Below are 61,348 nucleotides of genomic sequence, written 5' to 3' on the forward strand. Positions count from 1 at the left end.
TAGAAGAACTTATAAAATTTCAAAAGACTAGGAATTTTTTTTTTCTTTGTAAATAATCATTCAATAAAAATTGCGGCGCTGCGCTCATAGTGCGACGGGCGAAGGGTTCAGCGTCATCAGTTCACCAACTGGTTAATTTTTTTTTATTTACTTACTTACCATAAATAAGTATATATATTATGTATGGGGCATTCCACGCCAAATCAACCACTTTTGAACTCGACCCCTTTAATTTGGCTGAAAATTTTTTCTCTTTTTCTACCCTATCAAAAACGTTTCTCATAATTTTTTCCAATTTTTTCAGCCAACCGAAAAAAAGTTATAAATTTTTTTAAAAAATGGCTTTTTTTATTTTAAATAGCTATAACTTTTTCAAAATTCGACTGATTGAAACGTTTTTTTTTTTTTTAAAATTTTTGTTTTTAAATGTACTTTTTGAAAAAAAATACAAAAAAATTATTGCAACCTATCTTCATTGTTTTTTTGCAGATTTTCAGAAAAAATCAAAAATTTTTCGATGTTTACCATTTTTGATTTTTGATTTTTTTTTTTATATGAAACTTTGACATTTTCTGCAGATCCTCAAATTTTTTCAGAGTGATGTTTTTTCGATTTATATTTTTTTTTTCCAATTGAAAAAAAAAATTTTCTACAACTAGCGTTATTTCTCATAACACCATGCTTAAAATTTTTGAGAGTGCTCAGAAAATTTTCAAATTTGGAAAAAAAAAATAAAAACAATAAATTTAAATGGTAATGTTCGAAATAATTTGAATTTTGTTAAAAAAATCAAGTTTAAAAATAGAAGGAACTTCTGAAAAATTTTTTTGTATTTTTTTCTGAAAACTACATTTAAAAACGAAGAAAATGAAAAAAAAAAGTTTTCGTTTGGTCCATTTTTGGACAGATGCTGGCCACTCAACAAAATTCCTTCTACACTCATTGTTTTATGGTTAAAAGAATTTTTTTTTTTGAATTGCCAGCATCTGTCCAAAAATGGACCAAACGAAAACTTTTTTTTTTCATTTTCTTCGTTTTTAAATGTAGTTTTCAGAAAAAAATACAAAAAAATTTTTCAGAAGTTCCTTCTATTTTTAAACTTGATTTTTTTAACAAAATTCAAATTATTTCGAACATTACCATTTAAATTTATTGTTTTTATTTTTTTTTTCCAAATTTGAAAATTTTCTGAGCACTCTCAAAAATTTTAAGCATGGTGTTATGAGAAATAACGCTAGTTGTAGAAAATTTTTTTTTTCAATTGGAAAAAAAAAATATAAATCGAAAAAACATCACTCTGAAAAAATTTGAGGATCTGCAGAAAATGTCAAAGTTTCATATAAAAAAAAAAATCAAAAATCAAAAATGGTAAACATCGAAAAATTTTTGATTTTTTCTGAAAATCTGCAAAAAAACAATGAAGATAGGTTGCAATAATTTTTTTGTATTTTTTTTCAAAAAGTACATTTAAAAACAAAAATTTTAAAAAAAAAAAAAACGTTTCAATCAGTCGAATTTTGAAAAAGTTATAGCTATTTAAAATAAAAAAAGCCATTTTTTAAAAAAATTTATAACTTTTTTTCGGTTGGCTGAAAAAATTGGAAAAAATTATGAGAAACGTTTTTGATAGGGTAGAAAAAGAGAAAAAATTTTCAGCCAAATTAAAGGGGTCGAGTTCAAAAGTGGTTGATTTGGCGTGGAATGCCCCATATATAAATTACGTTATAAATAAAATAACTCAACTGACTTGAAATTAACAACTGATGATTTATTATTTTTCAGAAAGTGATCAACGAATAGATACAATTGTCTATCGACGAACGATTTACTAAAAAATAACGTCTTGACATCTCATAATTGAAGTCAGAATCTGAAAAATCATTGAACGAGAATAATTTATCAGTTTGCGCGTATGATAGTAAAGTTGACTCTGGCAGCAAACCTTCATCACCAAACGCTGATTTATATTTTGATGATATGGATGCCCAATTAGTGCCAGGTTCAAGTGAAGATAACGTCGAAAATGCAGTGGTTGACGAAATTTTAGATGAAATCCTTTCAGGTGACCGACATGATCAAGCTGTAGAAGATACATTGATCGAGCTGGTTAAGAAGATCGTATACTCTCGCCAGCCTACTGGCGAGAGGCCCGAAACACTCCGGAAAAAACTGTCCAAGTATTTATCCTCGCGTGAGCACAATTTTTTTAATCAGACTTATCTATTCGAAGCAATTCAAAAGAATGATATAAAAAGGGTTAACGATTTGTTGGAGAAGAATTCCGATATCAATGGCACTGTGGTTTATAATCATAAGAACTGCGGTGGGTTAACTGCCTTAGGCGTTGCCGTGGAGTTGACCCGAGAAGACATCGTCCAGCTTCTATTGGATCGCGAAAGCTGTGACGTTAATGCCGCAGCAGAGTCGGGCTTGACGCCTCTCCACATTGCAGCACTGAAAAATAATCGGAGTCTCGCAAAAATATTAATTAACAAAGGCGCAACAATAGATGTCTACTCCAAGTATCAGTCGATTTTTAACTCATTGCAGTTTCGTTGGGATGTTCTTAAAAATTATGTATTTAACGAGTCCGGTGAGTTTTATAAAGTGCTGAGAATGAATATGAATATGGAACATCTGGATGGTGTGACTGCACTCCACGTTGCCGCAAAAGCTAATAATTTTGAGATGGTAGAATTATTACTGGATCATGGTGCTGACGTCAATGCTCATTGTCTAGACCGAGGCGATGGATACACAGCATTGCATTATGCTGTAATGAATTACAATACTGGAATGGTTAAGTTTTTACTGGACAGGGGTGCTAACGTTGATGTCAAGTCATGTGATGGAAAGGCAATCTTACATCTTGCCGTTGAAACCGGAACCGAAGCCATTGTTCGATGTTTATTAGATTCTGGCGCTGATATCAACATCAGAAGTAATACGGATTGTTACCAAGATATAACGCCGATCCATGAAGCTTGTAGCCGGGAACTCACATCTATTTCGTGTTTATTAATTGAAAAGGGTGCGGACTTGAGTGCCATGGCTGTATGTAATTCATCTTCAGCACTCGTAAATATAATTGACTTCATTCTGCAGTCGAGATGTTTCGATTTCCTCTGGATGACTCACTCTCTTGCTATGTATTATTATTTTGGATTCTACCCTGCGGGTAGAACAGAGAATTCCGAAGAAATTATACAGCATGTAATTAAATCCGAGGCTGTTGGATATATTCTTGATTCAGAGCCTCTTGTGGAGTTTAGATTTCATGATAAAAAATTTAAGACTTTCAAGGGTGAATGCCAAGTTCAAGTGGAGAAAATGAAAAAAGAAAAAATTGAGGGTACTCATGTTTATTATTACGATTTGTTTTTTAAAAATGTTTATCAGATGGCGATGTACGCGAAGAATAAGAATATTGAGAAAGCTATGACTCTTTCTTATTTAAATTCAAAGTTTCCGCTGTACGCGCATATGTTGATGGATTCTTTTGATAAAGGTCGCAAGCGTAATCAACTGCTTCAAAAAGTTGCAGAGAATCTGGAGGATGTTTTCATTAATTTGCATTACGATTGCGTGAGTCAAATCCTAATTCATCTAAAGAACCAGGATTTATTGATGTGTTTAAGAAAAACAAGAGTAGTAGTTTAAAATATTTATTGTTTAAGCATTGATACACTTATCCAAAAAATTAAAGGAACAAAAAAATTTTATAAATTTTTTAGTGATTTTTGGAAGGCTGTATTTTCGTGAAAAATAATCGTATCGAAAAAACGAAAAAGCAAATTGAAGCTTGAAATCTCTAGTTTGAAAATCTTCCAGCAAAATATTTTTTCGAGCCACGGTTTTTGCGGAATCATAAGAAAAATGTCGAGACAAAATTTTTCTAAATTTATTGGTTTTGTTTTTAAGGTCTACGGGGCCAGGAAAAATTTTTTCAAAAAAACGAATTCATGGCTCGCTTAGGAAATTTATTCAGCTACAATTTGCGTTTTTTTTGTTTCTCTATACGTTAATTTGCTGCTGAGATATCAGCCTTCAAATGAAAGATCCTTTTGTCTTTGAATATTGATATCTCAGCACATAATGGCCGCACAGCAATTTAATGGGCAGTTTAAGAAACTTGAATAAATTCCCTTCAAGCTCCATTTTCGCTTTTTTCAAAAAAAAATTTTGAGCAATCGGACCAGACAAACGGTTTAATGGATCAATCTGAAAATTTCCAGGGTTTTTAAGGGTACATTAAGCTGTAAATTTACCTGGCAACATTATTTTTTTTATCAATATGTGCAGAGTAGCGATGAGTTGACTAAAAAACCAGAAAATGGCCATTTTTTAAGAGTTTTTCAAATGGATATCACGGATAAAAAAAAATTTTTTTTTGAAAAAATCGAAAATGGAGCTTGAAGAGAATTTATTCAAGTTTCTTAAACTGCCCTTTAAATTGCTGTGCGGCCATTATGTGCTGAGATATCAATAATCAAAGACAAAAGGATCCTTTTTCATTTGAAGGCTGATATCTCAGCAGCAAATTAACGTATAGAGAAACAAAAAAAAGCAAATTGTAGCTGAATATATTTTCTAAGCGAGCCATGAATTCGTTTTTTTTGAAAAAATTTTTCCCGGCCCCGTAGACCTTAAAAACAAAACCAATAAATTTAGAAAAATTTTGTCTCGACATTTTTCTTATGATTCCGCAAAAACCGTGGCTCGAAAAAATATTTTGCTGGAAGATCTTCAAACTAGAGATTTCAAGCTTCAATTTGCTTTCTTGTTTTTTCGATACGATTATTTTTCACGAAAATACAGCCTTCCAAAAATCACTAAAAAATTTATAAAATTTTTTTGTTCCTTTGATTTTTTGGATAAGTGTATTTATCTTTTATTTTTTTTCTCTATAATATTTATTAATTGCTATTACAAAAATGTTTATATTCTTTTAATGGAAATAAAAAATGTATATATTGTGTGTATATTAAATGTATATTAATTAATTGTCATATTATTTTCTACTTTTATAAAATAGATCTCAGAAAAATAAGGTTTTATTTTTTATACCTAAACAAAATGTTTATGATTTATTTCAAAAAAGTATTCGGTCGCGCTGAATATTTAATTTATAAAATTATTATACGACATGATTATTAATTTTTTTTTTTTTTTTGATGTATAAATTTATTCCCGGTAAGAAAATCTAACTGAAATACAAGACAATTTTGTTCAATTTTTTATTAAAGCCTTATTCATATTTAATTTAAAATATAATTATTATCATATCTGTAGAAAAAATTAAATTATCTTAGAGGGTATGAGTGTGGATGTAGCAGACATCAGACAAATTTAAAATTATGAATAAATAGAGTAAATAATCAGAAAAATTAAATTTATAAAAAATGCACTTATTAATTTTTAAATTTTTTAAATAGGCATTTTTTTTAAATTTTATTTTATTAATTATTTACTCTATTTATTAACAATTCAAAATTTGTCTGATATCTGGCTACATCCACACTCATTAGAGGGCCAAGTTCATTATTTTTATTTAAATAATTTCAAATGCCATCCTCATGAAATGGAAAAAAAAATTTCATAAAATAAACCCTTGAGTTGTACAGCCTGATCGTGCAATATTTTTACCCCTTCCCGGGGTGAAATAGCATGGAGAAATGGCAGGGGAAAGATATCGCATGGTCGGGCTGCACCGCCTGTAACCTTGAAACTCAACACGTTTTCCGTGTCTGTGTATTACTAGTTGATCGCAAGTCTCAAACCAAGTCAGTGTTGCACGCGACCCACGTGTTCAAGTTCAGTTTAAATAAACGGAGTAATACGTGGTAAAATAATATTTTTAATTGCATATTGGCTTGCTAACGTTAATAAATTTTAGTGAATTTATTTTTAAAAATAAATTCTGATAATAAATAGTTGGTTTTTATATTTATAACCCCAGGTTGGTATCTTAATTTTTCTATCTTTTCTATAATTACTATGAGTGAATTTTGAAATACGCTGCGGCTCAGCACCAGACCGCGCTTAGTACAGCGTAGTGTCAGCACCATCCTCGCATGAAATTTGAAATTTAAAATTTATTTAAGTGTCTTCAGTTAATCATCTGAGGCGTGTTCAGAAATACACTCTGGAGATGAAAAATTACCTATCGAGGTGTGATTAGTAGCTTTGTAATATTAAATTGCACCTCTGATTCGACCAGAGGATATTTCTATACGCAGGAGTTAGATATTTCTCTTCCAGAGTGTGTTTTTGAACACGCCCCTGTTTAATTTATTTTTATATATATACTTATCATACATAAGTATATATAATTTTTAATTTGATTTTTACTTGTATCACTATTGTGTTTTACAAAACTCTACATTCAAACTCTCCCTTGTTACATACTTTTCTCATCTTTTTGTATCATCACGGTGATGCCCTACAGCAATCTTAGTACAATGGAGGTGGCTAAGCGGTCACCCAGCTAAGTAGAAATCTTACCGATGCTACTTAACTTTGGTGATTGCCCGAGCCACGCGCGTGCCGAACGGCTGCTTCGAATATATATATAATTATAATTATAATTAATATATAATATAAATGATGATTTATTATTTTCAGGAAGTGATCAACAAGTAGATAAAAATGTTTATCGACGAAAGATCAACTGAAAAACCACAACTTGACATCGCATCATCGAAGTCAGAATCTGATGAATCATTGAACGAGAATAAATTATCAGTTAGCGGCATAGATGCAAAAGCAAAAGTGTCGCAAATGGGCACTGAATCACATTCTGATGACACGAACGTCCTATCAGTCCAAGGTTCAAGTGAAGATACTGACGAAAACGTGGAGTTTGAAAAAATTTTAGATACATTACTTCCAGATAACCAACTTAATAGAGCTGTAGAAGATAAATTGATCGAGCTGGTTACCCATATCGTACACTCTCGCCTGCCCACTGGCAAGATGCCCCAAACACTCCGGAGTAAACTGTTCAAGTATTTACGTTCGCCTGTGCACAATTTTTATGATCGGACTCTTCTATACGAAGCAATTCAAGAGAATGATATAGAAAGGGTTAACGATTTGTTAGAGGAGAATTCCGATATAAATGGCCCTGTGGTTTATAATCGTAAGAACTGCGGTATGTTAACTGCCTTAGGCGCTGCCGTGAAGTTGAACCGAGAAGACATTGTCCAGCTTCTATTGGATCGCGAAAGCTGTGACGTTAATGCCGCAGCAGAGTCCGGCTTGACGCCTCTCCACATTTCAGCACTGAAAAATAATCAGAGACTCGCAGAAATACTAATTAGCAAAGGCGCAACTATAGATGTCTACTCCAAGTATCAGTCGATTTTTAGCTCATCACTTTTTCGTTGGACTGTTATTGAAAATTTAGTCTTTAACGAGTCCAATGAGTTGTATAAAGTGCTGAGAATGAACAGAATTATGGAACATCTGGATGGTGTGACTGCACTGCACGTTGCCACAAAAGCTAATAATTTGGAGATGGTAGAATTATTACTGGATCATGGTGCTGACATCAATGCTCGTTGTCTAGACCGGGGCAATGGATACGCGGCATTGCATTATGCTGTAATGAATAATAATATTGAAATGGTTAATCTTTTACTGGACAGGGGTGCTAACGTTGATGTCAAGTCAAGTGATGGAAAGGCAATCTTACATCTTGCCGTTGAAACCGGACACGAAATCATTGTTCTCCGTTTGTTAGATGTTGGTGCTAATATAAACATCAGAAGTAATACGGATTGTTTCCAAGATATAACGCCGGTCCTTGAAGCTTGTAGCCGGAAGCATACAACTATCATGTCTTTATTAATTGAAAAGGGCGCGGACTTAAGTGCCATGTGTGTATGTAATTCAACTTCAGCACTCGTAAATATAACTGACTTCATTCTGGAGTTGAGATTTTTTGATCCCCTCGGGAGATTTTCATATTTTGCTATATATAATCTTTTGAGACATGATCGTACAGATAGAACAGTGAATCCCAATGAGATTATAAGGCATATATTTAAATCCCGGGCTGTTGGATATACTCTTGATTCAGAGCTTCTTATGGAGCTTAGATGTCATGAAGAAAATTTTGAGACTTTCAAGAGTGAATGCCAAGTTCAAGTGGAGAAAATGAAAGAAGAAAAAATTGAGGGTACTAATGTTTATTACTACGATTTGTTTTTTAAAAATGTTTATCAGATGGCGACGTACGCGAAGAATAAGAGTATTGAGAAAGCTATGACTCTTTCTAATCTAAATGCAAAGTTTCCTCTGTACGCGCATACGTTGATGGATTCTTTTGATAAAGGACGCAAGCGTAATCAACTGCTTAAAAAAGTTGCAGAGGATCTGGAGGATGTTTTTATTAATTTGCCTTACGATTGCGTGAGTCAAATCCTTATTCATCTAAGTAACGAGAATTTATTGATATATTTAAGAAAAACAAGAGCAGTAGTTTAAAATATTTATTATTTAATGTTTAAAAATTAATATTTTTTTCTTAATGTTTATTAATTACTATTTTAAAGATGTTTTTATTTTTTTTAATGGTAATTAAAAATGTATAGTTATTGATTGTCATATTATTTTTTTTTCTTTTATAAAATAGATCTCAAAATATAAAGTGTTCATTCTTGTATTTAAGCAAAATGTTTTTAATTTATTTTAAATAAAATATCCAGTCCCGCCAAATATTTAATTTATAAAATTATTATAAGATAGTTAATTTTTTTTTAATGTAAATAAATTTAGTCCTGGTGAGAAAATTCCTTAATATTGAAAGTAACCGATAAATTGAAATAAAAAAAAATTTTCAAAAAAATACACCTGTAGTTTTTTTAATTTTTCACATGTGCATATTTTTAATTTTTCTTTTTTTCAAGTAAATCATTGAAAAAACAATTTGAAAATTGTTAATTTACTGGTAACTTAGGGATCATAATTTTCTCTGAAATGTAAGAGAATTTTCTAAAAATCAATATTCATATTTATTTCAAATATGATTATAACAAATCTGTAGAAAAAATCAAACTGTTTCAAAGGGTCACATTTTTTTCTTTTTTATTTGAATAATTCTAAATGTCTCTGACGTTAGCCGACGTTTAATAATTTTTGAATTTTTCTTAAAACGCTAAATTGTAAAAAAAAAATATTTAAAAAAATTGCACTCATAGTTTTTCAATTTTCTACATGTGAATATTTTTAATTTTTCTTTTTTTCAAGTAAATCATTGAAAAAAAATTTGAAAATTGTTAATTTTCTGGTAACTTAGGGATCATAATTTTCTCTGAAATGTAAGAGAATTTTTTAAAAGTCCATATTTATAATTATTTCAAATATAATTACAACAAATCTGTAGAAAAAATCAAACTGTGTCAAAGGGTCAAATTTTTTTATTTTATTTTTCTTTTATATTTGAATAATTCTAAATGTCACTGACGTTAGCCGACGTTTAATAATTTTTGAATTTTTCTTAAAACGTTAAATTATAAAAAAAAAGTTTTCAAAAAAATGCACTAATATTTTTTTAATTTTCTACATGTGCATATTTTTATTTTTTTTTTTTTTAAGTGAATCATTAAAAAAATTTTGAAAATTTTTAATTGTTTGCTAACGTCAGGGTCATGAATTCGAATGCACAAGTGGTGCCCCCATGTTCTAGAAACTTAAAGAAAAAAAAAAAAAAGATTTCATAACAGATTTCTAACCTTTCTTTAAGAACAACACATGTCTAACAACAAAAACACAAATATAACGTATTTCTAACGATATTTATATATTTAATTAAAAAGTGTACGTGTGCATTTAAAAAAAACTTCTATTGTGTTAATAATTATCTCGTTTCATATTAAAAAGTATTTCACTTAAAAATCTCAGGTTAGTATTTAAAATTTAATTATTCAAAACGTCATGTAAAAATCTATAATTAATTAAAAATATATTCCAGGGAATTATTGATAAATAAATAAAAATGTCCGGCGAAAGACCTGCGAAAAGACAACGTCTGGATGTATCATCATCGGAATCAGAATCCGATGAGTCATTGAACGAGGACAATCTGTCAGATGGCGGCAACGACCAGATAAATGACGATAATGCATCTGACAGTGACAGCGATCAGTCATCAGCTGGTTCCGATAACAACGATGACGATTCCGATGATGAAACCCCAGAAAATTTGGCTTTAAATCTCGTAAGACTTTTAGCCCACGCTTTTGCCGAGTCCTACGATGAAGGCGAGGAGGAAAATGATGACGGTAATTATTCAGTCTCACCAAAATGGATGCTGTGCGACTCAGACGATGAACCCGACGAAGATCCAGACGAAGATTCAGAGTCTGACAAGAAAGATTCCCAGGACACTCCGCTGATTGATGCAGTTAAAGCTGAGGACATTAAGTTGATAAAACAACTTTTGCGAACTGGACTGGACATTGATGAGCGTGGTGATGACAACAAAACAGCACTTCATGTAGCTGTTGATAAAGGATATTTGACTGGTATTGAAATTTTACTAGAGTACGGGGCTGATATTTCTGCCAAGAATTCATCAGATTCCGGGTACGATTTCTGGGAAACTCCTTTGCATTCTGCTGTTAAAAAAGATCGTCTGGACATCGTCCAGTTACTCCTGACAAAGCAGATAGACATCCGAGCGCTGACCAAAAACCGCGAGACTGTTTTAAACCACGCGATCAAACGTAAAAACTGGAGGGTAATAAAATGTCTGTCCCACAGCAGCTCCAGTAGTATCAATAATGACAACGCATTTCGAGAAACGTTTAAAAATTTTTCAGCTGAACAACTTAAAGAACTTGGATACGGGGAAAGTGAAATTGGAATATTGTTTGGTAGATACGCAGACATTAATCTGAGAAATGAAGCCCGTAAGACAGTTTTGTTTGAAGCTGTTGAGAACAGAAATTTAAAAATGATTAAATATTTACTGGAGATGGGCGCTGACATCAATGCGGGCAACAGATATCAGTACTTTGATGGCTGGACTGTATTGCACATCGCCGTTTATTTGAACTACGAAGACGTTCTCCAGATTTTGTTGAACCACGAGCACTGCAACGTCAATGCGAAAACAGACATCGGAGAGACGGCGCTTCACGTCGCAGCGTCAAAAGACAATCTGCCGGTGGTAAAAAAATTATTGAAGAAAAATGCGAAGCCCGATTTGCACGGCAGACATAAATTTATTCGCGGTATGACGCCATATCATGTTGCAGTCCATGAAGATTGCGAGGAAGTCGTTAAATATTTCTTGGACTGTCTCAAGATTGATGTCAACACCAAGACAAGTCAAGGAGAAAACGCATTGCAAATTGCAGTGAAGGTAAAAAATATTGAAATGATAAATTTGCTTCTGGATCATGGGATAGACATTAATTATCGTAATAAAGATCAGGATGCAGGATGCACTGCGTTGCATTTAGCCGTCAAGATAAATGACAACGAGATCGTCGATTTACTTTTGAACAGAGGCGCTGATGTAAATGTCGTTTCAGTTGAAGGAAAGACGATTCTCCATGAAGCTATTGGTAAAAAAAATGATTACATTGTCAGGCGTTTGGTAGATTTCGGTGCTGATGTAAATAAAAGGAGTAATTCAAATCGCTACCAATATATGGCACCAATTCACGAGGCTACAATACATAATTTATACGATATTATTAAGTTATTAATTGATAAGGGCGCGGATATAAATGCTCTTGCTAGAAGTAATTATAGTTTTAGGAGAGAGTCTATTATTGATATGGCGATTGGTCGCGGTTGCGAGGATCAAATATTGCAGATACTGCTGGATTATGGTGCGGATATCAACTGCGCTGCAGTACACCGGGACGTGATGAGTTCAACCTCGACAATACTTGAGCAGCATATACTGAAACTTAAAGTTGCCAAGTTGTTCGTTCATAAAAAACACTTGGACTGGATAAGCCGCGGGATCAAGAAAAGAGAATTTCAGAGCAAGTGCAGCAAAGAAATAAAGAAAATGAAAAATGAAAAAATACATAAAACTAGTGTTAGTTACTATGATTTGCTGATAAAAAACGTCGACCAGGTGATGATGTATGCGGAGAACAAAAATATTGAGAGAGCGGTCAGAATTGATCAGCTGAAGACCAAGTTTCCGTTGTACGCGCAGATGATACTTTGTCATTTTAAACAGGGACAGAAACGTAATTGTCTCTTGAAAAATGCTGAGAAAATGCTGGAGGATATTTTCAATGATTTGCCTTACAACTGTGTAAGGAAGATTCTGATTGAACTTAGCAACGATGATTTGTTGGTCTATTCTGGAAAAAATTAATGGGGTTATATTTATTTTCTTCGAGTTTATAAATTATAGATAATTGTTTTACATTTAACGTATGTAATTTATTGGTCTCTTATTAATTAAAGTTTATATTAATTTTTCTAATAAAAAAAGTTTAAAAAATTTTTTGCTTTTATTATTTATCAGTTAAAAATCTAAAAGTTTCCGTCAGGGTTCTAATTAAAAAAAAAAATTGCTATTAATTTTTTAATAATATATGAAGTTGAGTCCGTGAAAAAATGACCTTTTCTCCCACCACTTTTCTACAATTAAGTCATTACTCATTACTACGCGCGTTAGTGCAAATTCATGGACTTGATCATAGTCAGGTAGTGGGAGAAAAGATCATTCTTTTACGGACTTCTATAATAAAATTTTGATCACTGATGAAAAAAAATTCTTTGACAACATCGTCGTGGCCCGAAGTCTAAACTCATGACGAGATGCGACGTCAAACGATTTACAATTTTGTAATTTTTTATACTGAATCTGAGGATGCAGTCAGTCGACGAACTTCTAAGGCTCCGGAGCTCTGTCCAGACTGACTGATTTTTATGTTCTATTTGAGAATATAGTTTCTGACGACTGTCAATTTTAAAAATTATGGAATAAATGAATTAAATGTAAATCGAGTAAAATTAAATAAATGCGCATTTGTAGAATTTGAAAATGAATATGTGCATTTTTTTAAATTATTTAATTCATTTATTTGTATTTTAAAATTTATCTTATATCTGCTACACTCACTCTCATTTGATATGCAGATGATGATACTGAAACTAGCCGACGTCTCATAGTTTTTGAATTTTTTTTAAGCCGATAAATTACGAAAAAAAAATATTTAAAAAAAATTGCACTTGTAGTCTTTTAAATTTTCTACATGTGCATATTTTCAGTTTTTTTTTCTTCAAATTTAATTGTTCAAAAAAAAATCAAAAAATTTTCAATTGTCTGCTAACTTCAGGATCATTGCAGATGAGACAAATTTTAAATTTTAAATAAATAAATAAATTAATTGAAAAAATGAAATTTAAAAAAATGCACATATTGATTTTCAAATTTTACAAATGCGCATTTTTTAAATTTTCATTCTGCTTCCATTTTATTTATTTAAAAATTAAAAAAATTGCCAACAGTCAGCCAAATTCGCGCTCATAATTTGAAGCCTTTAAAATAAAATTAATCAATTAATTAATTAAATTAATTTTCATTAAATCAAAATATTACAAAGTAATAGAAATCCTTTTAATTAATAAAATAATTTTTATTTAAATTTTATTTGTGGCGGGAAAAACAAAAGTCGATAAAAAAGAAATTAGAAAATAATTTCATGCGCTGATAAAAAAAATAAATAATAAAATATGTGGTGGGAAATGTCTTGTATATAAACATAAACACGATTTATAACCTTATTTAAAATTAACATTGTGTTGCTCTACTGTAACGTAAACAATTAAACATTTTGTAACAATTAAACAAACAATTACTATCATTAATTTAAAATTACCTGTCATTTTTTAAATTTTATTTAAAAATTTAATGTTGAATTTTTTTTCAAGGTAAGCATACTGCGGTAAATTATAATAAAATACATAAATTATGGATTATATATTTTTTTAGGTATAAAAAATAAATAAAGTAAATATGGATGATGACGAGATTCCAAATAAACGTCAGCGTTTAGAAAAATCAAAATCAATTAGCGACAGTTCCTTCGAAAACGAAGACAGTTCTTCAGAAGAGTCTTCATCCCACGTTGATCATGAAGATGACGATGACGATGAGTGGAGCGATTCGTCTTTTGACAAGAGCGACGATTTTGAGGAAGAACTTGAGGATGAAGACAGCGACATAGTTTCGAAGTCTGATTCAAATAAAAGTTCAAGTTTAAATGATGACAGACTTCATACTGCAGCCAAAGGGAACGATCCTAAATTACTTGAAGAAATTCTTAAAGAAGGCGTCGACATTGACGCTCCAGATCAAAACGGCGACACTGCTCTCCACACCGCAGTTAGAAGACAAAATATACTTTTTGTTAAATACCTTTTAAGATACGGAGCAGATATTACCACGAGGACGAGCTATGCCTACCAAAAAGGTTACACGCCCTTGCATATCGCCGCGGAATTACAGCAGCCTGACATCGCAAACGTTTTGCTGACAGTAAAACCAGATTTTACGACAACCAGAAAAATCCGCAATAAATTATTCCAGTTCGCGCTCTGGCGAAAAAATTTCAAATTAATGAACTACTTGAACGGGAACTTCGGATTTAATTCAAAGTGCGCTAGGAAAATAAGAAAAACCCAGTCGTTAATTTCCTTAGGAATAATGGGATACAGTCACGATATGATAAAACTGATAATGGGCACTCACTCGGACATAAATTTAATAACAGAAAAAGGAGAGTCTGCTCTGCGGATTGCCGTTCGCAAAGGCGACGTGGACATGCTCAAATTATTGCTAAAGAACGGCGCGTCTCCTCATGCCCCGGATTTTGAGAATCGCAAATGGTACTCCGGGTTCCACACAGCCGCCGAAATGAATCGCGTCGACATGATGAAAGTTTTTTTGGACCATCACTTCGACAAAGACGACGCCACCGACGAGGGAATCACTGCTCTGCACATTGCGGTCATCAACAAAAACGTTGACTTGGTCAAGACTCTGCTGAGTTGGAATGTCAACGTCAATGTCAAAGCCATGTACTACAACTTAAGGGGTTACACGCCCTTGCACATGGCTGTCGTTGAAAACAGCCTGGAAATAATAAAACTCCTGCTGGATACCAAAGGGATCGACATCCGTGCCACCAACGGCAACAGGGAGACAGCTCTCCATATTGCCACCAGAAAACAATTCCGTGACATCATCGAGTACTTGCTGAAATTTCATGTCGATATCAATGCCAAGAGTGGGTTACCTTCGCAAAACGGTTACACGCCTCTGCACATCGCCGCGGAAAAAAAAAATAATAAAATTATAAATATTCTTCTGAGACATGGCGCAGACATAAATGCTGTCACGGATAAAGGGGAGTACGGGATCCACATCGCGGTTCATGCAAGAGATGTGGATGTAATTCAAAATTTTTTGTCTCACGGTGTCGACATCGATTTGAAATCGAAAGACGGTACGTCGCCACTGCACATTGCAGTCTCTAATGAAGATTATCGAGTTGTTGTATTTTTACTTACTAAGGGTGCAAATATTGATTTAAAAACAACTAGGGGCTCTAAGGCCCTTGATATAGCGATTGAATGTGACAATTTAGATTTAACAAGAATATTATTGAATGCTGGGGCTGATATTAATTGTTTGCCGAGATATCCCTTTGAATATACTGTGATTTTTGATACGTTCAAGCGACATGTAATTAAATTGACAACAGCGAATGTAACGTTGAAAAATTTGTCTCATGTTTTAAGCTGGTTCTCGTCTGGGAAGAAAATGGAAAAGTACAGATCCAGGTGCGCGAAAGAAGTTGAGCTGCTGAAAAAAAGTAAAATTGGCTCGAGCAATATTTCTTATTATGAGATTTTGGTAAAACATGTGGATCAGCTGGCGAGATGCGCGAAGAATATTGATATTATTGAGACACTGGTCCCGGAAAATGTAATTGAAAAGTTCCCGCTGTATGGATTCTTGGTGGTGAGTCGGTTTATTAAGGGAATAAGTCGCAGGGAGATGGTTAAGAAAGTGGAGCCGCTGCTCCTTGATGTTTTATATGAACTGCCGCCAATAGTCGTGGGAATTATAATCGACTACTTGAGCGATGAAGATTTGAAAACGATATCGAAGAGTTTGTAGTTTATATAATTTTTACTAGTTACATTAGTGTATATTTTGTAATTAAATTGTTGTACTTTTTAATTATTTATCATATATTATTGTATTAAACATTCGGCTATGTAGTTTAATACTCCGTTTTTGATAATTAAAGTTAATTATTATTTTTTAACAAATTTTAAATTTATTTACCTCTCATAACTTTTATTAATTAAGAAGTCAAACTTTGAAATTTACAAAAATTTATCTGTCTATATAAATCGATATCTCGAAAACTATCACACGAAACTCAATCAAACATAAATGAAAATTGTTCCTAGAAGTCTTACCTTTAATTTAAGCCCAATCCCGTTCCTTAATTCCAATTATTTTTGAAATTATGAATTTTTTTAATTTTTATTCTAAAAATGTCAAACTATAAAATTTTCAAAAATTTATCTCCGTCTATAGAGATCGATATCTCGAAAACTACTGCACGAAACTCAAACAAACAAAAACGAAAATTGTTCCTAAAAGTCTTATCTTTAATTTAAGCCCAATCCCGTTCCTTAATTTCAGTTATTTCCAAAGTTATGAATTTTTCAAATTTTTATTTTAAAAATGTCGAACTAAAATTTCCAAAAATTTATCTCTGTCTATTTAGATCGATATCTCGAAAACTACTGCACGAAACTCACTCAAACAAAAACAAAAATTGTTCCTAAAAGTCTTACCTTTAATTTAAGCCCAATCCCATTCCTTAGTTTCAATTATTTTCAAAGTTATGAATTTTTTTAATTTTTATTTTAAAAATGTCAAACTTGAATATTTTCAAAAATTTATTTCTGTCTATATCGATCGATATCTCGAAAACTACTGCACGAAACTCAATCAAACAAAAAGAAGGCTTACCTTTAATTTAAGCCCAATCTCGTTCCTAAATTTCAATTATTTCCAAAGTTATAAATTTTTAAAAACACAATTCTAAAAATAACTTCAAAGTATAAAATAAAATGAATTTCAAATAATTAATTATCTTCATAAATTACTGTCTTCTTAACGACTTTATACTGGTACCAGTTCTAACTTCAGAATTCAGGACCCAAATCATTTAAAAAATAATTTTTCAGTAAAAAAAAAAATAATAAATAACAATAATCAAATATTAAATTAATTATAAACTGATTTTTTATTTTAAATATGTACAAATTTTTACTAATCTATTTATATTTAAATTATAATCATTCGTTTGAATATATTGCACCGTCTTTGATTTATTACTTAAATCAAATATATATATCTAAATAACATACATAAATTTATAAATTTCAACAATAAACTCTAATAGACAATTAATTTTAATTTAAGATTTTTTTAAGCGTAATTTGTTGCATTCAAAATAAGCGCGAGTTTAAATTGATAAAATTACACTAATTATTTTTATTTAAATTGTGCAAATTTTTAAAATTCAATTGGCACAGACATTATTTTAGCAAAAAAAATCGGGTTTTAATACAATAATTCAATGCAATCTACCATTCGCTCGGTATGAAAAATAATAAAAATAAAAATCGACAATGAGATGAAGTTTCCAACCGTGAAACACAATCGGTGATATATTTAATATTATAAATCTATAAAGTCGCGATGTAAGGAAGAGTAAAAAATGATTTTATTTTATTTAAATTCACTCCATAGTCAGCAGGAGATCGTCGCCCTCAATTTTGCTGTTTTGACTGACGTCTAGAGTTTTTATTTTTCCAGCTTTCGGCGCCTGGACCACCATCTCCATTTTCATGGCTGAGATTACGATAAGCGGAACACCTTTTTCGACAGAATCTCCAACTTTTACCCTGATATCGATTACTGTTCCCGGCATGGGGGCACCGACCTGGTTTTTGTTGCTCTTGTCAGCTTTCGGATGAATGTGAAGCTCCTGGAATAATAATTGTCATTAATAAGAGACGATAATTAACATAAAAAACCCGTAAATAAGAAGTGAATAATTTGAATACCTTGACAGCTTCTTTGTCTTTGATAAAAACAGATCTAAGTTGCCCATTCATCTCAAAGAATACTTCCCTTTCACCATTGGGCGTCAGATCTTCGCACATAGCCAGCGTTTTAATACCCAGAGTCTTTCCTTTTTCAATTGTCACGTCAAATTCCTCGCCGACTTTCGGACCGGTCAAGAATATCCTCGTGTCTAGTTTGTCAACAGGCCCAAAGGTTTCTTTGAACTTCAAGTAGTCGTTGGTAACTTGAGGGTATAGAGCCGCAGACATGACATCTTTTTCTGTGATGGTAGGATGGGCTTCGCGTAAATCTTTTTCGATTTTTGCAAAGTCCAAAGGCGGTAATGTAGCACCAGGTCTTCCCTGAACTCGAGGCATATCCTTGAGCACCTTTGACCTCAGCGGCTCAGGGAATCCTCCATAAGGTTCCCCGATAGCACCCTGCAGAAACTCGACAACTGACTTAGGAAAAGACAATTCTTCAGCTTTTGCCAGAACATCTTCAGCAGTCAGTTTATTCTGCACCATAAATTGAGCAAAGTCACCGACAACTTTTGAACTCGGTGTCACTTTTATAATGTCACCCAGCAGCAAGTTGGCTTCTCTGTAAGCCTTCTTGACGTCTTCGAAAAATTCTCCAAGACCCAGTGAGTAAGCCTGGAACTGTAGATTCGTGTACTGTCCTCCGGGAATTTCATTGAGATAGACATCAGCGTTGCCAGATTTCATGGTCGTCGTGCATTCAAAGGGCGCATAGAGAGTTCTAGTTTGTTCCCAATAAGCCGAGTACTCGGAGACGTCTCTGAGATCCATGTTTGTATCATGCGGAGTGTCCTGCAGAGAAGCCACGACAGCGCCCATCGATGGCTGACTTGTCATTCCTGACATGCTGTCAACAGCGACGTCAACTACATCAGCACCAGCTTTGGCGCAGGCCAGCATTGAGGCGACTCCAGCACCAGCTGTGTCATGGGTATGAATGTGAATAGGAACATCAGGTTGTCTTTGACGGATCGCGTCAATAAGCAGACTCGCTGCTTTGGGTTTCAGCAGACCTGCCATGTCTTTGATAGACAGGACGTGCGTACCCGCTCTTACCAATTCGTCAGCGAGATTTGTGTAGTACTTGAGATCATACTTTGTACGATTCGGGTCGCTTACATCTCCAGTGTAAGAAATAGCTGCCTCCACAACCCCTCCAGCTTTGCCAGCAGCCTCCATTCCCAGTATAAGATTCGGCAAGTAGTTCAAGGAGTCGAAGACCCGGAAAATGTCCATCCCGCACTGGACTGACAGGTCGCAGAACTTGAAAACGACATTGTCCGGGTAGTTGGTGTATCCCACGGCGTTCGCGCCTCGCAGTAGCATTTGAAAGGGAATATTTGGTATCGCTTTACGCATATTTATCAGACGTTCCCATGGACACTCGTGCAAAAATCTCAGAGCGACGTCAAAGGTCGCGCCGCCCCAGTTCTCCAAAGCGTAGAGATTGTTAAATTTGTGCGCGACATACGGAGATATATTTAGCAGATCATGACTGCGGACTCGCGTCGCCAAAAGTGACTGATGCGCGTCACGGAAGGTCGTGTCCATCAGCAGCAATCCCTTGTGCTCGCGAACCGCTTTCGCGAAACCTTCGGGTCCCTTCTCCAGCAGGATGTGTCTCAGACCTTTTGGCGGCTCCAGTATATCTAAATAAATTTTTTTTTGTTAATTAACTGGCAATGAGTAATTTACTATGGATTGAGGTTTAGCTTTCAAATGTCCCAGGTTAGATGCGTGCATTTTTAAGCGGATAATGTCTTAGCGAAACATAAAATAATAATAATAAATAATAATAATTTATGTGTAGATTTAAAAATTCTAGGCATACCTGCGATGTCTGCGTCTTCTTCTTCGAGTGCTCGAAGCTTAGAATAGTCTAAAAAAATAATTGCCAAACGAATGATAAAAGCATGCCGAGTAAACATTTAAATGATATTTATATTTTTGTAATAATAGTAATAATTTACTGGTGATCGGGACTCTTATCATCGTTTTCATTTAACAAAAATAAATAAAATAGTGCAATAAAATAATTTTTTTTGTTAACACATTTTTAAATAATAAAAATTTAAGCAGCCTGAGGAAGCAAAAATTATTCACACATAAAGAAGCAAAAAATAATTATTTATAATAAAATAAAAAAGCTTTCTAGCTCTAATTGGTCCGATAATTTTTGAATTTCAAGTATAAAAATATAAATTGTGATAACAGTAATAAAGGGACTAGATAACAATAAATAAACAATTAATTTATTAATGATAATGATAACTCACCAACAGGAATTTCAGGTATATGCGGTTTTATTTCAGCAGGTTTTAGTTGAGTCGCCAGCGGCGTACTTGGCCCGTTTACTAAAACGGTACCGAGATAATTGAGCAGTTTTTGTGCGCGGTTCTGACTGGGTGTGAATTTGAATAGCTGCGGGTTCTCGTCGATGAAATAAGTGTCGACGTTGCCGTTCAGGAATTTTTGATTCTCCAGTACATTCAGCAGAAAGGGAATATTTGTTTTGACTCCGCGAACTCGGAACTCGCGGAGCGCGCGGTTCATTTTAGCGCAAGATGATTGCAAATCAGCTGCATGGGCAATTACTTTTACCAAAAGGGAGTCGTAGTAAGGAGAGATTATCGCTCCCGCGAATGCTGACGCACCGTCGAGACGAATTCCCATTCCCTCGCCGGATCTAAAGACTTCAATACGTCCTGTGTCGGGTTGGAAATTTTTAGCAGGGTCTTCAGTCGTCACACGACACTGGATCGCGTATCCCTGTGGTGATATTTTCTCTTGTGTCATTCCTAATTCAGGAAGAGTCATACCCTCGGCAATTCGTATCTGCGACTGTACTAAATCAATCCCTGTTATTTCTTCTGTCACTGTGTGTTCTACCTGAAGCCGCGCATTGACTTCGATGAAGTAAAAGTTTCCTTTGTTGTCAACCAAAAATTCAACGGTACCGGCATTGGAGTAGCCAACATGTTTCGCTAGTTTGACTGCGTATTCTGTCATGCGGTCGCGTACTTTAGGATCTAGACGAGGTGCTGGTGCTATTTCTACTACCTTCTGATGACGTCGCTGGACAGAACAGTCTCGCTCGTATAAATGAACGACATTGCCGGCTTTGTCACCCAGCAACTGGACTTCAATATGACGAGGGCGCTCGATAAACTTCTCAATAAACATCGCGCCGTTACCAAAAGCGGCTTTGGCTTCTGATGAAGCGCGTTCGAAATTCTCGACAACTTCGTCCATGTTGCGCACGACTCTCATACCACGTCCGCCACCGCCGTAGGCCGCTTTGAAGATCACCGGTAGCCCGTGTTTTTGACAAAACGCCATTGCTTCGTCGGAGCTATGAACTGGACCGTCTGTTCCAGGTACGATAGGAACTCCCGCCTCGATGGCTGCTTGCCGAGCAGCGACTTTGTCACCCATCTGCTGGACCACTCGTGGAGAAGGTCCTATGAAACGTATTCCCGCGTCTACTACTGATTGAGCAAAATCAGAACGTTCTGATAAAAATCCATAGCCAGGATGAATCGCGTCGACACCGTTTTCTTTAGCGATCTTTATTATCTCAGGAATGTTTAAGTACGCTTGGACTGGGGGCAATCCTCGTCCTACTATGTATCCTTCGTCGGCTTTCTGCCTGTGCATTTGCATTTTATCCTGCTCGGAGTATATTGCTACCGAACGAATTCCTAATTCCGTACATGCTCGGAATACTCGAATCGCTATTTCACCTGAAAATTTTATTTTTATATTTTTATCAGATTATATATTTCAGTTGGATGTTTTTGGTCATAAAAAAAAATTATTTGAAATTTTATTTACTTTTACACGGAAAGAAAATTATGGGAATTTTTGATTTCGAGTTGGGTTCGAACCCAAGCTCTCAAAGACCGATACCATTACGGAAGGGAAAAAATTTGATAGAATAATGGGAACCGTTTCCATAATTTTCTTTCCGTGTACAAAGTGATAAAAAAAATTTTATCATTCGGCATCAAAGTAAATTTTCAAAATTTTTATGACCAAAAATAAATGGAACTCGACGCAGAAAAATTATTTGCCAATTCAAATAAATAATTTATTTTACTAAAAATTCTTTAAATCAATAAATTTTTTTATCGAATGCATATTTATTGAATGTAAATAAATTTATCTGACAATAAGCAGAAATAATTTATTTGAACAAAATCATACCTCGATTAGCAACGAGGACACTGCGGATTGGTTTGTACTGTACATCAGTTCCAAAATTAACATTTAAAACTCTAAGAGAATTTCTGTGCCTCGTTAAGGCCTTGCAGGCTCTGTGAGCTGAATACATTATGATTTATTTATTTGTTTATATTTTTACTTGACGAAATATTTTATCGAACTTCGAACGGTTTCTTCAGACTTTTAAAAAAAGCTCTCCGTTATATCATTTTTATATTTATGATTATAATTACAATTAATTATATATATTTATATATTATTGACCGCTATTGATATTTTATTGTCGTTTTTTTCCTTAATAATTATTCACAGCCTATTGACGCAGCTGCTCGTTTATAAATCGGACGGACGTCTCCAATCTGGGGAAAAAAATTTTCCTGATTAATTCATTTATTTATAAAAATCGAAAGTTATTGGGAGTCTTTTCTTTCCGGTATGAAGCTCTGATACATGCAAATATTTATTACCTTTTCTGCTTATCATGCTCATTAATTAGTTATGCGATCACTGCTCATTCGAAGCAATAATTTATTTAATATTTGATTTATCAATCAAATTAAATATTTAGTTTTAATTAATTAATTAATTGGACTGAGATTCATTTAGATTTTTAATGTAAAGATTAAAACAAATGATTCCTATTTAATATCATTCATATTTTATTGTCTAAAAAAAATAAATATTTATGTTCATTTCATTTTACAAATGAATAAATAAATAATTAAATACTAAAAATAACTCAGGGGAACTCTATTTTAAGTAGAATTATTGAGCTGTCAAGAATTTTTAAATAATAATGACTTATGAATAAAAAAATACTTTGACCGCATTCTATTGACATTAAATTTCTTTTTTTTTTTTTTTAAATTAAATAGAATTACGCGGTAATTTTTTTTTAAAAGACGACAAAATACATGAGGATTTTAATTTTTTTTTTTTAAATGAATAAAAAATTACGAGATTTTTTTTTTAATTGATCTGGTTCTTATTAATAAATAATCAGTCAATAAAAATTTTTAATTAACAATCTTGTCAACTAAAACGAGATCCAGAAAAATAAAAAAATTTTTATCTTTTTATTTTACCTCGAGCGGTAAAAAAATTGATTACAAAAAAAAATTAATTTGATTTCAGTAAAGTAATCAATCGGTTTTTAATTTACAGTTAAAACTGTCGATAAAAATTTTTTTTTTTACACCGGAGACTTTATCAGGTTTTAAAAAACTCAATTTTTTTTACTGCTGCAATATTTCCATTAGTAATTAAAATTTTCAATCTAAATTTTTAATTTTCACTGAAATTTTTATTTAAAACCAACAATTAATTAAAAATAAAAAAATTTTTATCTTTTTATTTTACCTCGAGCGGTAAAAAAATTAATTACAAAAAAAAATTAATTTAATTTCAGTAAAATTAATCAATCGGTTTTTAATTTACAGTTAAAACTGTCGATAAAATTTTTTTTTTTTACAATCGGAGACTTTATCAGGTTTTAAAAAACTCAATTTTTTTTTACTGCTGCAATATTTCCATTAGTAATTAAAATTTTAAATCTAAATTTTTATTTTTCACTAAAATTTTTATTTAAACCCGACAATTAATTTAAAATTAAAAATTTTTTGACCTTGGACTCAATAAAAAAAATTTTTTGTTTAATAATATTGTCTACTTGATAAATGAAGTTATCAGTCTGCCTTCCAGAAAAATTAAATTACGTAATTAATATCCAATATCATAATTACGTTTTTTTCCCATTTAATTTAGCTAATAATCAACGAACTCGTTAACCCACATCCAGATCACAAATCACAATCCTCCGACATAAATCTCGTTTTTTTAAATTTTCTCTTACAATACTCGCGAGTCATCGCGGGGAATCACCGGCTATGTCTATGAATGCATCAACTAATAAATCATAAATTCTCTGTGCATTACTATCACTCACCGAGTTTACGAGCACACATCAGCGTAATGTGTACTGCACTTATCTATATATAAATTAATTCTCGCATGAATGCGGCTAAGTGCGATAATAAACAATATCACGACTGCAATCATTGTCAATTGTTACAAATAAAAAAAATATTTTAAATTCATTCATTGCATAAATTTCGATACATTGTTTTTTTTTTTTTTTTAAATCAATTAAAATCATACGTACATGCAATGCATATTTATTATTAAAAGTTTAAAGTCCATTCACTATTTAATTCTCCTTATCACGTGTAGACTAAAAAAATATCAATAAACTATTCTATGAAAAAATTTCAAAATTTAATTTGTATCAGTCATGGGTTAAATTATTGTTAATTTTTATTTATTTATAAATAAATTAACAATCGATAATTCAAATTAAAAATTTAAAAAAATTTCTTTTACTCAATAATTAAATTGTCTGAAATAAATAAACTTGTCAATTACGAAATAAAAAAAGTGTAACAACTAAATGATAGACTAAAAAAGGAGTGTAATTAAATTACACGTTTGGCTTCATGCCTAGTTAACGAGAATTATTCAATCGTTTTAATGAAAATATTAAGTAACAAGTGGATATTTTGAATCTTACACTAAATATATGTCTATATATATGTAATAATAATAATAATGAGAAGAATTTAAATTGAAGGAAGTAGAGGGCTTCAACCCCTGTAGTGTTATTGATCTTCTTTATTTTTTCTCGGGTCACTGGAACTAGGGCGCAACTGAATGTTAATATTTAAGTTTTTCTTTATTTATTTATTTTTTCGTGACGTCATTTTGTAGATACGGTATTGATATGAGTATTTAAATCTTACTGATTAAGTTAATTTGTTGATTAATGATGGAAATTAAATAAGAATGTTGGCATCGATCAGCTGACTCTTAAAACTTTAAATTCGGTCAAGGATTTTGTGTATTAAGTAGATCTGCATTTAAAAGTTAAGATACCTGTTTTTTTTTCTTTATCGTCATAAAAAAGAGAAAGGAGTAGAAAAAAATTACGTATGAAAATTTATTAGTGATTTAAATTTTGAAATAAATAATTTGTGTATTAGTTTACTTTTTACGTAATAAAAAAAATATTATTTTGTGAATTAATTTTCACGACAGAGTTCACTGATTAAATTGACTTGTTTGCGTAAAGAAAATATTACATGCGATTGTATAAAACTGCGTAGAAACATTTACTTACACCGGTATTTCAAGTACGTAATTTTTTTTTTGCCCAATTGTTTATAAGAAGTAGGTTACAATATTTGTTTTCTTTTACTGGATACTTTTTTTTTCATAACTGTCGGTGTAATTAAAAAAAGTTTATGGTCATTTGAAATTTTTAAATAATTTTTTTTTACTTAATGATAAAAAATAAAAAAAATTAATGGACAATAAAAATATATAGAAAAAGTGATAAAATAATCGTGCGAAGATTTTTTTTTAAATAAAAAAAAAAATTATTTAAAAATAGAATAGATTTTAGTTGTAAATAAAAGACGTACCTGGTGATAGAAATAAAATGTCTGTATAAAGTTTAAAAATTTGAAAATTTACTAATTAGCATATAAATTACTAATTACTAATTACTATATATTATTTAAGTAGCAAAAAAAAATATATTTGTATATATTTGTGTAGTTATCTATATATCTATGTATCTACAATAAACTTTTTAGGTTCACTAGGTAATAATAATGTCATATAATTTATAATAACACGTTTTATATATATATATATAAAATTATGTCATAATTACATAGTCTTATTTTACAACGGAGACTGTTTTATAAACCGTCCGGCTAATCACTAAAAATCGTACTAAAAAATTTTTGTTTGGCACACATGCGTTCGACCTTTGCTGAAAAATATTATTCAAATACGCATGCGCGGGAATGCACTGCACATGCGCACTAGAATTATTTTAAACCGCGCGTGATATTTAAATTTAAATTGTCCCTAAGAAAAAAATTAACCAATTACTTTTCATTACTAAAAATCAATACTTTAATTTCTTCAAAAAATTCCCTTAATTTTAATCGATTAATTGATTAATTTATATATTTTTTTTGCAGACAATATTTCAATGAGTATAAATGTAACTGAGGAATTTTTTAAATTTTTGAATAAATAAATCAAATATCAGTAGAAAAAAAACGCGTATTTAAATAATTAAAAAATTAGCGCGCGCATTTTTTAAAATTTCACTATTTAAATTAATTACTTTATTTAGTTTAAATTTTCAAATTGTCTGATGTCTGCTATATTCACACTCGTAATATTTTATCATAATAATTAATTTAAAAAATTAAATAAGTTGTTTACTTGTAAATATTTATGTAATTAATTAATGGCCCTGAAATTTACAGGCAATCAACAATTTGCGGATTTTTTTTTTTCAACAAATCAATTACAAAAAAAAAAACTACAATTACGCACTTGTAGAAAATTAAAAAAACTACAAGTGCAATTTTTTCAAATATTTTTTTTTTTTAATTTATCGCTTTTAAAAAGGTTCAAAAATTATCAGACGTCTGCTAAACTCAGTATCATAATTAATTATGATCTTGAAGTTAGAAGACAGTTAAAAATTTTCGAATTTTTATTTAATACCTCATTTAAAAAAAAAAATAACTAAAATATGCACAAGTAGGAAATTAAAAAAACTATCAGTGCAATTTTTAAAAATATTTTTTAAAAATAATTTACCGTTTTAAAAAAAAATTCAAAAATTATTAGACGTCGTCTAACTTCAGTCTCATAATTAATTACTAAAATTAATAATAATAATAATTAAGGGCCAGTTTTTCAAACCGAGTTTATTTGTATCCGAGTTTGAATAAATATTGCTAGTATATCTATATATTAATAATATATATATATACCAGCAATGATAATTAAACCTGGGTTAAAAATAAACCTGGTTTGAAAAACTGACCCTACAATAATGGATAATTTTAATGACAGGAAGTAAATTTTTAAATAATTATTTTATTATTAAATACATCTAGCAGTCATTTAATTTTTCAAGCGCGAGCTACAGTCTCTTTTAAATGATAATAATTTAAATGACATTAATTATAATACTTTATTTATTTTTTTTAATACGTAATTGCATGCGATATATGCACGTTAATGATTAATTGTATTACATATACATAATAATTATAACTGTAATAATAATAAATAATATTTACGTATCATTATTTACATAAAAATATTAAAAATATCATGAGCGATAATTTATACGAAATAAATAAAAAGTTATCGTACAATTTCTTCACTAAGCGATTATTTATATCACCGAAACATTAATTACTCTTTCAAATAATATATATTTTGTAATACGTTATATCAATATCAATATATATTTATATATGTATATATTTCACTAGTTATTTTTAAAACTCTGATTATGTGATTACTGATTATTTACAATAGTAAAAAGTATAGTGCGTAAAAATAATAAAAATATAGATTTAAAAAATATAATTATTTAAAATATAATCATCCCTGATATTATCAATTAAACTCTTTTAATTTGAGCGTAATTATTACATTTTCTTTAAATATTTATTATTTATAATTTATAACTAAATGAAAATTTTTTTTATCTGGTATCTAATCATTTTAAAAGTTAATAAAATATTTCAATTTTTTTTCTATTTTTATTATAAATCTACCCTACGCTACTCTATTACTAAACATAACAATAAAAATTTTTAAATAAATTTAAATAACATATTTTTAAAACTCTTGTAATCAATGATCCGGAAGTTACGACACTCAACAATCTTTGGATTTTTTTTCACCGAATAAATTGCAAAAGAAAAAAAAAAAAAAATACACATGTAGAAAATTAAAAAATCTACAGGTGGAATTTTTTTGAATATTTTTTTTTTAATAATTTATCATTTTTAAAAAATCCAAAAATTATCAGACCTCAGTTAACTTCAGTATCATCGCAATTATCGCCATTGGAAGTCCATAAAAATATATACACATATTTATAATAATAATAATTATGAAGGATAATTTGTACATTGCAATTGAGAGATAAAATTATTTAATCAAGTGCTTTAAATAATTATCATTATTGATAATAATAATTTAAACTAGAGTACATCAGATATGCATTTAAATTTAAATTTAAATTTAAACTTTTATTTAAATAATAATTTCTTCAGTCGTATTGTGATTTAACTCAACGTCACAAATTGCACAATTGCCCTCTGATTATTTTTTATTACTCTCAGTATCATAAAACTTGTCAATACTTTACCATGCGATTTATTTAAATACATTATCTTAATATTTACGACACTTAAATATTTAATTATTAATATTCTTTTAAATCTTTATACTCAAAGATTTATTTTAATTGTCGAAACGCGAAAATACCCTCCACGATAATTATTTTTAAATTTAAATTATAAACTCAGTGGTATCGCAGTGCGTAAATCGAATTGATATCCACTTATGCGAAGTGTAGAATATTCTTTTAATTAAAGAGATCAGGAAAGCCGTAATTTCTTCATTAATAAATACAAAAAAAAACTGATCGTTAAGTAAATTCACCATCAATATAAATTTAATATCAAGTAAATGAAAAAAAAAGAGGGAATAATAATAAATAATCCCTTAGTCAGTATCATCTTTGGTTTCTGAGTCAAGTAGCTTCGATCTATGATCTACTTCCTCCTCATCTTGCTTTTCATCCAAAAGTGGCTCTTCAACATTCTGACATTTACGACGATGAGCCTTAAGCTGCACTACAGTCAGTATGCAGAATATTAAAATTGATATTGCCATCAGTGTCACCAAAATCGCAAATATCTGCTGATGAAATTCGCTTATTTTCTGCAAAGTAAGCACAGAATATATTTATATACTAGTAGATTATGAATATTTATGATATTTAATTATCAAATGAACATTCAAAATTTTATCAGATTTAAAATTAGAATTTTTTTCAGGTATTAAGTTCAGAGCCCCGAATAAAATCTAAGGGAAAATAGACTTAGAAATTTTATACTCCAATAAGTCATTTTGACAAAACGGTCCCGGAAATAGAATTTTTAAATTAGTAATGACTGAGGTAAGGGTACCTGCGACAAAATATCCGAATACACTTTATCTGATAGACAAAATATCCCCAGACTAAATACTCGATAGATAAAATATCCCCGACAAAATATCATAATACACTGGTCACAAAAATTAAGGGATAGAAAAAAAAATTCGAAATTTTTGGGTGATTCTCAACATGCTGTAACTCGGTGAAAAATGGTCGTGGATTAAGATTACTCTGGAGCCGTGCATGATAAAAAATTTTGAGGTCCAGATCTGAAAACTAGAAACTTGAGGCTACAATTTCCTTTTTTTATTTTTCTTCTACGACCATTTTTAACCGAGTTACAGCATATTGAAAATCACCCAAAAATTTCGAATTTTTTTTCTATCCCTTAATTTTTGTGACCAGTGTATAAATAGTACGGTACCCTTTTATCAGAAATGTTTAATATATTTGCACATAAAATTTGAGTGTGTGATATTAACAATAGATCAACACATATACTTGGAATGGTACGGTACCCGTTTATCGAAAACCATTAATTATTTTTTCATTTAAAATATATTTTTCTGAATAAGATTTATAGACAGGATATTTTTTCAGGAATTTTTGTCTCTTGAATATTGAGTCCGGGGATATTTTGTCTATCGGATAATTTGTATTCGGATATTTTATCGAGGATATTTTGTCGGGGATATTTTATCCGCGAACTACAAGTCGTGCTACCGAGGTAAGAAACCCAGTACCCGATCAGGGAACCAGTACTCGACCACTCATGTATTCGTATGTTAAATTTTAATAAAAAAATTAAAAAAAACATAAAATCTGTCTCACTTTTTCATTTAAAAAAAAATATATGAATATACTGCAAGTATATAAATAAATAATTAATAAATTTTTAATTATCATAACTTGATTCATTATGAATCAATAATATATTCATGAGCTCATGTTTAATTTTTAATTCATATATTTTACCTCTGAGGATTTCTTGCTCATATAAATTGGGTTGCGCTAAAATTATTTCCGCAGGTATATATTTACTGACGACTTGGTCAATTATACATTAATTTAATGAGCAATTTTATTAGAAATTATTCATGTCACAATTTAAATATTTACTTGAACGAATGTATCATTAATATTCCGAGTATTGAATAATTAAATTTAAAATTTCCATTTGATTGTCAAAATTCCTGAACCCATTTTTTTATTTATGAAGGCTGTAATAAAATAGGAGGAAGTAAAAAGAAAAGAACGAAGACCGGGTGTTGAAAAATGTTTTAAAACACAGTCTTGTTTTATGTTGTTGCATTTCTAAAGCTGCAACCCAATCAATATTTTATTCGCAATCGTTAAACTTTCGTGACGCCCTAGAGCCAGTACGTGCTAGAGTAACTTTCAGCCAGACAAAACTTAAAGTCTCAATGCTAATAAGCCGAGATATAAATAGTCTACATTATTCAGTACTGCATTAAATAACGATAATTATAAACAAACCACAGCTGAAAAATATGCAACGTAAATTTATTATTTCACTTAAAATAATTACCTTCCACTGGCTGTAATCTTTGTAGAGTGAGGACTCGCCAAAAGGCCATTTGTCTTTCCACGGCTTAATGGTACCCTCAGGTGTCTTGAATATCAACCCCTCGAGACTGAGACCATGTGCAAGTACACTTGTTGTAATATTTCCTTTTTTGTACGACGCAATCCCGGCTTTCATGTACATCTGCGGTATTGTTTCATTCTCCCGGAGTTTAAGAGTAACACGTGGCATCTTAGCTTTTTTATAACCACTCGTCGAGCTTACGGAAGTTGTCGGCATTGTTGTTATCGTGGGGTCAGTGAACTCTTGAGTCTCAAGTTTTATTTTAGAGCTCGATGTTTCCGAGATTGATGATGTCTCAATCAATGTTGATAATAACAGCGACGTTGATTCTACTTCAATATTCATTTCTTCTGTTGCTGTTACTTCTGTCACTAACTCATCTGTCATAATAATAATTAATAAATAAATAAATTTTCTGTATAAAAAAATCCATGACAGTGAACTTAAAAATTTGACACGATTCTGAACTTATTCTGAAATTATTTTTGTTTGTAAAATTACGAAAAAGTACTCAGTTAAATTTTTTTTTTTTACTCTAATTTTTTTTGTTACAAAAAAAAATAAATTCAAACAAAAATAATTTTTCTCGTTTAAAAAGAAAAAATACTCCAAGTTTTTTTATTATTATCAAAACTATTCAAGTTCGAGGTCAGAAAGTTGAAAATTTTTTAATTTTTTTTCCAATAATCAACTCAGAGTCCAGAATTTTTTCAAATTTAAAAGTTTACACAAAATTTTTTTTACACGGGTTAATTAATTATTTTTAATTACTAATTAGCAATGTCTGATAAAATTTACCTGTACTTGTATAATTATCAACAGTAGTCTCATCGTTTATAAAAGTTTCGACTGTTTGAGTGATAAATTCAGTAAAATTGTTAACGTCATCATTGACACCAACAATATTATTATTATTATTATTATTATCGTTACTAATAGTATTGGCAATCAATTGAGAGACGGTGTGATCATCATCAACATCAATATAATCATCATCATCGTAACTGGCACCATTGGATGCATAAGTTTCACTCAAAATAGTAACGATAGTCCAGATGCACATGCCGACAATAACAGCGGGAATAACAAGCTTGTATATTATTACCGTTGCGGTAACAAAATATTTATAAACACTCCACAGACAATTATCACGTGCTGAGGGCGATGGTGGTGGTGCAATTGGAGGTCCATTGTCAAAAAATTGCTCCGTTTGCGGTAGAATCGTGTACTGGAGACTTGCATCTCCTTTGCGTACGGTCTTGTACATTTTCCTGTCAAAAAAATGACTTGAATCAACAATCACTTAAATTTACACCCAAAAAATAACTGATTAATAAAACAAAATATTTTTTTTCCGAGTACTTACGATAAAAATAAATTTTAAAAAATGCGAGCTGCTTTGACAGAACGTTACGCGTTGATCCGGTGCTCTGGAGAATACTCTCCGGAATAGCGGAGCTGAATCTGCGGCAAGGGCTCGCACCAGGAAGGCGCAGATGCGTTTCACCCAAAGGCCGAGAGAATCGAATGCAAGTTAATATATAATAATATAAGAGAAGAATAAAACAGCGCTTGCGCTCAGGTGTTCGCGTTAATACCCAGGGATTTAAATGCCCTTTGACATTTAAATATAAAATTTTTTTTTAAAAATACAATAATATACACAAGAGTCTGTTGACATTGATATTCAAAGCATATATATATTTTCTTTACAAAAGTACATTTTTATATTTAAAATCTTTAATTGGAAGACGTGGAGTTTTTAATAAGACATTCCCTGAGTTCTTATATTTTTTTTTTTATCAATTCTTTATATGGTATTGATATTTATTGCATTGTTGGCATTGCCGTGGAAGACGTGATATCCGTTGTATCTTCAGATCTCCACAGCTGGGTTACTGTTTTCGTTTGTGTATGGAAATTTATTCCCTAGAGTATAAATAAGTTATCAATAATCAATAGCCGATTGTTAAAATATATCAAAGTAGAATAAATTATTTTATATATATGTATAAATTATACGTACGTATTTTCCATAAAAGTGATTGTCACCGAGGAAGGATCCTTTGTTGCCAGTGAAACTGAACATTGGCAGAGGTACGGGAATTGGTACATTGATACCGACTTGTCCGGCTTCAATTCTGTTGACAAAACTTCGTGCTGTTGCTCCATTTGTTGTAAAAACAGCGGTACCGTTGCCATAAGGACTGTCGTTTATAATTTTAATAGCTTCGTCTAGAGTGTCAGCAAACATGCATGATAAAACGGGTCCGAAAATTTCTTCAGTGTAGCACTTCATGTGTGACTGAACATACAAAGGGTTGAATATCAATTAACATCAACTGTATATTTAATTTAAATCCTCGAATTTAAATATTGTGATTATAAAATTTACCTTAACGCCGGATAGGACAGTGGGTCCGACAAAATTACCATTTTCGTAGCCGGGAACGACGATCCCCCGGCCATCGAGATCCAGCTTAGCGCCTTCTTTGACACCGGACTCAATTAAACTGTGAATGCGTTCTTTAGCTTGCGGAGAGATAACTGGACCGAGATCAGTGTCAGGAACATGACCGGCGTTTACTTTTAATTGTTTTGCGGCAGCAACTAAATCTGGGATCCACTCGCGAGCTTTTCCTACGAACACGGCGACCGACAAAGCCATGCACCGTTGACCCGCGGCGCCAAAAGCCGCGCCGACGATTTGCGATACTGTTTTATTTTTATTAGCATCCGGCATTACGATGCAGTGATTTTTAGCGGCCATGTTACACTGGACACGTTTGCCGTGAGCGCTACTCTGCTTGTAAATGTATTTCCCAGCCTGATCCGAGCCTACAAAAGAGACTGCGCGGATGTCCGGGTGCTCGCAGATAAAATCTACTGCTGCGTGCTGACCGTGGATTATGTTGAGCAGACCTGGAGGTGCTCCGGCTTGGGTAAATAACTCGGCGAGGATCATCGAGGCTCCGGGAACTCTTTCAGAGGGTTTCAGTATCGCTGCGTTCCCACAAGCCACTGATACGGGGAACGACCAGAGCGGGATCATCGCCGGGAAATTGAAAGGACAAATAGACGCTGTGACACCTAGAGGTATTTTGTATGAAATTATATCCATGTCTTTGGCGACATTCGGCGTAGATTCTCCCATCTGGAGCACCGGGATCGCTGTACATGCGTCCACTACCTCTATAAATAAAATCAATTCATAAATATATTTTTATTTTTATTTTTATACAAATATATAAATAGATAGAATTTTTTTCACTTACGTAAACCCCGCAGCACGTCTCCTTCAGCATCGGCCATAGTTTTCCCGTTTTCTTTTACCAAATTAGCGGCTATCTCTTTCTGAAACCCATCAGTCGGTTGTAAATATCAAGAGTTTAAATAAATAAATAAATAATTTTGTTTTAATGAATTTCTGAGTACCGAGTGCTCACGAATTAGGGCTTGATATCTGAGCATAAGTCCTTGCCGGGTTAAAACACTAGTGTCTCGCCATTTTTCATAAGCATTTTTAGCACTTGCTACAGCACTTTCCATCTCGGATTTCGTTGACTTTGGAGTCCGGCACAGTAATTTATTTGTCGCTGGGTCATGTACGTCAATAAACTCTGTACTTTTTGACTCTATTTAAACAAAAATAAATTACATTAATTTATATTTACTTATTTAGTCATTTTTAAAAAATAATTACCAACAAATTGACCATCGATAAACATTTTTACTGATGGAGCAGCGCTGCTGAATGATCTTCTTATCATATTCATCTGGAAAACAATTTTTAATTGACTGCGTGTACACTATTATATTTTTGGGGACTCGGTAGTGCACTGGGTCTTTTAGGGAACTCAAGTTTTCAGTTTGTAGGCTTTCAAAAAATTTGAAAAAAATTATGGGCTTCTAATCCGCGGCCCAGAAGTTGCCAAAGTCAAAAATTTAAAATTGATAACAAAAATTGAAGAATAATCGACAAAATGGAATATTAAATTTGACTGTTCCTCCAAAGACCCAGTATACATACGCAGATTTAATTAATTAATTAACTAATCATTAGTCAATAGAGTAAATAAAATAAATTCGATTACTTCAGAAAATAGTTTGCGCAATTAATGAATAAGATAATGAGCGAAAAAATTATTTTAACAAAACAATATTTATTTTATTGATGATCAATAATTACTATTTTTCACCACTTGACCCTGGTGAAAATTTTTCAGACTTTTCTCTGAAAAATTCTGAAAAAGTCTTTAGAATTTAAGAGTTTTTCAGAGAAAATTCCGAAAAATTTCTACCAGGGGATTTATATATTTTATATATTATATTGTATTATATAAGTAGAGTTAAATTATTAAGATTTTATGACACCCGGGTCGTTACAACTTTGACTGGTAATTTAATTTAATTTATTAGCTCCCAAGGTCGTATTATTTGAATACTAAAATAAGTATTCTTATATAAATAAAATAAATATGACTTTTAAATTACATAAAAAAATTTACAAAATATTTCCCCATATGTTTTTCATATTTGTTAAATTAAAATACAAATTTTGAGTATTTAAAAAAAAAAAATAGTAAATAAAAATAAACGTCAAATTATAAGTAAATAGATTATTTATACATATATATTATATATTTATAAATAAAATGAATGTACAAATTTAATTAGAAATATATATATACAAATTTGCAATCCATATTTTTTAAATTTCTCAAGTAAAATTATTTTGATACTTTCTGTAAATAAAAATCTGTAAATAAATATCGAATTATAAAAAATAAAAATATTAATTGTTAATTAATTTAAAAAATATACCTCGTATGTTCGTGCAAGTAAAGCCATGGTAAATTTATTTAAAGACGATAATACTTCCAGAGCAGTTTGCTGAAGAGTAGCAACGTAATATTTGATAGCATACTGATTAACTTCAACCCGCTTGGCTCGTTTATCTCATTAAAAAACGACCAATACAAATAGAATAATAATAATAATAATAATAGTCTAAAAAAAAAACTTTTTTCTACACGAGTTTACATGAGTGTGAATGCGGCGAACAACAGAAAAATTTTAAATTTTTAATAAATAGACTAAATAATTAATAAAATAAAATTTTAAAAAATGCGCATTTAGAAAATTTTTAAATTAACAAGTGTATTTTTTATAAATTTTAAATTTTTATTTTATTTATTTATAACTTTAAAATTGTCTGTCTGCTACATTCTTATACCGTTTACTGATAATTTAATCCACTATATTATCAGTCTCCATTTTCCAAACTCCTCACAATATTAATTTTTGTTAATTAATTGAGAACCACTTGTCACATTTTATTAACTTATTAATTAACAATCAAATGCAAAACAATCGAAATTGCAACAACAAATTCCAATAATTGTAAACTGAAACTAAAATCAAATTATTTGACTCACAAAATTTGAATTGAATTTACCGCTTTATTGTTTAGTATTTAATTATTTTATTCACTAATTTGTTTACTGCAATAAATATAAGTAAAGTTGATAATTGTACAGTAAATAGTAAAGAAAATAATTTTTTTTAAAGCGCGGGGCATTTAAATCTCCGAATACGCGCCTGGTTTGAAAAGCGCGCGGCGCGCATGCGTGATTTTGAATAGACCAATAGAAAAATTGAATTAAAAATAAGTGCGCGTGCGCGACAAGGAACGGACCAATTGAAAAATAACAATTAGTTGGGTGGGATAAAATTTAGTAAGCCGAGGGTTTTAGGGTTTGGGATTACAGCGTCGATGAGCATTTAGCATTTGTCGTCTGCCGTTGATCCCGGTTACTCGACGCCCGTGTACGAGCTGTTGCTATCATTGAGATAGTCCAGTCCACAAAGTTGTGTGTTGCCTTTCAACAACGTAAGCCCATAACCCAGAGCGCGCCAGTGGCTGTCTGTTGGTGGGAAAGTTTATACGGACAAGAGGTTGAGCCGAGGAAAGTGAAGACGCTACAAGTGAGTGAGAACCCAGCAGTGGCGGCGGTAGTTGAACATTTGAGTCGAAAATTAAAGCAAGATACCAATCATTTATTACGGTGAGTGAGAAAGATAAAGTCACAGGGCTGTAACATTTTATAAATAAAATCGACATTTTTTTTTATAAACTCAACCCCGCTGTCATCGATTATTTAAAAAAACAAACAAACGAATTTTTTTTTGAATTATTCAGCGCAATTATTAAATGGAGTTTACAATTTTATTTGTTTTACAGTTTCGCAGGGAAAAATGGCGGATATTCAGGTGACGACAGTCAGCCAAGATGCTCTGTCTGTTGGACAATTGGAATTGGGGGGTAATCCAAATGCTCTATCACTGCGTAGGCCATTTGATCCAGTGACACATGACCTGGACGCTACTTTCCGCTTGACGCGGTTCGCGGACTTAAAAGGATGAGGGTGTAAAGTCCCTCAGGAAGTTCTTGGTAAACTTCTCGAGGGACTACAGTCCGATGATAGTAGTGTTCAGGATCATGAACATGCTCACTTTATGCACATGGCTATCCCACGTATTGGTAAGTTTGGATTTTAGATTTAAAAATAAGTATGACATCAATGTCCTGTCGGTTGATTTCCCGAATCTTGTCTGGGTCTATTGATGCTAAAAAATTTTGGCGCGGCGTCTTTGACCATGTGCTACCGGCTTTATTTTTTTTTACCCACATCTAGGAAAGTACTCGAATTCATTGATAAAGACGAGTCGTATCAACTTTCTCAGGTAATTATTTATTCATTGGGAGTATTGTAAATTTGATGGGTTTAAATTGTATTTATATTTATGTAAATTGGATGATAGACGCCATTGTTAGACGCTTTGGTATTGGTACGAGTTGCTCATTGTTCTGATATGGAGGGCACAGGGCCCGGTTTAATATTTACGGTACTTGGTTATAAAATATGGCTGCCACGTTGGCGCCCGCCTAGAGGTTCTCAACTATTTTTATTTACCCGCCAAATTTAAATAGAGCCGATTGATCAGAAATTTAAAATGGAATTTTAGCCTAGACCAGATAAAATAATGAAAATTTTTATTTTTAAAAACAAAAATCCCTTATGATACTGGGGTTAGCCGACGTCTGATGATTTTTGAATTTTTTTTCAAAACAATAAATTACAAAAAAAAATAAACTAAAAAAATGCACATGTAGAAATTAAAAAAACTACAGGTGCAATTATTCTAAATATTTTTTTTCCTAATTTATCGTTTGAAAAAAAAATTCAAAAACTATCAGACGTCGGCGAACTTGACTATCATAAATCCCTTAACTGAAGTTAGCCGACCTCTGATAATTTTCGGATTATTTTTCAAAACGATAAATTATAAAGAAAAATATTTTAAAAAATTGCACTCAAAGTTTGTTTAATTTTCTACATGTGCATATTTTTAGTTTTTCTTTTTTTAGAATTAAATTGTGAAAAAAAAAATCCGAAAATTGTTAATTGTCTAAAAACTTCAGAATCATTGAAATTAGCCAACGTCTAATAACTTCTGGATTTTCGAAAAACTATAGATGAAAAAAAAAAATATTTGAAAAAATTGCACCTGTAGTTTTTTAAATTTTCTACATGTGCATATTTTTAGTTCATTTGTTTTGTAATTGATTCGTTGAAAAAAAAAATTCAAAAATTTTTAATTGTCTAATAACTTCCTAATCATTGAAATTAGCCGACGTCTGACAACAGAAGTTGATTTTCGAAAAACTATAGATGAAAAAAAAAAATATTTGAAAAAATTGCACCTGTAGTTTTTTAAATTTTCTACATGTGCATTTTTTAATTGTTTAAATTGAATTTGAAAAAAAATTGAAAACTTTTTAAATTAAAAAATCCCCCACGTGACTTAAAATTTTTCAAATATTTTTATATTTACTATGAATATTTATTGCAGGCATTGGCATGGATTCCTCCGTAACTCCACTAAGACATGGAGGACTCAGCCTGGTACAAACAACAGACTTCTTCTATCCACTGGTCGACGATCCTTATATGATGGGTAAGAGTATCGGGGAGTATGTCCGCCGACAAATAACATCCCTCCTATTGTCATTTTTTTTTCTTAATAACGTAATTTAGGTAAAATCGCTTGCGCGAATGTGCTGAGTGACTTGTACGCAATGGGAGTGACCGAGTGTGATAACATGCTGATGCTGCTCGGAGTGAGCACGAAGATGACGGAGAAAGAACGGGACGTCGTGGTACCTTTAATCATGAGAGGGTTCAAAGACTCGGCTTTAGAGGCTGGTACTTCAGTCACTGGTGGGCAGACTGTTGTCAATCCCTGGTGTACTATCGGCGGGGTTGCTTCTACTGTTTGTCAGCCTAATGAATACATCGTGTATGTATTTTTTTTTTTATTAATTAGTAATTAATCCTGTAAATACAGTAGGATACTTCATGTCAGTTGAGTATTCTAAAGAAAATCAGGTAAATTGAAGTGGATCTTTCTTATCAATTAATTATTCTTCTGAATAATTTCAAAAGATCGATTCCTACAATTTATTTCTAGTAATTAATCATTTATTAATTTTGAATAAATGGTTTTATTAATTCATATATATAATTTTTTTTAATAGGCCAGATAATGCAGTTGTTGGAGATGTCCTTGTATTGACGAAACCTCTAGGTACCCAAGTAGCAGTAAATGCTCATCAATGGTTGGATCAACCAGATCGTTGGAACAGAATAAAATTAGTTGTTAGTGAAGACGATGTACGGAAAGCTTATCAACGAGCAATGGACAGCATGGCTAGATTAAATAGAATAGGTATTTATTTTTATCTATATATGATTCTAAAGATAGCAGGCAATTAAAAATTTTTAGATTTTTTTTTTCTAACAAATCAATTGAGGTAAAAGACCTAGTACCCGATCAGGGAACTAGTACTCAATCACTCCTTGTATTTGTGTATATATTTAGTAAATATATATATAAAAATACATGAGTGTCCAGCTACTAGTTCCCTGATCTGGTACTGGGTCTCTTACTTTATAAAAAAAAAATGCATATATAGAAAATTAAAAAAGCCACAGGTGCAATTATTTAAATTGTTTATTTTTTTTTTAATTTATCGTTTCTAAAAAAATCCAAAAATTATTAGACGCCGGCTAACTCGAGTATCGTTTTATTTATATGATCCTGAAGTTAGCAGACAATTAAAAATTTTTGTTTTTCAACAAATCAATTGCAAAAAAAATAAAATAAAAATATGCACATGTAGAAAATTAAAAAAGTTACAGGTGGAATTTTTTAAATATTTTGTTTTTTTTTAATTCAAAAATTATTAGACGTCGGCTAACTTCAGTATCATCTGCTTCATTCACACTCATTTTATTTGTCTATAAATAAAATTTTATTTACTGATTGTTAATTTTTTAGCTGCGCGTTTGATGCACAAGTATAACGCCCACGGTGCCACGGATGTAACGGGTTTCGGTTTGCTAGGACACGCACAAAATTTAGCCAAGCATCAGAAAAATGAAGTGTCCTTCGTAATTCACAATTTACCCGTGATCGCTAAAATGGCAGCGGTTGCTAAAGCTTGCGGCAACATGTTCCAACTGTTGCAAGGACACTCTGCAGAGACCAGCGGCGGACTTCTGATCTGCTTACCGCGAGAACAGGCAGCCGCTTACTGTAAAGACATTGAAAAGCAGGAGGGTTATCAAGCCTGGATTATCGGTATCGTCGAGAAAGGAAATCGCTCTGCGAGAATAATCGACAAACCTCGAGTTATTGAGGTACCAGCAAAAGAAAAAGACGGAGAGCTTTGGTAGACGTTTGCTAGGAGTGCCATCATCATTATCACTGTCATCATCATTCTTATCATTTAATAAATATAGAGCTTTGTGTTATCACTTATTAATTAATGTGTTGTCACATAATTAAGTTTAAAACTGCTTATTTTTCGTCTGCTTTAAATGTTGATTTTATTTACTATAATTTTTTTATATAAATTTACTTCTGTCCGTTTTTCGTATCATTGAAAACATGAAATTATTCATGATATTTTTTGTAATCAATGAAGTTTTTTTTTTTTTTTTTACTAATTTTTAATTTAAAATAATTTAACACAAGCGAATGAGCAATTTACAATTAGGATAAATTTTTTAATTAACTGATTAAATAATTTTTTTTTTTTTATAAATAAGAACATCAATTATGAATATATATAAATATTTTAATGAATAGTTATAATTTGAAAATCTAAACAAAACTGTAAATTTTTTTCGACTAAAAAAATTTATAAAATATCAATCACATGATTGTAATTTTATTGAAAATAAATATAAATAGCCCTAATTAATTAAAATGTATTAACTTTTCATACTAAATAAAAAAGTGCTACTTTGTCAATAAAAAAAATACACGATAACTTTTTTTAAATGTTTTACATCTAGACTAATTATTTATTAAGTTCCACTCCAAGTTCTAATCTCCTTTGATTAGAAGTTCCACATGTTGAACTTTTTTAGGATAAATTTTTTTTACACGAATAACTACATATGGGATAAATTTTTTGAATTGACAATGAAATCGAAAGATTGATTTTCTCAATTAAATAAATTGAAATAATAATAATAATTTAATAATTTAACTCAATAATTACAGTCGTTTATTTTTTAATTAAAATCAGTCTTTTATTATTTCTACAAAAAATGTAAATAATTTATATTATATATTTTATCTTATCTATCATCACAGTTTGATTTTTTGTTTTTTAATTAACACCATATTGCCATTATAATTATTTAATACTTTTCGTTTCATTTTATTCAATTTAAAAGTTTCTGATTTTTATAACAGAAAATATAAATAATTTACTATATCTTTTTCGCTGCTGTACTAGATATATATCTTATTTTTTTGGTTTAAATTATATATTTTACATTTATTATTTAAAACGATTTTTTTTCTCTTAATTAAGAATATGAAAAAATTCGAATGTATTTTTATCTTTCGCTTGATAATTTTTTTAATTTTTAAAAAATTTAATTATCGTGTTTTGGAAATAATTAGAGACATTTTTCATTTTATCAGAGAAATATTAATTATCTTTAATATATTTTTTGCCGCAGTGTATTAGATAAAAATGTTATTTTTTTTATTGAATTATATATTTCACGCTAATTATTTTAGATTTTCTTATTATCAATAAAAAATATATATCTTTAAATATTTTTTTTTTCTATCACTCTTATAATTATTTGTATTTTTTTTTTCGCTCTTACAACAATTTGATTATTTTTTAAATATTAAATATACACAACATATCATTGCCGCTATTGTAATCATCTTAATTTTTTTAAATTTTATTATCACATTTTGATTCAGTCTTTTTTTTTTTTGTTAGAAAAATATTAATAATTTATGGGATTTTTCGCCGCCATCAAATAGATTAATCTTATTATTACTGATATGGTTTAATTACATTAATTATTTAAGACGAATATTTTTAACAAAAAAAAATATACATAAATTCTAATATTTTTTTTTTATCGCCGTTATTTTAACAATTTGATCTTTTCCATAAATCATAATATCATAACAATTCAGACCTTTTTTTTATCCTTTATCGCTGCTATAATCATTTTAATTATCGCATTTATATTAATGAATTAATAATTATAATTATTTTTTTTATTCAATTCTTATTGTAATTAATGACTTCGGTCCATTTTTTATTTAAATGGGAAAAATATTACTAATTTACGATCGCTATTATAATTATTAGAAATTTATTTGTTCAAATTATTTTATTTTCATCGATGCCTTTTTTTTTTTTAATAAAAAAATATAAATAATTTATATTGGTTTTTTTCATCACCACTGTAATAGATGACAATTTTTTTTTTAATTATATAATTCAAATAAAAAACCTCAATAAAATTATTTTATTTTAACAAAACTGTTCAATGATTTCGATTTTTTTTTTATCGATAATAATAATAAGATCATTTCTTCAAAATTATAAAATTTAAATTCGTGACTTTAGCTACAATTTTTTTTTTTCATATCAGAAGACTTTTGTATATATACTTTTTTTTCGTTTAAAGAGGAAATATTATTAATTTTTAATTTTTTTAACAGGAGGTATAGATAATTGTTATCACTTCCTTTTTTTTTTTACGGAAGATACAGATCATATTTCCACTTTTATTGAATAAGATATATGGATAAATTTTATCACTTCCTTTTTTTTTTTTACGGAAGATACAGATCTTATTTATCATTTCCTTTTTTATTAATAGGAGACATATATAAAAGTTATCACTTCCTTTTTTTTACGGAAGATACAGATCTTATTGATCATTCCCTATTTTATTAATAGGAGACATAGATAAATGTTATTACTTCCTTTTTTCACGGAAGATACAGATCATATTGATCATTTCCTATTTTATTAATAGGAGACATAGATAAAAGTCATCACTTCCTTTTTTTTTTTACGGAAGATTTTAAAAATATTTATCATCTCCTTTTTTGTAATAGGAAATATAGATAAATTTTATTATTTTCATTTAGTATTAGTTGGAAATATTGATCTTTTATCATCTCCTTTTTTTACAGCTTAAATAAATAAGTGTTATTCACTTTCCTTTTTTTTTTTTTTTTACAGGAAAAATGAATAAATTATAATATTTCCTATTTATTTTCTTACAATAATAAAATTTATTAGCCACTACTTTAAATTATATAATTTAAATCAGCAATGATCTTTTTTTTTAATCGTATCTATAAACTGATTGAAATTTTTTTTTTTTTTCCAATAATATCATTGAGTGATTATTATTTTTTTTGAATTATATAATTTCAATAAAAGTTAATATAATTTTTTTTTCAAATATAAATTATTTATAAAATTTTTTGAAATTATGTAGTCGGCTTTTTTTCTCTTAGTTCTGTAAATTTTGTTAATAATCATGATCAGTCTTTTTTCTTTTTGCAACAATATTTTTAACTGATAATTAATTTTTTTTTTCATATAATTTATATTTATAATAGCGATCATTTTTTCATTTTTACGTAAAAAATATCAGTTATCACAGTCAATAGTATTAATTTAGTTACAAATTATAAACTATAGCTATATAGCTGCGGGAAACTTAGATAAATTATTAATATGTTTACATCACAATACGGCTTGCTAATATCAGTCTTTGTTTTTTAAAAGAAAATATAAGAAATAAATACGATACTGAAGTTAGCCGACGATGTATAATTTTTGTTTTTTTTTTTTAAATGATAAATAATAAAAAAAACAAAATTTGAAAAAATTGCACCTATAGTTTATTAAATTTTCTTCATGTGCATTTTTTTGGAATTTTGTTTTTTTTTTGTAATTAATTGGTTAAAAAAAAATTTGAAAATTTATAATTGTCTGCTAACTTCAGGATCATAAATAAATGATATTTTTTCCCACCAAAAAAAATGTCATTTTTTACGCACAGAAAAAAAATTTTTTTGGCGCAAAAAAATTTTGCATTATGAAATGAAAACAAACATTTTTTTAAGACTAGAAAAAATTTCTTGCGACAAGAAAATCTTGTTTACTGTGCGGTTATCAATAATATCGTTAATAGTTTAATTTGAAATAAATAAATTAATTGAGTGTTATCAATCACAAGTTACATCTATATTGGTGTCAGTCTTCTATTATTATAAATTATGAAAAATCAACAAATAAATAAATAAAGAAATAATAATAAAAGACTACAAGAGCATTGAAAATACTTATCACATCATACAATTTTGTTTAAATTCAATTGATATTAATGATTACGCTTTTTTTTTTATTACTTAATTTGATATAATATAAATATTTATGTTTTTTTTTTTGTTCATATTTTATAAATAATATTCAAAGTATTTTTTTCAACCAAAAATATGAACCATTTTTAATATTTTATTTTATTTTTTAAAGAAAATGATAAACTTTCATTTCCTTTTGACTGATCATTAATTTTTAATTTTTAATTTTTTTTTTTTTTATAGAAAATATAGACAAAAATAACAGCTATTTTATAAACGTTATTAGTATACACGTATGTATAAAAATACATGCATACTAATAACGTTCATTAAAATTATACAATAACTGTTATTTTTGTTTATACTTTCTATAACACGTCTTAAAATAATTTATACCCACACACACATACACTCGCACACGCACACAATAAATAATAATAATAATGATCTTAAAAAAAAAAAAATAGTAATAATAATAACAACAACAACGATAATAATAAAAAAAATGCAACAACAAAAAAAAGTATTATTATTATTATTACTATTATTTTTTTTGCCCTTTAGTAGGACTTTTTTCCCCGCCTTCGCCACATGGTCGGGTGTCTTTTCCGCATATGTTTTTCACTTCCTTCTGGAAATGAATAAAACCTACGACAAAATTCGCAGGCAAACCATCCATCAAAGTGTACTTTCCAAACATGGACAAGAATTTCCCAAGATCGAAAAACTTCGCCACATTCTAAGCATGTGAAATTATTCGATCTTGGGATTTCTTGAACCATGTTTGCCCACTTAATGTCAGCAAACCTTGCTGGAGAGCTTACTTTTGCCCAGCGGGTGTGAGAAATCCACAACATGGGACTTCTGCAGCCGATCATCTGCAGGTCCCGCAGCCACTCGTGGACTACGCTGGACCCAAACTGTCGGTGGCCAGCCTGAGCCAGGATCTGTGGGAGCAGCTGCTGTGGCGGAACTTGTTGTTGCGGGGCAGGATTTTGTAGTAGCGCTGGTGGTGTCAGTGGCTGTTGAGGTGGTGGTGTCAGCGGCTGTTGAGGTGGTGGTGACTGGGGCTGGGCACGCGGTGGTGTTGCTAGGTGAGGGAGCGCCACGATCGGAATCGCGGGAAGGGGTATTGCTACCCGCAGAACGGCCGCATTGTCTGGAGTCTGTTGTATTCGCCGTATTATGACACACAATTTAGTCACCTTTTTATTAAGACTATTAATCGTCTGCTCGAGCTGTGTTTGTATGTCCCTCTTACAAGAGACGTGGTCAGACAACAGCTCGACTTCCCTTGATGTACCAGGCCGTGGACTGGCAGATCGTGACCGCGTCGCCCCTCTCGGTGTTGTGGACAGCGACCTCCACTCCAATCGTCCAGTTCGAGAGGATGCCACTTGCGAAAGGAAGCTGACAACCTCCCGAACATTGTTGTCCGTCAGTGGAGCTTTGGTACGCAGCACCACAAACACCTTCAGCAAGGACCCAACGAGCGATTTATCGCGGACGTACATGTTACTAAAGATATTCTTTAATAACTTGCACTCCGCGAGCGCTCCACTGTTACCAGAAAGGCATTTGGTGATCATACTCAATTCTACCATGTATGCCCTTCTGGTGCCGATGTTGGCTTGTTGGGCCTGCGGACTCACACCCGGGACATTGATTGCTGTGATGCATTCTGTCCCAGGCATATCCACAACCAAGATCATTTCACCTGTAACTTTGCTTCTCTGTAATCAGAAAAAAATTTATTTTCAAAACCTACTGAGTGTATAGAAACAAAAAGTCGAACAGAACGAGGTACCCGCAAAATTTTATAAAAACGTCGCCGATAACTTAGTGTTTCTTTACGTAACCTGCCCCCCACCCTTGTCCCTATAAATAAAAGAATAAATTTAACGTGAGTGGATTTCAGCGTTTTGACAGTAGACTAAAGTACCAGGTTCCGTACTTTATGGCACTGTAAAATTATCGGTCTTGTAGAGCGTGGGTTCGAGTCCAATCCTCGAAATCGACGAGGGCCATCGCTCAAACCGATTCTAAATTAAATTTCCTATAAATAGATATATATAAATATTTGATGCCGTAAGAAGGACGGTGGCGATTTGGTTGGAATCCAGGCAACACACTCGGAGATTTCACGCTCGAGATGTGCAATTAGAACAAGTTAAGCATTGTCGTAAAAATTTTATAGATGTGGATGACGCTACACATGCTTACAAGATCACCAAATTATCGTAAAAAATAATAAAAATGGTGGAAAATCTGAAAGTGTACACCCAAGTCACTTATAGTGATAAATATTTCTTAAAATTATTACTTTGATTACATTATTGTTTTATAGTTCTAATCACTTTTTTTTCAGTATTAATTTTTATTTGACTCTTATGTCTTTAATTTAAATTTAAATTTTTAGTTTTTTCTTTCAGTTTAATTTTTATCATTTAAAATTTGTCTTAGTTATTCCGCTTTTTTTTTAGATGTTGCTTCTTTATGAAATCCTACACGGAAGAAAAGACAGTACTCGTTACCGTTATGCGCAGTATTCAACGAAAAATATATTTCAAAATTACTGATTCATATTAGAACGGGATTGAGTTATTGCTCAACACGTACTATTACTTTTTAAACAGTAACCAGTGCTGTGATACACAGTACATGGAATATATGACTGGTTACTGTTAAAATAGTCGCTGTTCATGTTTAGAGAGTATATGATCTTCTTAGCACAGCTCTTGTTGCTGATTATGATGTATAGAATGTGGACACTTATTATTTAGCGGGAGGAATGGTTACTTAGATCTCGTATATTTCTTTAGCAACCAGAACAGTAGAACCTGCTCAATCCCATTCTGACATGATTATTTACTAAATTCATATATGTCTTAACTATTCTTGACACTAGAGACACATGTCAGAACAGAACTGAGTAATCAGGTCGAACTACTTAGTAATAAAATTACTCACCAATAGAAACAAAGTGAAGGCTCGCGATGAACGATCACTGTTCAAGGTCTTGGCTGTGGGAGTCCCCCTAAGCAACACCGTTTGCATATCGGAGAGTGGAGTCTAGGGTCGGTTGTTGAATGTCATAGTATCTTCACCAACTGGCGCTAGACTTCGCAAATGTGCAGTGGTGAGATCTAAAAACTTGCCCATTCCATACTCCACGATGCTATAACATAAAGAAGAATTACAGGTATAGATATATCTGATATAGATATGAAAAAATATGTATTGAAATTTCCTTATTAAAAAACCGTATAGGGCAGGGTGGGGCAGAGAGACCTCTCTGAAATTTTAATCAAGAAAAATTTTGTTGTTTTTTCGTCGAATTACTGTAAATCCGATATGTTTGCGCATTTTAACCCTACCCATAACACCTGGGACAAAATGAACCAGCCGAAAATTCTAAAAAAATGATGCTTTTATATTTTTAGCGTCGAATTATAAAAAATATAATATATATTAATCTATTTTTCGGCTGATTCTCTGTAGCTGGGGCAAATTTGGCCACTAAAAATTTTCGAAAATAATATGTTTTTTAATTGATAAACTTTTTTTAAATAAAACAAAATTATCTGTAATCTAAAAAATCCAAAAACACGTTTTTTAAACAAATAAGAAATATAGAATTGTTATTTTTTTTATTAAATAACAATTAGTATTTAAACTAATCATGGGGGAACGATTTATTACACCTTAAAAAATTTTTTTTGAGTTATTTAAAACTAAAAAATTTTTAGTAATAATAGTTGTCAAGAAAAAGAAATATATTATTGATTATGAAAATAATTTAAAAAAAAAAAAATTATCATTTTTTGGAGAGGGTGGGGGCTTTCTCCCCTTAAAAAAAAATTGATCTGATGCTCAGTTGCAATTAATAATGTCGTTTTATGATAAGAACTTTAGGTTGGACACATTTGACATATCTGTGTCAGCTAATAAATAAATAAATTTAAAAGAGTTTTGATTTACAAAATTTAGTTAAATCAGATTTAAATGCCGGGAAGTATCGAGCTTGATAAAGAAAAATTATTTGAAATGATTCAAAACAATTTGAATCAACTCATTTATAGGTATACAGTTAGCATGGATTAAATCATTTTTCTTAATCAGGGAAATAGAAAAAAAATAATAATTCAGATTCTTTCACGGTACCCCAAGTAAGAAGAACAATTCAGCGATGCACACTAAAAATAATTTTAATATACAACTGCCGATATAGAGGAGCGAGTAGCAACACGGGGTACTTAAAGAAAAATACCAAGTTTTCGAGGACTCAAATCCACTAAATCTTTTTTTTTTTAATGATATTCAATTTTTATTGTTATATCTGGCAAAATAAATTGTTCATTATATTTTATTATACTGCCTGTACTTTGCCTACGTTTCTTAAAAGACAATTATCCTATATTAATTAAGTAAATTCGAGAATATATAGCCGTAAGGTGGGTTATCATAGTTTCATTTTTTGTCTGATCGAATGAGTGCGGGTTTTTCTCATTGCGAGAACCTCACTGTGTTGTACAAGTAATAAAAATTTTGTAGAGGCCAGCCTAAGCCCGGGTTCAACCCGCGAATTCTGGTGGCTGCTGGTAAAAATCACGAGTACAAAACGCGGGTTGCCTCAATATTTCTTAATAATAATATTAAATAATTAAATCTTTTATAATTACCTTACTTCCGCATTACCCTTGCCCCCGAACCAAAGCTCTAAGATGCCACCAGTCTTTAGAATTGATGATGACTTCCCGCAACCGCTCTGCCCATAGTAAAAAATGCATGGCGGCACCCAAAGATGTTGCTGCCCCAACAGCGCTTTGATGACTTCTACAGAAGCACCAGGGCCATCGGAAAAGCCGTCAACCTTCAAATTGGTCGCGCGACCATCTTGTGCGATTTCGTTCTCACCGACTTTCCTGAGGACCGATTCTGGGCAGTCAAATGCCCTGGGCTCTGTTTCAAAAATTAGTTTCATCTTATGTCTGAAATCAGACAAAATAATAAAATTATTGTTTATTTTATTTACTAAAGAAGAGGACCTTTGGAGTCTCAGTAAAATTACTAAGGATACTTTTCAAGAGGATTGAATTAGCTCCAAAATGCCGCAAACGGCGACCTGATAACTTAAAATGCGTCTGAGCTATAGAGAATCGAAAAAAAATCCTAACTTTTCCATGATTACCTGACCGTTGATCCGAGAACAATTGATCCGCGACAATTGATCCTTGCGACGATTGATCCGTCGATAAAATGCGTGTAACATGAAAAATTATGCCCTTTTTTCACTAATTTTGTGTGCGTGTAACATAAAAAATATACTCACACACAAATTAGTGAAAAAAGGGCGTAATTTTTCATGTTACACGCATTTTATCGGCGGATCAATCGTCGCGGATCAATTGTCCTCGGATCATCGGTCGTGTCACCCTTTCCCATGTACAGTCGAATCGCGTTATAAGTCCGCCTACAGGGGTGTAGGGGAATATAATTCCAAGAATTCCTGTACCACCACTTCTGCTCAGCAGTTGAACGCCGTAACTCACACTTCCCCTACTTTGCAAACATGTGTGTGTGTACATGATTATTTTCGTAGTCATAGAGGGGAAATGTCTTCTAAGAAATAAAAGTCGGCGGACTTATAACGTGACTGGACTGTATTTTAAATAGGAAAACTTCAAAATCGAATGTAAAGTACTTGAAATTAAAATTAAGAGCTGAAACTTTCAGGGAATTTTTTTTTTCAATGCCTACACCAATATGTCTAAACCATAAAAGAGCGGTTTTTTTTTCAAAATTCGATTTCTCTTCAACCGGTTATCAAAAAAATCTCAACATCTCGAAAAAAGATTTTTTTGATGGGTACAAAAAAATAAAAAAAAATTGAGGAAATCAAAAATTAAAATTTGTCAAACCGTCCGATTTCAAACATACATATATAAATTTTTTAACGAATGGTATTTTTGAACTTTACTCAACCAATTATGATGTAATGACAAAATTCTTTGAAAAATCGACCATGAGGACAAATGAATCGTTTATTTGAGAAACCCCATAAGTCATGTTTCTTACGAAATTGGGTTTTTTGCATTTTAGGGTTCTTTGGATGTCCCTCCATAGACATCAATCAAAATATGCATCAAATAAGCGTTTAAAAAAAAATTAACGGGGTGACAGCAATTTCATTTAATTGAGAAACCCCATAAGTTAATGACTCAAATGAACATGCAGTTTTAGTTTTACAACCAAACGAAAAAAAAAGTTATAGGTTAGAAGTACCATTTGTGGCCACTGCTCCATTTTGGAACATTTAATACTTTGTTTTAATTAATGAAAAAGTATAAAATGAAATTTCCATTTTTATAGTGGGATTAAAGATGATACTAAAGTTAGCTGACGTTTAATAATTTTTGAAATTTATTCAAAACAATGAATTATAAAAATAAAATATTTAAAAAAATTGCAATTGTAGTTTTTTAAATTTTCTACACGTGCATTTATTTAGTTTTTTTTTTTGCAATTGATTTGGTGAAAAAAAAATCCAAGAATTGTTGATTCTCTGCTAACTTCTGGATCATAGGTCTTTGAACATGATCCTAAAGTTAGCAGACAATTTAAAATTTTTTGATTTTTTTTTCACCTAATCAATTGCAAAAAAAAAAAACTAAATAAATGCACATGTAGAAAATAAAAAAATCTACAAGTGCAATTTTTCAAAATATTTTTTTTTTTATAATTTATGGTTTTTTTTTAAATTCCAAAAATTATTTGACGTTTGCTAACTAAGACAAATTTAGTTATTAATAAATAGAGTAAATAATTTAAAAAATTAAATAAAAAAAAAAATGCGCATTAAAAAAATTTTAAAATTCATAAAAGCATTTTTTTCAAATATTGTTTTTTTAATTATTTACTCTACTTATTTATAATTTTAAATTCGTCTGATGGCTGCTACATTGACACTCAAGTAGTGATCGGGTATTAGTTCCCTGATCGAGTTCTAGGTCTTTTACTTTAAATTCAAAAAAATAAAATAAAAACTTACGATTATTTTTCCAAAAATTTTATTTAAATATAAAAATTTAATGAAACCACCATTATCTACGACGCAGGTTACGCTACTAATACATTGGTGCCGCAGTTCCCACCAAAATTTTTATTTTTTAAAATATCAGCTGTTCCGAGGCCGAAACTGGCCGAAACATGACGAGGAATGACTAGGCTGCGCTAGAAATCAAAATGATCCTGAAACTGACAGAGAATCACAAATTTTTAGATTTTTTTCAAGCAAATTAATTATTAAAAAAAAAAAACTAAAAAATTTATGAGTGTAAATTTAGCAGACATAAGACAATTTTTAAATTACATATAAAAAATTAAACAATTAAATTGATAAAATAAAAAAAATGCATGTACTGATTTTATAATTTTTAAAAAGTCCATTTTTTAATTTTTTTATTAAAAAAATTTTATATTATTATTTTAAAATTTTTAAAATTGACAGATGTCCGCCAACTTTACTGTCATAAAAATTTCCACATTTAGAAAATTAAAAAATCTAAAAGTGCATTTTTTCCAAAAATTTTTTTTTTTCATAATTTATCTTGAGAAAAATAATCCAAAAATTATTAGACGTCGGCTAACTTTAGTATCATAAAATCAAACATATTTAGTTTAAATAAAAACAAATGGCATATTAGCACAAGTAGACAGTACGTACTGATACATAAATGAAATACTATAATAAAAAAAATGCTTATTAGATATAAATTATTCAACTAGTATTTATCTTTAGGTCGAAGGTCAGGAACAAACTAAAATTTAAGTGTAAAGTGCAGCGCGCATTTATTATTTAAAACTGGAATTTTTACCATCGCTAGACAAGTGCCAGCGATGCAATTGCGCTCTTGTGCCGGTTAAATTTTCTATAATAATAATTATTATTATTGAGGTAAGATAATTTAATTTAATTATTAAAACCTTATCAGTTGTAAATATAATTGCATTTACTGCAAAGATTTAAATACTCAGTGCAAGAGACTATTTATTTAAATAAATAAAATAATTGTCCGCATCAATGGGACATGAGGGCATGGGTTTATTTACTCATTTTTTTTTTTATTTTAGACTGGAATTCACCAAAACGCACAGATAAAAAAATGGTCCGTCTGTCGAGCATCGTCAGGGCCGCGGCTTTCCGTGCTGTCATTATCGGAGCACCAGGTTCTGGAAAAGGAACTGTGTCATCTAGGATTGTTAAAGATTTTGGGGTTAGTCATATATCTACTGGAGACAAACTTAGGGACCACGTGACACGTGCTACTGGTGTGTAATTTTTTTTTATTAATGACCTAGTCAATAATTTCGATGAATATTCATTGATTATGTAAGTATTAATTTTTTATGATATCAGACTTAGGTAAACAAGCATCGAAATTTATGAATGAAGGAAGTCTGGTACCTGATGAATTAATTATCGATCTTGTTGCTCATGAAATAAAAGCTGTCAATGGCGCTAATTATTTACTAGACGGTATATATTTATATTTTATTTTTAATAATAATTTAAATGTACGATACTGAAGTTGGCTGACGTCTAATAATTTTTTAATTTTTTTAAAAACGATTATAAAAAAAAAATATTTAAAAAATTGCACCTGTTCATTTTTCAATTTTCTACAAGTGCATTTTTTAGTTTTTTTTTGTGATTGATTTGTTGGTAAAAAAATTCAAAAATTGTTGATTGTCTGTCAATTTTAGGATCCTGTTAAATATTTTTAAAAATTTTTGGAAATTAAGTCAAAGATTTTTAAGACTCGTATGGAGAAAGAAAAATATACTTTATTGGCATGTAATTTTTTATGATACTGAATTCAGCCGACGTCTAAAAATTTTTGGATTTTTTTTTTAGGCGAGAAATTATAAAAAAAAAAATATTTAAAAAAATTGCACTTGTAGTCTTTTAAATTTTCTACACGTGCATTTTTTTCTTTTTTTTTTTTTTCTTTAAATTTAATTATTAAAAAAAAATCAAAAAATTTTTAATTGTCTGCTAATTTCAGTACCATAATTTTTTATGATACTGAAGTTAGCAGACATCTAATTATTTTTGGATTTTATTTGAGGCGGTAAATTTGAAAAGAAAAAAATTTGAAAAAATTGCACCTGTAGTTTTTCAAATTTTCTACATGTGCATATTTTTAGTTTTTATTATTTTGTAATTGATTTGTTGAAAAAAAAATCCGAAAGTTTTGAATTGTCTGCTAATTTCAGGATCATAATTTTTTAAGAAATTGTCTGTCATAAATTAAATTATTTATTTATTTAATTAATTAAGGATTTCCAAGGACAATAGAACAAGCAAAAAAATTACAAGATAAGTTTCCAGTTAATTTAGTATTAAATTTAATAGTACCCCATGAAGTTATTATTGAACGTGTACGTAATAGATGGGTACATTTGCCTAGTGGGCGGGTTTATAATATTGGTTTCAATGATCCTAAAGTACAGGTAAATAATCAAATATATTATTATATTAATGCTGCAATTCCTAAGCAGGGACCAGATATTAATGTTTGAGTATAATTGGATTAATTACGTTAAATAAAATTAAAAAATGGGTTTATCTAAATTTTTACAAGGGCAAGGATGATGTTACTGGTGAACCATTGAGCCAAAGAATCGATGACCGACCGGAAGTTGTTGCCAAAAGACTTAAAAATTATTCACTCCAAACCGAACCAGTCATTAATTACTATAAGACACTGGGTATTGTCAAAGACTTCAAAGGAAATACGACCAATGAAATCTGGCCTAAAATAAAAGATCATATCGCTGAGTTTCTTGCTGCTAATTAACTAACGTGAGTTGTCTCGGTGGATTTTTTATTACAAGTCACTCAGTCAAGATATTTTTAAGACAGAATTAAATAGTACAAGTTACTTAATAGATTTTATTATTAATGGAGTCATTTTTTTTTTATTTATCTGAATGATGATCTAATTTTCATGAACAAGTTAGCAGACGATTAACAATTTTCTGATTTTTTTTTTCAACAAATTAATTACGAAAAAAAAAAAAATTTTTTTTTTATAGTTTATAGTTTTTAAAAAAATTATTAAACGTCGGCAAACTTCAGTCTAATTAATTTGATAGCCAAGTTAATTTATTATTTAATTAATTACTTGACTAATAAAATTGTATTGATTACTGACTAGATAATTTTTTTTTAATTGAGCTCAGTTTAGTGTAAATTATTTTTCAAGGCGAAAAATAATTAAAATTTACTAAAACTCGTACCGGCTGACGAGTAATTTTTTACATAAATTTTCAATGTACAAAAAATATAAAAATTGTAACGCACAATAAATAATTTGATAACAATGAATTTTTAAATTAATTAATTAGTTTATTAATTAATTAAGTCTCCATAAATTTTACTTAATAATGTAACATTATTATAATTATGTTTATTTTCTCAGTAGTACGAATTTCAATGACGCGAAAAAAAATGTTAAATAAAATGACAATAAATAAACTTACAAATATAAATTTCGTAACTTAAAAATAAAGTAATCAAATATTTACAATAAATAATTTTAAAATTGAGAAACAATTTTTGATTTTAAAAATTCCAACGGAATGTTAAAATATAATTTAAAATTTTTAAAGTCTAGTCTATAAAAATCACATATTTTTTTTTTTAAATTAATTTTCTTGAATTAATCAACTCATGGGTCGCTCGGCAAAAGAGTAATAATTTAAATTTATATTTAAACAAATGCTGAATTAATTATCAAGAGATCGTAGAAAGCATTTAAATTATTTCCGGACGATCTGTATTAAATATTTAAGTACATAAATTGTTATCAATTATTAATATATCAAATAATTAATAATTAATATCCTAGAAAAAAAAAAGTCGTATAACAAAATAAAATAAATGATGGATACACGGTATCATCATTACAGAACTTCAAATTCTTCGCATTCGTACGGTAGTTCATCAACAGCAAACTGTTCAGGATTAGCACTAGTGCTAGTGGCCATCATGTCCTCAGTAACTTCGTAGCCGCGTCTTATTTCATCTCCACTGCCCTCGCAAAATAGAAACATCGGGTAGTCGACCTTCTGATTCGAAGGCACGAGAGACTGCAGTGAAATAAAAATGAAGATTAAGAATAAGATTAAAAATAAAATAAACAAAAAATAATAAACAAAACTCACTCTCTCAATAGTCATAACAAACTTATCAAAAGCCTGTTTATCACAAAAATAAAATCCAACGCAACAACTAGGGTCCATTTTTGACAGCAACATTTTCCTAGGAGACGAGCAGTGGAAACTGGCAAGAGGAAAATTATCTTTCCATACATCAACGGCTTCTTGGCAATAATGCGGGTCTAGATGAATGAGTTTGTCTTCTTGGTAGCCGATAAAGTAAAGTGAGTGTCTAGGTCGGCCACCAATTACTCCGATACAGACGTCCAGCTGCAAGAGCGCAGTCAGACAGGGCGCGTAATTTGGATTCAATTTATCGGCGCCCAGTCTCAGTGGTACTAAAAGTATCAAAGATTTCCAGCTGCCGTCACTTTTCTCGCAGGCCTTTCTTACATCCTCCAGATAAACTGAAAAGTTTTTATTATCGACAATAAAACTCCTGTTCAATTAATTTACTTTTGATATTTATTTAAAATACCTGCGCAGTCTTGGGCAACATATAGAGCCAAATTTTCAAACTGATCATGACGCAGAGCAGCGTCTTTTACAGCCTGACTAAGTAAATGAGCAACAGACGCTGGCCCGTACCAATCACCAGCTCTCTTACCCGCAGATGCTCCAAATTTTACTAGTGTATGAATAGACAGTGGGGTCTGTTCTGTTGGTTGATCACCGAACCATTTTATAATCATACGATGCTTGGCTTCATCTTGTAAATAAATTTCATCTTTTTGATCGGGTCTCCATCTCCAATCTATTGACAAAAAATTAAATCATCAATATCACGATGACAATTTTTAATCTGCCGACTGATAGAAATTTTTACGAATGTCCGGTAAAAAATTGGCAACCGATTGGGAGTAAATTTAGTCTGGTCAGTAATTTTTATCTGATAAAGATCAGACAGCAACCAGTACAGGTTCGGTTTAAATTTCAGCGAGTCAGTAAGTAAATAAATAAATATTTAAAATTACCGCGACCAAGAAAGTGGCAAACCAGTGCCTGTGCCAGCATCATCTGTCCACTTCTGAGCATACACCCCCACCCACAATCAGTCGTATAAGTGGATCCATTTAAAATAGGAAATTCTTTGCGATACGTCAACCAGAGTCGTGACACAAAGTCCCGTTTAAAACCGTCCATTCCTTCGTCCATTATTGTCGCGTCTTCTGCTAAAGATTCATCACCACTTGAGTCTGGATCCAAGCCAGCTTCTGATGCCTTGTCTAGCGACAGAGCTTCCTCTGGTTTCTTGTAGTAGCAGGAGCCCAGAAGCCACACCGGCGATTCTTTTGAAAAATTTGTTTTCATCTTTGATGCCCATCCTACAAAAGCAAATGATTATTATTTTTATTGATGCTGTGCTGGTGGAAATTTTTAGTCTTAGTTTAGTCTAGGCCGGTATTTTAATGTTAAAATAATTATCGAGGCCTTGGTTTAATGGTGAATGCTCACACAAACCGTATTTAACATTATTCCACATGGTGAGTAGTTTTGTTTTCACTTTGCTGTCAACTTCTGTTGCCAAAACACTTTCATTGAGCTGGTGTTGATGAGTCTCTTCGGTAACGTGGAGTATGTCTGGCATGCCGGCGATTTGTTCAGGAGGGATCAAGCTTGCGAACCAATTGCTGGTACTGGTACCTAAGCCAGCTTTGAATTTAAAAAAAACAGTAATAATTAGTCGTGTAAAAAAATCGTGGAAAAATTTTGATTTTTCTAAACTTCAAAATGTGACGCACGAACTTTAATTAAACTTTGGAAAATGCAGAGAAAATCAATTTACTGAAAACTATAAATGAACGTTCGTAGATTCTTCCCAAGTAGCACAGAGACAACTTGGAGATGTCTTTTAAAAGGACGAGATAAATTTTTTTTGTCTCAAAGCCAAAGTATTTTTATACAAATAAGACATACTTGTTGGTTTAGGAGTCACAGGAAATTTGTCATCTTTTTTCCGTCAGGAAAAAGTCATTTCCATTGAAAAATTGTTTAGATGACTCATTCGTAATTTAATTTTTGCTGTCACTTGTGTCAAGTCTTTTAGGCAGATATTATTTTGGTGATTAATTTCTGATTGTTGTCAACAATTTAGTGTCTTTAGGTCAAAAAAATGCCTCAAAACTTCTATCTTCCCAAGTAGCACAGACAGTTTTAAGATGTCTTTTAAAAGGACGAGATAAATTTTTTTTTGTCTCAAAGCCAAGTATTTTTATATAAATAAGACATACAGATGTTGGTTTAGGAGTCATAGGAAACTTATCATCTTTTTTCCGTCCCAAAAAAATGATTTCCATTGAAAAATTGTTTAGATGACTCATTTGTAATTTAATTTTTGCTGTCACTTGTGTCAAGTCTTTTAGGCAGATATTTTTTCGGTGATAAATTTCTGATTGTTGTCAACAATTTGATGTCTTTATGTCAAAAAACTGCCTCAAAACTTCTATCTTACAAATGTCACAAACTCAAGTCTGCTGTTTGAGTTTTGTAAATTTTTTTACTCTCCATCGAAACTGCTAGGCTTCATAATTTTTTTCAGTGCAAACACATTCAGAAAAAGGTTATTCTGAGTTTTTTTAGGATGTCAATAATATCAGGATGTCCATTGACTTTTCTCTTGAATTTTCCAGTCCAAAAAAAGTTGACGTTTTGAAGTTTAGATTTTTTTTACACGGCATAAATAATTTTATTGAATGACATCTAGATGGCACATTGTCAATCAACCAGTCACCAGTCATCAGTAATATTAATATCGTTGATAAAAATATATTTAACACAATGACAGTAAGTACCAGAGTAATAAAGCAGAGACCAGGTGACGTGTCATCTGGGTCAATAATAAAAATATTTGCTCTACATAAATATTAAATTTAAATGTTTGCAGTTGATGATGATTTATGTAACTCATCAGATAGCAATTAGTGTTAATTATCATAACATATTTAAAATATAATTTAATTTGTGAAATTAAATAATATATACTTACTTAACCTTTCTCGAGGGGATTTCACTTGCCCATTCATGATTGACAGGCAGAAGATTTGAATTGTTGAAGTGCATAAATGTGTTAATTGTAATTTATATAAAAATTATAAATAATAACAAAAAATACTATTTTATACGTCAGATAAATTTATTTCTTGCAGGTTAGTGGTAGGATTTACATTTTATTGGACTCAAGATATTTAAATATGTCAACTGACGATCCGACAGTTTATTTTAAAATTTATATTTAGCTTTTGTTTAAATTCTTTTGCAAATAGAGATTATTTGTGGAGATAAATTTATTATCACCTATCACACATTGACACTTACTAGCGTTCTCTTTTACTGATATCTCCTTTTTTATTTTATTTTATTTACTTTTTTTTTTTGTTTATTTTAATTCACTTGACAATTTTATTTTTTACTTTACCAACTGTCAGTTCAGTAGAATAATTATTTAAATTTTATGATCTGGAGTTAAAAAATAAATTATAAAAAAATGCACATGTAGAAAATTTGAAAAACTACAGGTGCAATTTTTCAAAATATTTTTTTTTAATTAAAAAATAAATATATGAGGTAATTTTATTTTACAATTATTTTGGGTACTGTTTTTATTTATTATTATTATTTAAATATTTAAGACGTAATATATATGTATATATGTAAAATACTGACAAATATATTAAATCTATATACATATTTACTTGTGTATATATAATTAACATAGATACTATGGTATATATATTTTATCAAAGTGTTAACTGTAGGGTAGGTCAGTGCACTGATGACATTTTTATTTTATTTATTTAGTTATCTAATTTATTATTAAAATGTATATATATATTTTTTTATATGATCCTGAAGTTAGCAGACATTTAAAAATTTTTGAATTTTCGTTTTTCAATAAATCAATTGCTAAAAAATAATATAAAAATATGCACATGTAGAAAATTTTAAAAACTACAGGTGCAATTTCTTTAAATATTTTTTTTCTTCTGATTTATCGTCTAAAAAAAGATCCAAAAATTATTAGACGTCTGCTAATTTCAGTATCATTTTTTTATGTGTATTATTTATGTAATTTTAAAAAGAGATTTAAATATTTATAGTCATATATTATTGTTCGGAAAAAACATTTTTTACCTCAAGGAAAAAAGAAAACAGTAAAATTACAATTTTATGCAAAGTAGCGCGAAAGTCAAATAAAAAACTGGAAAGATTTTTCAAAATTTTGAATGTTACCTCAGTAGGAGATTTTACTGCTCAAGATTTCCTGTCATGTCTAAATTAACAAAAAATTAATGATCCTGAAGTTAGCAGACAATTCAAAATTTTTTATTTCTTTTTTTGAACAATTAAATTTGCAGAAAAAAAAAAACTAAAAATATGCACATGTAGAAAATTTGTAAAACTACAGGTGCAATTTTTTCAAATATTTTTTTTCTTCTGATTTATCGTCTAAAAAAAGATCCAAAAATTATTAGACGTCTGTTAACTTCAGTATCATAAAAATTAATGATACAGAACTTTTATCAGCTGCGAGAAAAAACGCGGGAAAATTTTAAGTGAAATAAATATTTTTGAAATGTCAATTTTATATAAATGTTCTACAGGCAAAAAATATAAATTTTTTGTGAAATTTTACGTAAATGAAAAAAATTTTTATTGTTATTGTAATCAAAACTGTGGGATTTTTTTTTCAAATTTAATCAGAATTGTAACTTTTTTTTACGATAATAAAAAATTAATGTAAATATTGAATAGAAAACGTGATTAATAATTTACTGTCATTATTTTCTTGTGGTTTAAAATTTAAATTTTATTTGCTGCCTGTGCGTACTCAGTTTAAAATAATAATTCCACTTTTATGGAGTGTAATTATGGTATAAATTTATTTATAGAAAGAAGAAGAAAAACTGAAATAAGATAAGATTTTTCCCAACCAACGATTTAAAAGTTTCATTAATTTTCACGATTTTCTTTGAAATTTACAACCGCGAAAAATTTTCACGCCATCTATCCGCGCACTCATAAATTTCTTCACTTAAAATTAAAAATAAATAAATACATGACATATTCAAACTACGCATGCGCGAATTCAAAAAACCGCGCTTCTATATTTTAATTCAAATTATCCTATTTTTAAAAATAGATAAAACCCCAATCTATTTCTTACCCACCGTAACCCAAAATACCCATCCAATAATTTCCAAACCTCTAGATAAAAAGTAAAAAATTTCAATTTAAACTCCCCAACTTTTTTTAAAAATATCCCAAGGCCATTAAATAAA

General features: G+C 30.5%; 9 protein-coding genes across 16 annotated transcripts; 4 read left to right on the forward strand and 5 right to left on the reverse strand.

Annotated features, from left to right (window-relative positions):
* Window positions 1-9,712: 9,712 nt before the first annotated feature.
* LOC130669907 (putative ankyrin repeat protein RF_0381) lies at window positions 9,713-12,471 on the forward strand. The gene is made up of 2 exons (XM_057473057.1): window positions 9,713-9,906; window positions 9,977-12,471. The coding sequence occupies exon 2, from the start codon at window positions 10,001-10,003 to the stop codon at window positions 12,347-12,349; it is 2,349 nt and encodes a 782-aa protein (XP_057329040.1). The 5' UTR covers window positions 9,713-9,906; window positions 9,977-10,000; the 3' UTR covers window positions 12,350-12,471.
* A 1,277-nt stretch (window positions 12,472-13,748) lies between these two features.
* Window positions 13,749-16,280, forward strand: LOC130670053 (putative ankyrin repeat protein RF_0381). Its single transcript, XM_057473224.1, has 2 exons — window positions 13,749-13,914; window positions 13,976-16,280. Exon 2 carries the CDS (start codon window positions 14,000-14,002, stop codon window positions 16,166-16,168), a length of 2,169 nt encoding a protein of 722 aa, XP_057329207.1. The 5' UTR covers window positions 13,749-13,914; window positions 13,976-13,999; the 3' UTR covers window positions 16,169-16,280.
* A 1,496-nt stretch (window positions 16,281-17,776) lies between these two features.
* On the reverse strand, window positions 17,777-26,212 carry LOC130669371 (pyruvate carboxylase, mitochondrial). 6 transcript variants are annotated; one of them, XM_057472226.1, is made up of 6 exons: window positions 26,138-26,212; window positions 22,390-22,766; window positions 20,460-21,926; window positions 20,015-20,062; window positions 18,142-19,832; window positions 17,777-18,062 (listed from the first exon to the last, which is right to left on the reverse strand). In XM_057472226.1, the coding sequence occupies exons 2-6, from the start codon at window positions 22,514-22,516 to the stop codon at window positions 17,814-17,816; spliced, it is 3,582 nt and encodes a 1,193-aa protein (XP_057328209.1). In that variant the 5' UTR covers window positions 22,517-22,766; window positions 26,138-26,212; the 3' UTR covers window positions 17,777-17,813. The 6 variants fall into 6 exon arrangements, with proteins under 6 accessions (XP_057328209.1, XP_057328206.1, XP_057328208.1 ...); XM_057472223.1 differs by having other exon boundaries at window positions 25,884-26,198; XM_057472225.1 differs by lacking the exon at window positions 26,138-26,212 and adding an exon at window positions 25,580-25,678.
* Window positions 26,213-28,539: 2,327 nt separating this feature from the next.
* LOC130669341 (uncharacterized) lies at window positions 28,540-32,613 on the reverse strand. 2 transcript variants are annotated; one of them, XM_057472160.1, is made up of 4 exons: window positions 32,431-32,613; window positions 31,863-32,335; window positions 31,005-31,444; window positions 28,540-29,238 (listed from the first exon to the last, which is right to left on the reverse strand). In XM_057472160.1, exons 2-4 carry the CDS (start codon window positions 32,329-32,331, stop codon window positions 29,020-29,022), a joined length of 1,128 nt encoding a protein of 375 aa, XP_057328143.1. In that variant the 5' UTR covers window positions 32,332-32,335; window positions 32,431-32,613; the 3' UTR covers window positions 28,540-29,019. The 2 variants fall into 2 exon arrangements, with proteins under 2 accessions (XP_057328143.1, XP_057328144.1); XM_057472161.1 differs by having other exon boundaries at window positions 31,863-32,350.
* Window positions 32,614-32,738: 125 nt separating this feature from the next.
* LOC130669339 (probable methylmalonate-semialdehyde dehydrogenase [acylating], mitochondrial) lies at window positions 32,739-36,046 on the reverse strand. The gene is made up of 7 exons (XM_057472158.1): window positions 35,889-36,046; window positions 34,768-34,840; window positions 34,500-34,699; window positions 34,340-34,418; window positions 33,460-34,256; window positions 33,091-33,369; window positions 32,739-32,993 (listed from the first exon to the last, which is right to left on the reverse strand). The coding sequence occupies exons 1-7, from the start codon at window positions 35,913-35,915 to the stop codon at window positions 32,892-32,894; spliced, it is 1,557 nt and encodes a 518-aa protein (XP_057328141.1). The 5' UTR covers window positions 35,916-36,046; the 3' UTR covers window positions 32,739-32,891.
* Window positions 36,047-36,838: 792 nt separating this feature from the next.
* Window positions 36,839-41,196, forward strand: LOC130669340 (inactive selenide, water dikinase-like protein). Its single transcript, XM_057472159.1, has 6 exons — window positions 36,839-37,132; window positions 37,309-37,608; window positions 38,982-39,086; window positions 39,167-39,428; window positions 39,667-39,857; window positions 40,470-41,196. The coding sequence occupies exons 2-6, from the start codon at window positions 37,323-37,325 to the stop codon at window positions 40,865-40,867; spliced, it is 1,242 nt and encodes a 413-aa protein (XP_057328142.1). The 5' UTR covers window positions 36,839-37,132; window positions 37,309-37,322; the 3' UTR covers window positions 40,868-41,196.
* Window positions 41,197-45,059: 3,863 nt separating this feature from the next.
* Window positions 45,060-52,113, reverse strand: LOC130669666 (uncharacterized). The gene is made up of 4 exons (XM_057472684.1): window positions 51,895-52,113; window positions 49,526-49,834; window positions 47,814-48,021; window positions 45,060-46,576 (listed from the first exon to the last, which is right to left on the reverse strand). The coding sequence occupies exons 3-4, from the start codon at window positions 47,898-47,900 to the stop codon at window positions 45,404-45,406; spliced, it is 1,260 nt and encodes a 419-aa protein (XP_057328667.1). The 5' UTR covers window positions 47,901-48,021; window positions 49,526-49,834; window positions 51,895-52,113; the 3' UTR covers window positions 45,060-45,403.
* Window positions 52,114-52,440: 327 nt separating this feature from the next.
* Window positions 52,441-55,160, forward strand: LOC130669667 (GTP:AMP phosphotransferase AK3, mitochondrial). The gene is made up of 6 exons (XM_057472685.1): window positions 52,441-52,561; window positions 52,645-52,800; window positions 52,977-53,174; window positions 53,263-53,382; window positions 54,187-54,359; window positions 54,491-55,160. The coding sequence occupies exons 3-6, from the start codon at window positions 53,009-53,011 to the stop codon at window positions 54,704-54,706; spliced, it is 675 nt and encodes a 224-aa protein (XP_057328668.1). The 5' UTR covers window positions 52,441-52,561; window positions 52,645-52,800; window positions 52,977-53,008; the 3' UTR covers window positions 54,707-55,160.
* Window positions 55,161-55,309: 149 nt separating this feature from the next.
* Window positions 55,310-59,433, reverse strand: LOC130669665 (cysteine protease atg4da). Of its 2 annotated transcripts, XM_057472682.1 has the most exons (6): window positions 59,056-59,433; window positions 57,531-57,722; window positions 57,044-57,394; window positions 56,548-56,823; window positions 56,076-56,476; window positions 55,310-56,000 (listed from the first exon to the last, which is right to left on the reverse strand). In XM_057472682.1, the coding sequence occupies exons 1-6, from the start codon at window positions 59,090-59,092 to the stop codon at window positions 55,815-55,817; spliced, it is 1,443 nt and encodes a 480-aa protein (XP_057328665.1). In that variant the 5' UTR covers window positions 59,093-59,433; the 3' UTR covers window positions 55,310-55,814. The 2 variants fall into 2 exon arrangements, with proteins under 2 accessions (XP_057328665.1, XP_057328666.1); XM_057472683.1 differs by lacking the exon at window positions 59,056-59,433 and having other exon boundaries at window positions 57,525-57,664.
* Between the last annotated feature and the right edge of the window lie 1,915 nt (window positions 59,434-61,348).

The sequence above is a fragment of the Microplitis mediator genome, chromosome 6, assembly GCF_029852145.1.
Source record: "Microplitis mediator isolate UGA2020A chromosome 6, iyMicMedi2.1, whole genome shotgun sequence".
NCBI lineage: Eukaryota > Metazoa > Arthropoda > Insecta > Hymenoptera > Braconidae > Microplitis > Microplitis mediator.

Excerpts from the sequence above, each read along its gene's own strand:
- LOC130669907 (XM_057473057.1), top strand. The coding sequence starts at position 10,001 with ATGTCCGGCGAAAGACCTGCGAAAAGACAACGTCTGGATGTATCATCA.
- LOC130670053 (XM_057473224.1), top strand. The coding sequence starts at position 14,000 with ATGGATGATGACGAGATTCCAAATAAACGTCAGCGTTTAGAAAAATCA.
- LOC130669371 (XM_057472226.1), bottom strand. The coding sequence starts at position 22,516 with ATGTATTCAGCTCACAGAGCCTGCAAGGCCTTAACGAGGCACAGAAAT. Across the intron at positions 21,927-22,389 it reads TGTCCTCGTTGCTAATCGAG|GTGAAATAGCGATTCGAGTA; the intron begins GTATGATTTTGT and ends TAAAATTTTCAG. Across the intron at positions 20,063-20,459 it reads TATACCTGAAATTCCTGTTG|ACTATTCTAAGCTTCGAGCA; the intron begins GTGAGTTATCAT and ends TTATTTTTTTAG.
- LOC130669341 (XM_057472160.1), bottom strand. The coding sequence starts at position 32,331 with ATGTACAAGACCGTACGCAAAGGAGATGCAAGTCTCCAGTACACGATT. Across the intron at positions 31,445-31,862 it reads TGATAATTATACAAGTACAG|ATGAGTTAGTGACAGAAGTA; the intron begins GTAAATTTTATC and ends TTATTATGACAG. Across the intron at positions 29,239-31,004 it reads AAGATTACAGCCAGTGGAAG|AAAATAAGCGAATTTCATCA; the intron begins GTAATTATTTTA and ends CTTACTTTGCAG.
- LOC130669339 (XM_057472158.1), bottom strand. The coding sequence starts at position 35,915 with ATGGCTTTACTTGCACGAACATACGAG. Across the intron at positions 34,257-34,339 it reads AGACGTGCTGCGGGGTTTAC|AGGTAGTGGACGCATGTACA; the intron begins GTAAGTGAAAAA and ends TTTTATTTATAG. Across the intron at positions 32,994-33,090 it reads ATCACTTTTATGGAAAATAC|GGAATAAATTTCCATACACA; the intron begins GTACGTATAATT and ends TTTATACTCTAG.
- LOC130669666 (XM_057472684.1), bottom strand. The coding sequence starts at position 47,900 with ATGCAAACGGTGTTGCTTAGGGGGACTCCCACAGCCAAGACCTTGAAC. Across the intron at positions 46,577-47,813 it reads CCTTCACTTTGTTTCTATTG|AGAAGCAAAGTTACAGGTGA; the intron begins GTGAGTAATTTT and ends TTCTGATTACAG.
- LOC130669667 (XM_057472685.1), top strand. The coding sequence starts at position 53,009 with ATGGTCCGTCTGTCGAGCATCGTCAGGGCCGCGGCTTTCCGTGCTGTC. Across the intron at positions 53,175-53,262 it reads CCACGTGACACGTGCTACTG|ACTTAGGTAAACAAGCATCG; the intron begins GTGTGTAATTTT and ends TTATGATATCAG. Across the intron at positions 54,360-54,490 it reads TCAATGATCCTAAAGTACAG|GGCAAGGATGATGTTACTGG; the intron begins GTAAATAATCAA and ends AATTTTTACAAG.
- LOC130669665 (XM_057472682.1), bottom strand. The coding sequence starts at position 59,092 with ATGAATGGGCAAGTGAAATCCCCTCGAGAAAGGTTAA. Across the intron at positions 56,824-57,043 it reads TTGCCACTTTCTTGGTCGCG|ATTGGAGATGGAGACCCGAT; the intron begins GTAATTTTAAAT and ends TTTTGTCAATAG. Across the intron at positions 56,477-56,547 it reads TGTTGCCCAAGACTGCGCAG|TTTATCTGGAGGATGTAAGA; the intron begins GTATTTTAAATA and ends AAAACTTTTCAG.